Source organism: Schistocerca serialis, chromosome 11 (genome assembly GCF_023864345.2).
Source record: "Schistocerca serialis cubense isolate TAMUIC-IGC-003099 chromosome 11, iqSchSeri2.2, whole genome shotgun sequence".
Classification (NCBI taxonomy): domain Eukaryota; kingdom Metazoa; phylum Arthropoda; class Insecta; order Orthoptera; family Acrididae; genus Schistocerca; species Schistocerca serialis.
This window is the reverse complement of record NC_064648.1, coordinates 84,561,280-84,633,368: the sequence shown is the minus strand read 5'-3', so window position 1 is coordinate 84,633,368 and position 72,089 is coordinate 84,561,280. Positions and strand designations below refer to the sequence as shown.

At 42.9% G+C, this 72,089-nt stretch overlaps 1 protein-coding gene across 1 annotated transcript; it reads right to left on the bottom strand.

The window, feature by feature from the left end:
• Nucleotides 1-28,503: 28,503 nt before the first annotated feature.
• LOC126426477 (ankyrin-1-like) lies at nucleotides 28,504-58,851 on the bottom strand. Its single transcript, XM_050088388.1, has 2 exons — nucleotides 58,286-58,851; nucleotides 28,504-29,083 (listed from the first exon to the last, which is right to left on the bottom strand). Exons 1-2 carry the CDS (start codon nucleotides 58,849-58,851, stop codon nucleotides 28,504-28,506), a joined length of 1,146 nt encoding a protein of 381 aa, XP_049944345.1.
• Between the last annotated feature and the right edge of the window lie 13,238 nt (nucleotides 58,852-72,089).

The window sequence follows — 72,089 nt, the reverse complement described above, 5'->3', positions numbered from 1 at the left end:
GATATGCTCGTAATGCTGAAGAAAGCAGGTCTAAAATACAAAGACATGCGGGTGACACACAGCTTCTCTAAGAACAGACTCGCTGTGTTTTGGAATTTTCACCAGGAACGAGAAGCAACTATTACAAAAGGAATGCAAAAGGCTCTTCTATCTCTCTTCTTATATTCAATGAATGCATAAATGAGGCTGTACAACAAGTTTACAATCTTGTGGGCCTGCCACGACGGTCAGGATCACTATTAATGGGCAGAAGATGGAGATGCTTTGTTAAACAAAGGACATTGCGGCGAAAGGTAATCTAAAGGAGGTCCTGAGCACGATGGAAAAGACGTCCCCTAGCCAGTATGCCATGAAAATAGATAACCGAAGGACTAAAGTGATGTTTAGCAGTACTGAAGAAGGGTATGAACTTTGAACTACAAGAATTGGAAAGGATAGGAACGGAAAGTGATAGAGGAATATACCTATTTCTGAAGCAGGATCACAAGGGATGGTAGAAGTCGGAAAGAAATTGTGAACACAGGCATAAATGGCGTCGAATTTGAGTAAGAATGTACTCGTCAGCAAGTGCGTCGGTCTGAAAATCACAATAGCATTTGTTTGGAGTGAAACTTGGACAGTGGGAAAACAAGAGAGAAGACGGTTAGAAACCAGGAAATTTGTTGCTACTGATGGGATGAAGAAGACCAGCTGAAGAAAAGGTGCTGGGTAGGCTGGGCAAACCAGATATCTGTGGAGGAACATCGAAGGGAGAAGAGCCAAACACGTAGCACAGATTTTTAAGTAACAACAACATCATTCGAACAATAGCAGAACCAGCTATTGACGAAACAGATACCGTTGACCATTACAGCAGATTATGTACGATGTGGTATCCGCTACGTAGGTGGAAACGCTGAGGGAGGCAAGCAGAAGAACGGCGTACTGCTGCAAAGCGACCTCAGTGTTGAACGCTAAAGATTGAGGGAGACATATATTCGAAGTTGATTTTGCTTAATAATTTACACTGTAAATGCTGTCAGATTATGTGGTGCAGTGACTAATGGGTGTACTTAAGAATAGAGCTTCAACTCTTAAGCATTTAAGACAGTACAAGCATGTTCACAATGTCCTGAAATGAGGTGCTGGATCACACGTACTATATAAAGAGAGTTTTGTTAAGGACCCAATGTACAGGATGGCTATGTTTAAAATTTCGGTACTATAATCTGTGTACATGGAAAACTACTTACCGTATGTGTACCCGAGTATACTGCATGTGTACCCAACTTTGTACGAATAATGTTCAGATGGGCCGCTGCAGGATTTGTGTGGTGCCGGCTGGGGTGGCGAAGCGGTTAAAGGCGCTACAGTCTGGAACCGCGCGACCGCTACGGTAGCAGGTTCGAATCCTGCCTCGGGCATGGATGTGTGTGAAGTCCTTAGGTTAGTTAGGTTTAAGTAGTTCTAAGTTCTAGGGGACTGATGACCTTAGAAGTTAAGTCCCATAGTGCTCTGAGCCATTTGAACCTTTTTTTTTATTTGTGTGGTTAATAGTGTTAGTGCTATTATTCGCCGCTGGGCCCAGGTACTAGTGCGCTGACGTACCATTGAAACACAACCGCTGGTTGGCATTAAAGGGTGCTTCAACGAATTGCAGATTACGGAGTGACAGCCAATTTAAAAAAGTCTAATTTTGGTAAGGAGCAAGTCATATTTCTTGGACATGCTGTGTCAGAACAAGGTATATTACCTGATTCGAAAAAACTTGATGCCATACTCAATTATCCAGCTCCAAGGAATAAAAAACAACTAAAAGGCTTTTTAGGACTAGCTTAGTTTTTTTAGACAGTCGACATGGGTCTGGATGAGGCGAACACTGCTCTAGCCGTAAGGCTGTTCTATCAAAACAACAACACTACTGCTGCTGCTCTTAGCGAGTATCGAAACTTTAAAGAAATGTGGAGAGGTCCTCATTATACTCCGGTGTTGGAGAACATGATTCGAAATTTCAAATTAACTGGCGATTTAGGAACCGGCTTCTGGAACCGGTCGACGGGCAATTGCGCCACAAATTGTAGGAGAAGTTACAATTGGTGTGGCTGGGAATTCTGGTTTCGATGTGAGATCTTCCAACGGTGGACGAGCTACGTCACGACAGCTGAACATTTCACGGACCTTACTTCGAGCAGTGCTGTGAGAAACTGTGAAGTATCAGTACAAACTACGCCAATCAGACCGTGGGTTTACGTGACGGACAGGTTTTATCAACGGCACACTAACAGATGTCGGAGGTTGAATTTGAACATAGTGAGAGAGGTACCCAACATCCGACACGATATGTTTCTGGCAGTAGTACAGCAATATATAGTGCGAGTCCAACCTGTCACTGATGCAGATGGTCGTTACACTGAGCAATGTTCGTAATCTAGAACGTGAACTTAGTCCACAATTAACAAATAAAATCATCTCAGGCGGAGACTAAAACATGTTTCTTTCAATGCTTTTACCCTTATTTCTCTTCCACATGCCTTTACAATGTTTCCATATAGTTTCATAGTCCAACAATCACTCGTTTCTCATGAGGGTCCTGTTTACAAATGTTTCAACAAAGTTTCATTGTGCTACAATCAAACGTTTCTTTTGAGGACCCGCTGTACAAACGTCTCCGCAAAGTGTCCTTGTGCTACGATACACATTTGAAACTTCCCCTTTGAACAATTTTATATATGACTGTGCTTAAACTGACACACAATATTTTGTTAGCGCAACGCAATCTGACTTTCAAAATTCCCTATAAAAGAATGGCCCTGACTAACATTAAACTATACCTTTCACAAATCACTTACCTCATAAAAATCTTCGCTGCTCAAGCTACTGCAATACAGCGAGCGCCACTACTGCCAGCTAAATAAAAGATTCAAACTATGGAAGGCACTAACTACTGATAGGGATAGTTAGCAAATGAAAGATATTAATAGAGAACAAACAATGTATTTACCTTGATATCATCATATATAAATATAGCAGTTCATGAAAAATTACAAAACTCCGCCATCTCTCTCCCCACATCCACCACTGCTGGCGGCTCACCTCCAACTGCGCAACGCTACGCGCTGTTCACATCCAGCTGCCGCTGCCCAACACTACAATGGCGAGTATTACAACAATGCAAAGCAGCCACAGACTGCACACAGCACAGCCAGTGATTTTCATACAGAGGTGGCGTTACCAATAAAAAAACCTAAACAGCCTACTTACATAAAGAAAACATAAACAGCCTACTTACATAGCCCCCATGCTCCCCACAAAAAATTTTACAAAATATTTTTGGGCAGTGGCCAATAATGATTTGAAAAAATTTTTCATAATTACAATAACTAAGATATCAAATGCACACACTTATTTATACAATGCTGGTCAAAAGCTAAAATTTTTTTCACAGTCCATAAAGACAGTCCAGATTGTTCATCACTGTAAAATTTCAGTATTTTTCTCAAAGTCTGAGCAGTAAAAGAAAATGCACACGGAAGTAGTGGATTTCCATGGAGTCTTGAAGAAGCAGTGTTGTCCTTCCAACGGAAAGACAGTGCTGACTCTTGACATGCTGACAGGTAATGGGCCACAATGGAGCAAACCCACAGCAGAGTCATTCGAAGTTTTGAAGAATATTGGTAGGTAGGTCATCACAGAGCAGACCCACTGGAGTCCTGGTAGAGATTGTGGTATTGGTGGGCCACCAGAGGTGCAGACCCACTGCAGTCCTTGTAGAGATGATGGTATTGATGGTTGATGTAGACCCACTGTAGTCCTTGTAGAGATAATGGTACTGGTGAGTCATCAAAGATGCAGACCTACTGTAGTCCTTGTAGAGATAGCCAGCAGCCATCTGTTGTGACTGTGCAGGTGCACAATCACCATTGAAGCGTCTTGCGGATAATATAGCAAGTCCATAACCACCACTTGTGCACTCACAAAGTTTTTGGAATTGTCCTTAGAACCAGCAATGCTGTTATCCAGTCCCTTGCTGAATTATTAACACACGTGCAAACACTATCAGTCCCTACTTCTCACATATTGTCCATATACTATGACCAACAGAAACGTGTGCCGTGAAATGTAACTAACAAGTTAATAATATCATGAACTGGTGACAATTACAATTTTATAACATAAGAATACAATTACAAAGGCACAAAATACATCATTAAAGAACATAACAGACAGATAACATTTGTGGTAATATGGGCTTTACAAAAGAATCGAAATAAACATATACATCAGTGTTACAGGAATTATGAAATAAGTAAATACATAAAATAATGAGAATAGTTTCGAAACATTAATTTCACACACGAGCATTAAAACAAAACAGAATAAATAATGTCTAAACATCTTTACAAAGTAAATAACATATTATCAGAAAATTCTACAACATAAATCTTATTAGCTAAACACACAAAGACAGGAAAAAGACAAACACACAAGAGTGCACAAACACATACCAGAATAACACAGGAGGAAAGGACAGGGTTTGTTTTCAGTGTAACATTTGGTACTGCAGTCCAACCCAAAACTTCATTCCATAGATCTATCGTCTTATTTCAACATTTGTTTCCACCAAAAAAAATCCTATCCCAGCATGCTTTCTGTATTTATATGTTCACATATTTCTTACCTCATTATTTATTTCCAAGAAAATCCTACCTAAACCTGTTGTCCCTAAACCCTACTTTTTTGGTTCATATCCTCTTTCAAAATACTTTTTTTTGGCCAAACCATTTTCTTGTAGCTTCTCAATGCATTTCTTCCAATTCATCACATCTCGTTCTCTCATATAGCCTACCCCATCTTAAGCTAACTTAAAACTACTGAGCTCAGATGCTAAACTAAGGGACGAGGCAATGCAGCATCACATAACAAATTATCACAAACAGCAATGACAAAAAAATGCCAATTTGCAAAGCAAGCAGCAGCAAATCTAAATTAACAGATAAAATGCAAAATTACAACTTATATGAGCCAATATGCAGCAACAATAAAAATAAATCAATAGTAAAACTAGCTTAATAGAGTAATACAAAGTGAAATTTAGTAGCACTATGCCTGGCAAATAGCAGCAGAAATAACTTATATCTAAACATGACATAGCTCAAGCAAAAAAAAACATTACACTAAAGATAACAATGCAGATAAGGGAAATGTATAATCACATCTTAATGTCTAAGTAATTAAAGTGGTGCACCACAACAACTTATTGTAAAAAAAATATTACCATGTACTTGAAAAGAAAATTATGTGTTACTGTTACTAGTTCCTTGTTATTGTTCTTTCCTTTCCAAGTGCACCTTTTTTGAAGAATGTGGATCACAAAATTATTATTTAATAGATCTGTTGACAGAAAGTGTTCACATTAGCAAATGCATCTAAGTTTATTTTATAAAACTAATGCTGTAACACAGCTGGAAAACAGATGTCAAATGAAGTAAGCAATTACGCAAACCAAAGCATAAAAACATCATTAATAGCTATGTGGCATTTCGTAAGTCAGTAGCTCTCAACTCTCGTAGAAAGACACTTGTTATTATCAGGTTTGCAGATGTAAGAATATTTCCCATCAATTCATAAGCATTTCAGTAAATATCATAAATTACGGGCTCCACAGTATGCTTTCGACAAGGAAATGTCAATAGCGAGTATAATGGCCCCCCCTTTTTTTTATCTTTTTTTTTTTTTACCTGTGCCCCTGAAAGGCTAATGGCTTTTTTTCGGGCGGCTGTCGCCCAGGTGGGTGCCTGCGACGCATTATGTGCAGGTGGTCACTTAACTTTCAAAAAATGGTTCAAATGGCTCTGAGCACTATGGGACTCAACTGCTGAGGTCATTAGTCCCCTAGAACTTAGAACTAGTTAAACCTAACTAACCTAAGGACATCACAAACATCCATGCCCAAGGCAGGATTCGAACCTGCGACCGTAGCGGTCTTGCGGTTCCAGACTGCAGCGCCTTTAACCGCACGGCCACTTCGGCCGGCACTTAACTTTCTTACGGAAATATTTACGACAGCAGTTTCCGCTACAGTGACAGTCATATATACAAAATTTCACAGGTCGAGAATTTACGTTGCAAATGTGTAGAAACAAAATCCTATGAATATAACAGTGTCCAAAAAAATTTTCAGTGGCATTGTGATACATTCACACATGATTCACACATGTACACACATTTCATAATTCTAAAGTACGATTCTTGGTTTCCAACATCCTTTTCCATAAGTCAGAGTCCCTAATCACTATTCATTACTCCTTACCTTATTACACATATTTATATTCGTCGACACGTCAACCTTGCGACGACACTTCAATATTTCATCGTAATAAATACATAGAATAACCAAATTCCTCATATAGCACCAGCTTATTAATCCTAAACATACCTCAGCAGCATAATACACATCGTCGTCGTAAAAAATATCATAACACCTCAGTCAAATCTCAAAAACGTCGTAGCTTTCTGCAATAATTTCAAAACCTAAAAAAATTCTCTGCTCATGTCAAAAGTGTCATCTGCCTCAAACGTACTTTAAAAATCATGATCCCATACCAAATACACCATTCAAAGCTCTCATAGTATCACAATGGTTCCGAAAAAATATGAGCATTTCACAAAGTACAGACAAAATACAATTTCATAAGTGTGAAGTTATCCAACTGTGTAATTGCGTAAACATGTGTCACTGACATAGTAAAAAGAATGTTTGTTTCTCTGTCAAATAATGAGATAGCTGTGTAATTCTGTGTTAGAGAAATATGGTACCGATGTGTAAAGTTGTATAAGCAAATACCATATTAGCTAGGGCTCCTTGTGCTTGCCAAACACATGGTACACAAAGCAAGCGTGTACCCCCCTGAGGATTAATGTAATTATACCCTCAGGTGTTACAGATTACAGCAATGCAATGAAATGTATCACGGAAAACTTTCTTTGTAATTCAAATATCTTAAAAAATAAATTTTTAAAGTACAAAATTAATCACTCAAATGCGTGTCCTGTAGCGCTAAATGTGCGTCTTGTTGCAACAATTTCTGTGGAAGTGTCGTAGTTATCGTCCTCCGAAAGCTAAGTTCTGCAGAAGTCGATGTACTTACCTCATAATACACAAAAGTGAAATGCTTTGCGTATAAATGTCTTAGTTATTACGCTTATTGCCGTGATGAAGAAAGTACTGTACTGTAACGTAATGTTGTGCCACGAAAAAGGCTGTCTCATTGTTGCTATACCACAAAAGTTACTACTAAAACGTTTTACTTTCCAGAAGAATTCAGAAAACTGTGCAGATATAAAACAGATACACTGCAAAAGCAACATTGTAAATTGTCACTCATTAGTAGCGTCGTGATAAAATCGTGTAGCTGTCACATAAACTAACCACTGTGCCATCTGGTATCTCACTGAAAGTACTTTAAATCCAGAATATATTTTCAAATAAACCAAAATGTTGCATTAAAATCTCATTAGCAGTACTGGTAAATGTTCTAAGTATGTGAGCCTTATAGTCGTCACGTAATCGTGCAACAAACAAGCAAGAATGTACACACACAATAACACTGTGACGTCTGTTCACTATAACAATGCATTCGTCATTTCTGTTTAAATAAGTTCTCTTGGTTCTTGACTGGATATTTCACTTCAAACATTGTTACATGTTAACAGTTTCTAAGTCTGACAAAGTGACAATGTGAAGTGAAAAGTTTGATGGCAAAGACAAAGTTAAAAAGCAGATTATCTTTCAATAAACGGTTTTACATGTGAAATGTGGTGTAAACCTTTACTCTTCCTAGTACGCAGAGTTTCAACTTCAACGCAATTATCATGTGGTATACGTCGGATTCTGTAAGGTCCATTGTAAACTAGAAAGAATTTGTGACTCAAGTGTTTCTTCTTATGTGACAATGAATGAGCTTTAATGAGAACTTTCTGACCAATATACAATTTCTTTGCATTTGCTTTACCGTGTAGTTTTCTCCTTTTGTCTGCTGCAGATTTTATAATTTTAAGAGCCAAATCAATTATGTCTTTGTGTCGAAGTTTACGTGTATTTGGGAAAGGTACAAGCTCTCTGATTCTGTTCGGTGGTTCTTCATTCTTTAGTACAAGAGTAGGTGGTAAAGCAGTGGAATCATGAGGCATTTCATTCAGCACATTTTGAAATAAGTGTAAATATCTGTCCCAATGCTGATGCTTTCTGTGACAATAAAGTCTGCAAAGCTTATTGATTTCTTTCATAATCCGTTCAGACGGGTTACAATGTGGTGAGTACAATGAAATAAAAACAGGTTTGATTTTGTGGTTGCGAAGCATGCGTGACCAAACAGCAGATCTGAATTGCGGTCCGTTATCTGAAATGACTTTACTAACGTGTCCGACTTCACGTAAGAAATTTTTAACAAAGGCGTTGGATACAGACCGTCCAGTGGCTTTACGTAACGGTGTGAAAGAAACAAATTTTGAAGTAAGTTCAACAGCGACTAGAACGTACGAAAATCCATTAGATGTTCTGACAAGCGGTCCCAAGAGATCAACAGCAGCAAATTCTTTTAATTTAGAAGGAATGATAGGAAACAGCGGAGCACTATGGGAGATAGTAGATGGTTTCGCCTTTTGACAAAGTTTACAAATAGACAAGACTCTTCGAATTCTCTTTTCCATATTGTTAAAATAACAAGTCGCTCGAAGAATATGATAACATTTTCGTGGGCCAAAATGTGCGTAGCTGAAATGAATGTACCAAATGAGCTTATTAACAAAATCGTCGGGAATGCAAAGTACCCATAGCTTGTCATCAACAGTGCAGCGTTTGAAGAGTATATTGTTTCTAACCAGGTAATAATGCCGAATCTGAGTGTGTGTCTTTTCATGCCATTTACTTTTGATGTCTCTCCAAATCGGATCTTTATCTTGTTCATGAGCAATGTCTTTTAAAGATGTGGAGATGAAGTTTTCAAAGGCGACTTTCTGAATGTAAAGAATACTGAAATTTTTCTCGAGGTTGCCTTCTTTGGTACTTTTCTCAAGCCCAGCCGGTGCGCGTGACAGTGCGTCCGCAACAATGTTCTCCTTGCCGGGAATGTAGACTATTGTGAAGCGGAATTCTTGCAGAAACAATGCCCAACGTTTTAACCTGTCATGATTTAATTTTGAAGACATAAGAAATTGTAATGCACGATGATCACTGTATACTTTTATGTGCTTACCAGAAAGAAAGAAACGGAATTTGTTAAATGCCCAAACGATAGCTAAAGCTTCTAATTCAGTAACGGAATAATTTTTTTCAGATTTTGTTAGCACTCGGCTAGCAAAAGCAATGGTTTTCTGAACGGTAGTGTCATTTTCTATGGCTTCTTGAAATAAATGGGCACCAAGACCGACTTTAGAAGAATCCGTGCTAAGGCAGAAATCTTGTGACATATCTGGATGAGCTAAGATTGGCGCGTGAAGTAACGCTTCTTTCAAAGAATTGAATTCCAACTGTGCTTGTTCGTCCCAGTTCCAAATAGTATTTTTTCCAGTGAGAGAACAAAGCTTTGGTGTAACAAGAATTTGCATATTCAGAAAACGACGGTAAAAATTTACGAGACCTAGAAAACTGCGGACTTGTCTTTTTGTGGATGGAACTGGAATGGCTCTGATTGCTTCTAACTTTTCAGGATCCGGCTGAATGCCTTCTGAAGAAATAATATGTCCCAAAAACTTCACCTTTGTCCTACCGAATTCAGACTTTTCCAAGTTAACTGTAATTCCAGATTCTGCAAAAATACGTAACAAACTGTTGAGGATGCGATTATGTAGTTCCCATGAAGCTTCTGCTATTAGAATATCGTCCACATATAAGGTGATGTGACGTTTTAAGAACTCAGGTAATATCGAATTTAGCCCGCGAATGAATGCTGCTGAAGAAATGTTCAAACCAAAAGGAAGTTTCCGAAACTGATAACAAACGCCGAAACAAAGGAAAGCTGTGTATTTTCTACATTCTGGATGAAGTTCGATCTGATAAAAGCTGGATCTGAGATCAATGGAAGACAACACTTTTACACCATTAAAATTTTGAAGAAGTTCTTCCATCGTCTGCGGCCTGTCTGTTTCAGGAATAATGATAGTATTGATTTGTCTCGAATCTAAGACAAGCCTGATCGATCCATTTTTCTTCTCAACAACATGTAATGGATTGTTGTATGAGCTTACTGCAGGCTCAATAATGCCCTCGTCGAGCATAGATTGTATTTCTGTTCTAACACGGTCCCTATAATGTGCTGGAATTACATATGGTCTAACACAAAATTTAGTATGCTCACGAACACGAAATTGGTATTGAAATCCCTTGATTGTTCCTGTTTTATGAGTAAAAACTGTGGAATGTTCTTGTAAAATCTCAAAAAGGTCCTGCCTATCAGTGTCATTACAATTCTCAATTGTTTGAATTTTATTCTGAATTAACTTGTTAGTGTCAAATCCGCCGTCGACATCATCCCTGTCAGTACTTGCAGAGTGATTGTTAGTGTCTAGTTCCGTAGAAAATTCCGAACTGTTGTCTAACAGAAGGTAAAGCCGATTGATTTCTTCGTCATGGTTTGAGAGCCAATCTTCAAATTTCAAAGCTATTGACTTACCTTCCTTCTCTAAACCTATTTCAGCATCGTGAAAGTTTAAGATTGCTTTGTATTCATTCAAAAAGTCTACTCCCAATATAATTTCCATCGACAATAATGGAACAATGAGAAAGCTCATAGAGAAGCTGTGGCTTTGACAATAGAATTCTAAGTTGGTTTGTTGGCGTACATCTACACTTTTTCCAAAGATTGCACCTTGTAATTTAATCTTACGTAACGGAAGTGTGGGACAATCGTTCGATTTGTTGCATTTGCTAAAGGCTGTTTCACTAATTACTGAAATGGGACTGCCAGAGTCAAGTACTGCCGTAAATTTTACATCATTTACTGTAATGTGAATCACAGGATATGCAATATTGTTATGTTTTATGTCGTGTTCCTGGAGTAAGATGTCCCTAATGTCTTCCATTTTTACGTAATTACTAGCTACGGCAGCTGCGTCGTTAGTGTCATAAGAACGTTTTGTGGCTGCCAGCGGTATGAGTCATTGCCTATTGTCTCTTTGTTGGCGAGCGTCGTTATTGGGATTTGGAGACCTAACTTCTACAAATTCACCGTGATGAGAGGGCCCTGCCCTGTTTAAATCCCGCCAGTTCTGATGCAATTCAGGTCTGTCGTTACGATCACATCGTCTGTCGTCATGTCGGTAGTTCCTGTAGTTCCTTTCTTGTCGGTTAAGTGGTGGAGAATTTCTCCCTGAATCGTAACTGCGCGTTGGACCGTTGCGTCTAAAGTTATTCTGTCTCCCTTGATAATAATTATTTTGGTTCCCAAATTGTCTGTTTCTCTGATTGTCTCTGTGATAGTCACTACCGCGGAGAGGTGATCTTTCCCTGTAATTATTACTACTCTGCCAACGGTTGTAATATGGGTGGTGTCTGTTTCGGTCACGATTTGTGTTGTGAGAATAGCCTTGTCGCGTCCAGTTATTATTTCTTTCATCGCGGAATTGCGACTGATGTGATCTGTAATTGTTGTGCTCCTGTGTTCCGCGATTGTCAGTGTCACTTTCCAGTTCTTGTAACAGTCCCTGAAAAGCTTCAATGTCGTCTTTGCAACGTCCTGCCAAAATAATATGTCGTAAATGTTCAGGTAATTTGATTAAGCAAATGCGGATGAGTTCTGAGGGGCTGTATGGGTTTGACAGGTACTGATTCTTGTGCAACATGTCTTCAAAATATTTCACAAGACTGGAGAATTCAGATTGTTCGAAATGTTTCATCATTATGATGCCATGTTTTACGCGGTCTTGTGTGGCTTGAGACCAATACGCTGAGAGGAAGGCATGGTAAAATTCTCCTTCACTGTGGCAATCGTGAATGACCGATCGCATTCTTACAGCTGGTTCATTCTCTAAGTAGCCACACATAAATTCTAATCTGTGCTCCAATGACCAGTTGGGAGGAAAACAATGAGAGAATTGATGGAGCCATGCTTGTGGATGAATGTCGTTGCCAGAATTCTTAAATGTTTTGAATTTACGTGTAGTAATGAACAGCTTATAGTCAAAATCATCATGTCGTCGAGTCGCATATCGGTCATTGTTAGGTCGTGTCGGCCGTTCCATCTCAAAATTCGGTGCACATTGCCAATTTCTTTCATAACTTCCGAAATGCCCTGTGTTATTATTTTGTGGCTGTTCCGTATTTCTGTGTCCCTCTTCCCGTATTGGGGCGCGAGTATCCTCTGAAATACGTAATTCTTGTATTAACTGTGTCAGCTAATCTTGTACCCCCCCGGATTTCTCTTTGGTGTTGCGTATTAATCTGATTCTGATTTTGTTTGAATTTCCTAATTTGTTCGCACTCTTCAGTGTCAGTGAAGGCTACAGGTCTTGCGTCATTCAGATCATCATCTACCTTTGTAGATAAGTTAGTGAACTGATCTGAAAGTTCAGCTACTTTATCCGATAGTGAAATTATTTCCTCTGTATGTTTTTCTGAACCAAGTTTCAGAGTATCTACTGTGTCCTTTAAGTTTTCCTGAGTTTTTGCAAGTTGCGTAACCGAATCGGTAGATGCAACTGAGTCAATTTTAGCTTGCAAGGTGTCGTGATTTTCATGAACAATGGTTTGCAGTTCTTTTATGGCTGCTTCGTGATTCTGTAATACATTTTCATGCCGCGAAAAAATAGGTTGAAAATGCTCACAAATTTGTGTTTTTACGTCATTACAGACTTTTTGACATTTCGATTCAATGTTATGTAACTCAGTAGTTAAACCTTCACGTGTTTGTTCAAGCGTGGTGTGAAGATTTTGTTCCATTGCGTCTAACTGTTGCTGTGTTTGTCTCTGGTGTTGTTCCATTGTGTCTAACTTTTTAAGATTTTGTCCCATTTGTCTCTGATTTTGTTCCATTTGTTGCAGTAATTGCAATAATAATGTATTAGTGTCTGGAATCTGTTTCTCTACGCTTTTCGGCAGTGCATTTGCACCGGCAACATTCACATTTTGACAAGCAGAAAATGTGTCTTGACTTATTTGAGAAAACGGTGATGACCCAAAACCTGAATCTACAGTATTTGCAAAACTGTGTCCTGTCATTTCGGATTCCTGAGGCGAGCTGTTGCCGACCGATCGATCGATAATGCTGCCCTCTTCACTAATTGTTTCACTGTCTACACCATTGTTTGCCGCCCGCTCCATTTCCCTATGCGCAATTACCAAATTACTACTTTGAACATTAGTTAATTCATTACTCTGCGGCGCTAACACACTGCTTTCATTTTCACTGTCATTTCTCAGTTTACTTTGGAGCCTAGTATTACGTTTTTCACACGCCATTATTGTCACAGTATTTCACACGACAACACAGAAAAACACAATTTGAAGATCAAAAATAAGAGAACACATTAACATAGCACTGAAAATAATATCTAGTTAATTGCAGCTGCGAAATACTTGGTGCAAATCTACATGCATGCCACAACTGTTTTACTGTACAACAATGAATGTCTGCAACTACAAAGGAGATTTTCTCTACAATTACGCGCTAGCAATAAACAAAATCTACACTAATTACACAAACTACAACAAAAAATCAGAAGATTCCAGTGAGGTATCCTTGGCTAAGGGTCGACATATGAAACTTCCCCTTTGAACAATTTTATATATGACTGTGCTTAAACTGACACACAATATTTTGTTAGCGCAACGCAATCTGACTTTCAAAATTCCCTACAAAAGAATGGCCCTGACTAACATTAAACTATACCTTTCACAAATCACTTACCTCATAAAAATCTTCGCTGCTCAAGCTACTGCAATACAGCGAGCGCCACTACTGCCAGCTAAATAAAAGATTCAAACTATGGAAGGCACTAACTACTGATAGGGATAGTTAGCAAATGAAAGATATTAATAGAGAACAAACAATGTATTTACCTTGATATCATCATATATAAATATAGCAGTTCATGAAAAATTACAAAACTCCGCCATCTCTCTCCCCACATCCACCACTGCTGGCGGCTCACCTCCAACTGCGCAACGCTACGCGCTGTTCACATCCAGCTGCCGCTGCCCAACGCTACAATGGCGAGTATTACAACAATGCAAAGCAGCCACAGACTGCACACAGCACAGCCAGTGATTTTCATACAGAGGTGGCGTTACCAATATAAAAACCTAAACAGCCTACTTACATAGAGAAAACATAAACAGCCTACTTACACATTGCCTATGAGGACCCTCTTTATGAATGTTTCCACAATATTTTTTTGTCCTACAATCGCTCCTTTCTCATGAGGGTCCTCTTTGGAAATGTTCCCATATAAAGTTTCAGTGTGCTACAATCACTCATTTCTCATGAGGGCCCTCTTAACAAATGTTTCCACGAAGTTTCACTGTGCTGCAATCACTCATTTCATATGAGGGCCCTCTTAAAAATATATTTCAAAAAGTTTCGTTGTGCTACAGGCACACTTTTCGTATGAGGAACCTCTGTACAAACGATTCCACAAAGTGTCATTGTGCTACGACCACACATTGTCTATGAGGACCATCTTAATGAATGTTTGCACAATGTTTTTTTTTTTTGTCCTGCAATCGCGAATTTCTCATGAGGGCCCTCTTTGGAAGTGTTTCCCTACAGTTTCATTCTGCTACAATCATTCATTTCTCATGGGGACCCTCTTTACAAATGTTTCCACCAAGTTTCATTGTGCTATAATCACTCTCAGTAGCGGCCTCTTCACAAATGTTTCCACAAAGTTTCATTGTGATATGATCACTCATTTCTTGTGAGGATTCTCTTAACAAATGTTTCTACAACGTTTTCACTGTGCTACGATCACTCTTTTCTTATGAGGGCATCCTTTACAAATGTTTCCACGAAGTTCATTGTCCTATGGTTACTCGTTAATCATCAGGGTCCTCTTTACAAATGTTTCCACAAAGTCTCATTGTCCTATGACCACTCGTTTCTCATAAACGCCCTCTTTACAAGTGTTTCTACGACGTTTCATTGTTCTATAATCACTCATTTGCCATGGGGGCCTCTCAAGTAGCGAAATAGCGAAAATTTAATTATAATCACCCTGTATCAAGACGTATTATCCTTACTCTACTTCTTCAGACGTGTAAAAATATAGCAATTAAATTTTTATGCCCTTCTTCAAACCATAATTTATGATTTGGCAAAATGCTAAACTTCGTTGAACGCTTACAGCCTGTCAAGCGACTAAGTATGTAATTATAGGAGGCCGGCAGCAATATTCATTCTTCAAAATTCGCCTCAGCCATTGATAAGCTCAGCCCTACGTCCTGTAGATGGCAGATTTAGCTAACGAGCAGACGGGTGACGGACATGTCGTTATCTAGCTTTCACTGAGGCAGGATGCCACTGCCGTTGCTCCGAAAATAATAGGAAAGTGCTGAGACAAGTAGTTATGTGAACAGCAGCCTGACACAAGACAGTGTAAAGAATGAATGTCTCATTTCGTCGATTTCATTGAGATATTTTTTAAGCCTAATCGATAATTTTCTAATTAACCGTAGTACCTCCTGTGCTGTCATATGTTAGTTCGCTGTGGAGTAAGAAAATGGAATGTTTTGAACCAGAACATCGAGTTACCGAATACTGTAAGGACGGAGGTATTAAGTAAACATTGACATTTGTTTTATCCATTATGGTTAGAGAACACTGCGGCTGCTTTCGCAAATTAAGCTCTAGGAAATATTGGAACCAGCCACAAGTTTTTGTGAAATTATTTATTTGTATCATTACTAACCCCACGCCTGAACCTGTCGCCAGATGGTAGAGTGCTTTCTGGGCAAGTTTTATATTTATGTCCTAAAGTATAACAAAGTTTTTCGTATTACGCAATTTGCAAAGATTTTAAATTTGTGTCGGAAATTACAACAATGTTTTAGTGATTACTTGGTTTAAACAAAGTTCTTCATTTGGGTCCTAAAATATAACAAAGCTTTAGTGATTATGTATGTCACAGAAAATTTTACTGTGTATGTACGCTCTGTGCTTTGTGCTTACTCCACGAAGAGCTCTCCTTTACATACTATAGCAGACAGGATTGATTATCTTTTTCACTCCAAGTAAGTCCACGAGCTAAACTAAGTACAAGATAGCGGATACAGTTGTTTGCTTCAGCTGTTGATTTAATGTGCACAGAACGTAATATACACTACTGGCCATTAAAATTGCTACACCAACAAGTAATGTATTCTTTGGACAAATATATTATACTAGAACTGACATGTCATTATATTTTCACCCAATTTGGGTGAATAGATCCTGAGAAAACAGTACCCAGAACAACCACCTCTCCCTCTAATAACGACCTTGATACGCCTGGGCATTAACAGAGCTTGGATGGCGTGTACAGGTACAGCTGCCCATGCAGCTTCAACACGATACCACAGTTCATCAAGAGTAGTGACTGGCGTATTGTGACGAGCCAGTTGCTCGGCCACCATTGACCAGACGTTTTCATTTGGTGAGAGGTCTGGAGAATGTGCTGGCCAGGGCAGCAGTCGAACATTTTCTGTATTCAGAAAGGTCCGTACAACACCTGCAACATGCGGTCGTGCATTATTTTGCTGAAATGTAGGGTTTCGCAGGTATCGAATGAGGGGTAGAGCCACGGATAGTAACACATCTGAAATGTAACGTCCACTGGTCAAAGTACAGTCAATGCGAACAAGAGGTGACCGAGGTGTGTAACCAATGGCGCCCCATACCATTACGCCAGGTGATACGCCAGTATGGCGATGACGATCACACGCTTCCAATGTGCCTTCACCCCGATGCCACCAAACACGGATGCTACCATCATGATCCTGTAAACAGAACCTGCATTCATCCGAAAAAAAGGCGGTTTGCCATTCGTGCACCCAGGTCCGTCGTCGAGTACACCATCGCAGGCGCTCCTGTCTGTGATGCAGCATCAAGGGTAACCGCAGACACGGTCTCCGAGCTGATAGTCCATGCTGCTGCAAACAACGTCGAACTGTTCGTCTAGATGGTTGTTGTGTTGCAAACGTCCCCATTTGTTGACTCAGGGATCGAGACGTGGCTGCACGATCCGCTACAGCCATGCAGATGATGCCTGTCATCTCGACTGCTAGTGATACGAGGCCGTTGGGATCCAGCACGGCGTTCCGTATTGCCCTCCTGAATCCACTGATTCCATATTCTGCTAACAGTCATTGGATCTCGACCAACTCGAGCAGCAATGTTGCAATACGATAAACCGCAATCACGATAGGCTACAATCCGACCTTTATCAAAGTCAGAAACGTGATGGTACGCATTTCTCCTCCTTACACGAAGCATCACAACAACGTTTCACCAGGCAACGCTAGTCAACTGCTGTTTGCGTATGAGAAATCGGTTGGAAACTTTCCTCATGTCAGCAAAAAAAATGGTTCAAATGGCTCTGAGCACTATGGGACTTAACTGCTGAGGTCATCAGTCCACTAGAACTTAGAACTACCTAAACCTAACTAACCTAAAGACACCACACACATCCATGCCCGAGGCAGGATTCGAACCTGCGACCGTTTCGGTCGCGCGACTCCAGACTGTAGCTTCTAGAACCGCTCGGCCACTCCGTCCTGGCTCATTTCAGCACGTTGTAGGTGTCGCCACCGGCGCCAACCTTGTGTGAATGCTCTGAAAAGCTAATCACTTGCATATCACCACTACTTCTTCCTGTCGGTTAAATTTCGCGTCTGTAGCATGTCATCTTCGTGGTGTAGCAATTTTAATGGTCAGTAGTGTATGTAGGCTTACCGACATACTTTTGGAGCTATTGCAGAGGTACTTCTATGAAGTACAGATTATTGGAAAGCTATATATTTAATTATTTAGGTTTGAAAGAAGCTGGTAATGGCCACCGAAGAATATGCTCTCTGTCAGTTTCCTATTATTTCTTTCATTTTAGGTGTTCTATAGAATTTAGGTGTTACATTTGTTTTCTAAACTGTACTTCATCGCTTAGCATGCATTCAGCTTTACTGTGAATATTGCTGTATACTTCTAATTCTTCTAACACATTCATTTCTACTCTTTTTTTCTCAGAATGTAATATTTCCACGTTTTCTTTGAGGCTTGTCTTTGTGTTTCCATATTGAACCAAGTGAGCAGCGAATATTGATTTATTTATCTTGTTGCGCCTACGACCATTCGTGTGTTTTTGACGTTATCGTTAAAACCCCTAAAAGATTGGCTTATGTAAAATTTGGGCCACACTGAACACTTTAGGTTATGGATGCCAGATCTGGAATGTACTTCATTCTCTAAATTTAAGTTATGAACAGTTGTATCTTTCATTTTATTATTTGTGTTAAAACTAGTTTCCACATTTTTAGCATGTACTAAGTTTGCAGCCTGATATGACACCTTAGCAGTGATTGGGATGCAGACATATTTCATGGAGTTTCTAGGAGCTATTTGTGTGGATGTGCTGTTTTATGTGGACATAAATCTATCTTTGTTACTGAATTGGTTTTTAATTTTATTGTTAAGTTTATTCGCAGAGAGAATGAATTGACAGAGTATTCACCATTCACCATTATCATCATCCTTCAAACCCAAATAAATAAATGTATAGCTTTAAAAGATCTGTATTATGTAAATGTATGTTAACAGTAGCACGTATTAAATGATTTGCCACATCAAATCATCAGAAAACGTAATCAAATGTATCCAACACGTTGTATTTAGTTAATCTGATGGATTAGCATGGAACGAAAAAGAGGATCAGACCTCTCTCTTATAATATACAAAGTAGAGCTTTTCTTGCGGTAAGTACAATGTATAGAGTGTACACATAATTAAAAAAGTTTTGTAAACCACGTTACCACTAAAACTTTGTTATATTGTAGGAGACAAATGTAAAACTTGCCAAGAAATCAATGCTACCGTCTCACAATGAGCTCAGACCCGAAACTAATATCAGGACAAACACTTGTGGCTGCTTGCAGTATTTTTTACTGTATAATTAACATTTATACCAAATACTGAGCCCATTGCTTAGTTCAAAACTGGTGGCAGTATTTGTGACTTTATGGAAAAATAAGAGAGAACAGTTTTTTTAAAGAGCTACTGAACCTAGATGTGATGTGTACAACAAACTTACAGCAGTTTTCGGGCATGAATAATTCAATAGATTTTCTTGGGAATGAATTGCAATGTTAGTCATCCTAGACTAGTCGGCGTATCTGTTCAACATACAGATGTAAGCAAACATAAGTAAAGGAAACTTAAGCCAGATTACTGTGCCACATTTTTCCATGCCACAGGTTACCATAACACACATCTCACTTGCCAATCTGACTCGACGTTCTTCTTTATATCCAGTGTACTAATGTGAAAGCTGTTTCCATCATTCGTTTTATGTTTTCGTTTCATACCTCATGCTCTATTCTAACTTCAACATCATCATCTTCGACACGTTATTTCCACTGACTCGGCCCTTTCTTCGTGAGTTTCGCCACTTCTGCCCATATGCCACAATGCTTTGCACGAAAAATATTGTACAGCTGCTGTAATAACTACAGATGATTTCCACTTCCAAACTTTAATAATATATCTACAATGATGAATAAAATGACAATACGGTGGTTATGCGAGTTACTGTCAGACTACCAATTACCTACGTGGTGGGCTTTTACATGGCACAGGACGGTTACATTTTTTGGTAGCATTCTTAGAAAGTGTAATGCATTTGTTTAGTAATTCACATAGAATAGATTACTACAATGTGTTCTAGGGCAACTCTACAACGTTTGAAACATCACATAGGCCTGACAGCAGACAAGAAACGGGCTCTAAGGCAGTTTGACCTTAAGCGGTCGGTATTCTCTCTAGGAAAGTTTAACTGGGATGATAAGGATCTTAATGGAACTATTTTTATTTTTTTTATTTTTTTTTTAAGTCAGCTTGTCCACAAAACCATGTTGAGGAAAAATATAAAACCGACATCAAAGTAAAACATGTGACTTCTGCTGGCTGCTTCCTTTATCACTGTACAGACCCCTGGGAAAAAGTAAGGGAGATATAGTGCATAAGGAGGTTGTACAGACGAATAATTTGTGCGCCTCAGTCGTGACAGGAATGAGTTCATATTGGTATGGAGTACGCTCACAATTTACTGTACATTGCTCAAGTGGATTTCGAAACATTTCTACTTTAATGTCAATAGTCTGCAAACCACTGAAGTGCATGACAGAGGATGCTTCCATCACATGCTCTCGCGTATGGAGTGGCTGCTCGGTTGCCTCCATATGTGCTGTAATTAGTCTGATTTTGTCTTCTCCGTCCCTTATACAATGAGTTGTAATATACTATGTTTCTCAAGTAATACTCTGTTTTGAAGCTTCTCAGTGTGCTTTAATGAGACAATTGCAAGCTCCCAGCTCCTGTTTTCCACCTTTACTGTAATTCTGTCTCAAGGGTAAAAAAAAAAAAAAATCTGTGACCATTTGTGCTGCTCTTTTTGCATACATTTTATATCTCTTGTTAATATCAGCTATTATAACTGCAGTAATGGCTCTGAGCACTAGGGGACTTAACATCTATGGTCATCAGTCCCCTAGAACCTAGAACTACTTAAACCTAACTAACCTAAGGACATCACACACATCCATGCCCGAGGCAGGATTCGAACCTGCGACCGTAGCAGTCGCGCGGCTCCGGACTGAGCGCCTAGAACCGCTAGACCATCGCGGCCGGCAACTGCAGGAATGTTCAAGTACAGATTCTAAAAATGATTTGCAGACAAACGCCGTTTTAGATTAGCTGCATTTTCTCAGTATCCTGCCGATCGACCAAGGTTGTCTTACCCATGAATGAGCCTATGTGATCGTTATGTTCATAGCCTTACGAACTACTGTGCCCAGGTACTTGTACAAGTCGAAAGATTTCAGCTGTGTATATTTGAACCATCAGCTGCTTTTATTTTACACCCAATCATATACCGGTTTCAGTCTTGGCAATCTTCACGGATGAAGGGTTAAAATGTCTTAAGCCATCATACTGCATTAGTCTTAATTAAAATGTGTGGTGCATGCCATTAATGTAAATATATGACACACGACTTTAAGAGCAAACATAAGATTACTAAATGTATTCAGCTGTGACTCGTTAATATTGAAATCATAGTATAGCATATTTTTGCGTTTCATGTGGTACCCCCACACGATCATTCACTAATGGGCGTTGTTGTAATACTCGAATGCTTTTTTGAAAATGTGAGGTACTGTGTCTGTCTATCTTAATGCATTGCTTTCAGGATGTCCTGCGAGAAACGCAGGAGGTAGATTCCGCATGAAGAAAGGTTTCGAAATTCCTACTGGTTGGCAAGGATGAGGTGATTCATTTGGAGACACTGATTCGATGAATGCATTCATGCATGCAGAATTTATATTTGCTATTCCAGCAGCATATCCAATTACATATTAAAAATACAAAATGTACGCCGCCTGCACCAGAAAACTTTGAAAATTCTTTTAAATGAAAACTTCTCAACAAAGTTTGAATATGTACGTGATGACTCCTAGAGTGAAGGACTCTATTGGTACATGTGTATCAAGTACTGAAGTACGAAAGATGTTGTCTACAGTTGATATTGCTTGCATTGATACCGGTTACCTTAACTTTTACAAAAACTGAGAAGAATCATTGCACTTTAACATTATATGAAACACAGAGAAACTAACTTTCATGAACAACTTAACACAAACTTAATTAGAATCCTTTACTTGATTTATGTGCCAAAGTACTCCGTCGTCAGGCCACGACTGGCCTAATTGGACCATCCATCTTCAGTGGAGGATGCGGACAGGAGGGGCGTGGGGTCAGCACACTGCTCTCCCTGTCGTTATGATGGTGTTCTTGACCGAAGCCGCTAGTAATCGGTCGAGTAGCTCCTCAAATGCTCCTCACGAGGCTGAGTGCACCCCGAAAAATGGCTACAGCGCATGGCGGCCTGGATGGTCACCCATCATAGTGCCGACCGCGCCCGACAGTGCTTATCTTCGGCGTCTCACGGGAACCGGTGTATCCTCGGCGGCAAGGCCGTGGCCACTTATGCGCTAAAGTAGGGAATTTTATTTCCAATTCCTTTATTACTTCAGTTACCCCAACTGCACAGTCCTCCCTGATGCAGAGGGTGATTACAATTAAACTTTCAAACTGCTTTAGAAACAACACCACTGGTCAGAATGATGTCAAATTGCAACGGGATATTATAGTAGAAGGGGGAAAACGTATGGCTGGAAAAACAGTATGAAAATTGGTCAATAGATGGCACTGCAACGGGATATTATAGGAGAAGGGGGAAAACGTATGGCGGAAAAAACAGTATGAAAATTGATCAATAGATGGCACTGTATGTTTCAGAACATAGAAATGAAAACACCTGTCATGCACACGACCCACTGTAGTTGGTATAAACACGCCGGGTAGAAGGCGTTTCCCCTTTTCGCATTAGCAATGTTCGCCATGACTATCTGAATGCATGATCGCGCTCAAGAAGCTGTATTACAAAAATGATGGCGTGCACACGTCGCTCTGCAGAAGTTCTGAACATTGAAAGGTTTGAAAACAGCCGTTGGTCCGATGACTGTCATGGGTCTGGAGAAAATCATGCGGAAATTCGGGAAGACGGGTTTTATTGGTGTACAGCCTGGCAGAAGGAGGAAACCAATTAATTACACGTCAGTGGAATCAGTGGCCACAGCAATGCCACAGCAGAGGTAGTGTGCAAACATGTATTGCATGGAGAATAGTCCGCACATTGGACATATCCGTGAGCAAGGTGCGTACAATCCTACGAAACATCCTTCTTTGCTATCCATTCAAAATTACCCATGTGCACGAGTTGCTTCCTGTTGACCTGCCAGCAAGAGAGACCTATGCTTCAGAACGCCGGCCGCGGTGGTCTAGCGGTTCTGGCGCTGCAGTCCGGAACCGCGGGACTGCTACGGTCGCAGGTTCGAATCCTGCCTCGGGCATGGGTGTGTGTGATGTCCTTAGGTTAGTTAGGTCTAAGTAGTTCTAAGTTCTAGGGGACTTATGACCTAAGATGTTGAGTCCCATAGTGCTCAGAGCCATTTGAACCATATGCTTCAGAATTTCATGCACGCATGGAACTGGAGAATAACCGGAAGATTTTGTAGACAGACAAAGCCCACTTCCATCTGACAGGATACGTCAATACACAGAATTGTCGAATATGGGCAACGGAAAATCGACAAGCAAATCAACCAGTACCACTTCATCCTGAAAAGGTCACTGTTTGGTGCGGGTTTACGGCATCGTTTATCATAGGGCCATATTTTTTCGAAGAGACAGGTGCTTCCGGTCTTGTTACCTGTACCGTCACTGGTAAGCGCTATGAGTGTCTTTTGTGCGACCACGTCATTCCAGCTCTCCAACAGTGTGGGTGTGTGGATCACTTTTTTGCAAGATGGCGCACATCCGCATATTGCAAATCCAGTTGAGCAGCTGCTGAAGCGCCATTTCGGGAATGCTAGAATTATCAGTCGCCATTTCCATAGTTCTGGCTGTGGGGCTATCTAAAAGATGTTTTGTTCAGTGCTACGATTGCAAACTTAGCAGCATTGAAGGCAAGCATTGCACAACACATTCTGAACGTGACCCCGGAAACAATTCGATTAGTTGTGGAACATGCTGTTCCTCGATTTGAACTTGTTGAAGAAAATGGTGGACTGCATATTGAACATGTTTTGCGCCAGTCACACTGAAATTAATAACCAGATTCGATTTTGATTAATGCTTTTATGCGGTTTTTGGCCTCAGGACAATTACAAACAGATTTTTCCCATCCGGTGTGATATGACTCTGGCATGGTGGATGGTCTTACGTAACTAACAGTATTACACCCATGCACACTGAGTGGCACGTTAGGAATTGTTGTATGATTCATTTGTAGTTTGTAGTCGACTACTATTGAAATATGGTGCTTACGGCGCCATCTATTGCTACATTTTGTAACTATTTATTTTTCTTCTACCGTACGTTTTCCCCGTTCTCCGATAATATTCCGTTGACGTTTGATGTCATTATGACCAGTGGTGTTATTTCTACAGCAGTTTGAAAGTTTAACTTTATTTATAATGATAGTGTATATCAAATTTTGTGTTCAGTGTTATGAATTATGTGTTTGTTTTGACAATCTCTCTTCTGCAACATCTATGGCTTTTGGTCATTGTAATCTGATGACATGATAATATTACGAGCATAATCCATATTAGATGTAGCTTACTCTATATGTTGTAATGTGTCCCTTAACTGTAGCATTACAGCGGTGTGAAAAATGCGTGCCTAGAGGTTCTTTAAAGTGATAAAACGATTTCAGATGATAGACCTATAACACAGTTTGAATATTGCTACCTGCGCTTCACTGTAATGAAACACAGTAGTATTAAACCGTCTGTAATCTACACACACCAGTTAACTTAGTCTGGAATTAGAACTAATTTGGTGAGAATTTTGCTAATGATGTCACGTTATAAGTAGAGACACAAATTCCTGGACTACATGCATGGCAGACACAGAAGTAAATTTAATCTTGGAATTGAACTGGAGACGCTTTGTAACTATACATCCTCTATGGTAGTAATCTAGGTAGGGTGATATTTGCAGTAGTTTCTCATTTCATCATACATGCTCCTACCAAGTATTTTTCAGTATTCGTACATTGTGTAAAAAATATATTTATTAGTAATGGAGTATTTTTAAATTAATGTTGAGTTTTGAAGAAAGGAAATTTGACTCCTGTTGCTTAGTATGTTTCGTGGATGTGGTTCCCCACAGCTCTTAAATATATGACAAATGTCATGTTACAGCCCTGACCTGCAAACAAAATTCTTTATAAACACAGCCAGTTTCGGTCGACTGACCATCATCAACTTCATAGAAGTATTCACAGCATCATGTTAGGCCAAATACAAAATTATTAATGTCAGATGATAAAACCATGAACTAGGCAGTTATCACATTACAGTTAATAAAATGATCTGGGCTATTAGGACGTGGTCGAATGGATTTCACTATAAAACCTGACGTTTAGTCCGGAGATGGGGACGAAACGTCAGTACATTTTCAAGCTGGATCGTATCTTTGTTGAATGTCCGGTTCACACCCTGGCTCGCTACTGACTGCTGCAAGATTCCGCTTCCACGTACTGGCGTAGCGTCACGTTTTGAATACGCGAGCACAATTCGCCATTGTTGAATGCCGTCGTCCGCTGTTGCAACCATCCCGTGGTGGAAGAAGACTGGTACACTTCTTCTTCAGCATCAGAATCTGAATGTCATTCAATGTCACGCCCCACTCCATCCTACTGAAGTTCCTGGTGTGTTTTGCAATCTCCATGGCCTCTCCATATGGCCTTTCATGATGTCCGCGTGTGGCTGCCAGTATGTGAGTCCTATCAAAATGAATGTGGTGGTCTGCTCGCTGCAAAGCACGTCTCGCATCAGTTAATATACCAATGTCCCCTCTCCTGCAATGACCCCAGTGCTCTTCTACATGTTCTTTTACAGTTCTTTTTGTGCTACCCACGTATATCTCCCCATAACTACATGGAGTCTTATAAATTCCAACTTTTTCCAGAGGTTGACGACCATCGTTGACCAATTTTACGTGATTTTGAATCTTCTGTGTAGATGTGTAGATTACTGCCATGATCTGCTTTTTCAGGACATTTCCTATGCTGTCAGCCACGTCCTTAATAAATGGTAGGAAAACTTGCGATTTTACTGGCGGTAGAGCATCGCAATAATTTGTACGCAGTGGTCTTAACACTCTTTTCGCAGCCGTCCGGTGTGGCCGAGTGGTTCAAGGCGCTTCAGTCTGGAACCGCGCGACCGCTCCGGTCACAGGTTCGAATCCTGCCTCGGGCATGGATGTGTGTGATGTCCTTAGGTTAGTTAGGTTTAAGTGGTTCTAAGTTCCAGGGGACTGATGACCTCAGATGTTAAGTCCCATAATACTCAGAGCCATTTCAACCATTTTTGAACTCTTTTCACCTCAGCGAACGAACAACCATCCTTGAGCAATGTGTTGATCAGATGCTTTAAGTCTGCATGAAGCAGCTCTGCTTCACAGATTTTTATTGCTCTATCCGCCAACGTTTTTCTGATACCTCGCTTTTGCTGAGGGCGGTGGTTCGAATCCCAGTGTAGGTAACGGTTTGGTATGTAGGTTTTCAGTAAACCATGTGGTCCAGGTTACCATCTCCTTTCTTTAAAACTAGTGCATCAAGAAAATTTATCTTCTGCTAGCCTCCTCCTTCGGACGACGGCAGTCGGCAGCGGGTAATTGCACTCGCGTATTCAAAACGTATGATGTCACGCCGCTGCGCGGGAGCGGAATTTTGCTGTAGTCAGTAGCCAGCCAGGGTGTGAACCGGGCATTCAACAAAAGCAATCACCCCCTTTGAAAACGTCGGGTTTTAAAGTGAAATCCATGCGATCACGGCATAATAGCCCGGAATATATTAGTTGTGACATTTGTGGCTGTGAAAGGTTACATTTTACAGTTGTCAAGTCATAATACAAATACAAATTACATGATGGAGTGAATGTTTTTATGAACTTAATGCTGGTCAGTCGACAAAAACTGGTAGTGGAAAGAATGAATCTTATCAGCAGCTCAATACCTAAACAAGACACCTCTCTTGTTACTTACACTAATTTATAGACGTGTTCTACTGCTGTTATTTCTGTGATGTAACTTGAGTAGTTGTGTACACTAGATATACTACTGGCCATTAAAATTACTACACCACGAACATGACGTGCTACAGGCGCGAAATTTAACCGACAGGAAGAAGATGCTGTGATATGCAAATGATTAGCTTTTCAGAGCATTCACACGAAGTTGGCGCCGGTGGCGACACCTACAACGTGCTGACATGAGGCCGGCCCGAGTGGCCGAGCGGTTCTAGACGCTACAGTCTGGAGCCGCGCGACCGCAACGCTCGCAGGTTCGAATCATGCCTCGGGCATGGATGTGTGTGGTGTCCTTAGGTTAGTTAGGTTTAGGTAGTTCTAAGTTCTAGGGGACTGATGACCTCAGCAGTTAAGACCCCATAGTGCTCAGAGCCATTTCAACCATTTTTTTGCTGGCATGAGGAAAGTTTCCAACCGATTTCTCATACACAAACAGTGGTTGACCGGCGATGCCTGGTGAAACGTTGTTGTGATGCCTTGTGTAAGGAGGAGAAATGCGTACCATCACGTTTCCGACTTTGATAAATGGAGGTTTGCAAGACAACAACCATCTGCGCGAACAGTTCGACGACGTTTGCAGCAGCACGAACTATCAGCTCGGAGACCATGGCTGCGGTTACCCTTGGCGCTGCATGACAGACAGGAGCGCCTGCGATGGTCTACTCAGCGACGAACGTGGGTGTACGAATGGCAAAACGACATTTTTTCGGATGAATCCAGGTTCTGTGTACAGCATCACTATGGTCGCGTCCATGTTTGGGGACATCGCGGTGAACGCACATTGGAAGCCTGTATTCGTCATCGCCGTACTGGCGTATGACCTGGCTTGATGGTATGGGGTGCCATTGGTTACACGTCTCGGTTACTTCTTGTTCGCATTGACAGCACTTTGAACAGTGGATGTGTTACGACACGTGGCTCTATCCCTCATTCGATCCCTGCGAAACCGTGCATTTCAGCAGGATAATGCACGACCGCATGTTGCAGGTCCTGTACGTGCCTTTCTGGATATTGAAAATGCTAGACTGCTGCCCTGGACAGCACATTCTCCAGATCTCTCACCAATTGGAAACGTCTGGTCAATGGTGGCCGAGTAACTGGCATGTCACAATACACCGGTCACTAGTCTTGATGAACTGTGTTATCGTGTTGAAGTTCCATGAGCAGCTTACCTGTACAAGCCATCCGAGCTCTGTTTGACTCAATGTCCAGGCATATCAAGGTCGTTATTACGGGGAGAGGTGGTTGTTCTGGGTATTGATTTCTTAGGATCTATGCACCCGAATTGCGTGAAAATGTAATCACATGTCAGTTCTAGTATAATATATTTGCCCAATGAATATCCGTTTATTGTCTGGATTTCTTCTTGGTGTAGCAATTTTAATGGCCAGTAGTGTATACACATACCTAGATTTGTTGGTTTGGAGGGTTCAAGGGACCACTCATTAATTTATGGATATGTTCTATTGGTTTTATTTTTCTGAGTAGTTATGTACACTAGATAGATACAGATAGGAACAATAACTGCTGGATGAAGTTTTCATTACGTTTTATTTAAAAAGAAATAAGACGAAATCATTTAGAGACATTCTTTTCGTTTTAGTCTACAGATGTTTCTTGGACAGCTAGCTTCATCTTAGCAAGTCTATCAGTTGCTGGCGGTTGTTCTGCCTGGCGATGTCCAGCGGTGTGTTCCCACTGTTATTTCTAGCGCCTCTGTCAGCCCCAGCCTCCAGCAACACAATCGCCGTCTCAGTGTGGCCACTGTATGCTGCGAGGTGCAGGGGTGTCCACCCATTTTGATTCCTGGCATTGTGGTAGGGAGAGGAGGTCAGCAGCAGCCGCACCACGTCTGTGTGACCGTGCTCTGCCGCATAGTGCAGTGGCGTCCTCTCATACTGGTTCCTGGCGTTAGGGTCGGCAGCAGAAGACAACAGCAGCCGCACGACCGCCGCGTGGCCGCTCTCTGCAGCCGAGTGCAGGGGCGTGCTCTGTCTGGAGTTCCTGCTGTCCACCTCTGCCCCATTCTCGAGGAGACGCCTCGCCGCCTCCACCTGTCCCCTGCGTGCTGCCCGGTGCAGGCACGTCTCCCCCTCTCCACCCCTCGACCCCACATCCGCTCCCACTGCGAGTAGCGCCACCAACTCCTCCACTGCTCCCTCCTCAGCCGCCTGGATCAGCCTCCTGCTCTTCTCCTCTGCAGAAAGATTCCTGCACAAATCACAGAAATTCTCATACTTTATTACAAGTATATTGGAAGCACAACTATGGCAATCTCTAGGTATACTGAGGTGCAGAGGTGATTTCTTTCGACCTTTCGGTGATATTGGTGTCTAGTCATTGCCCTCTGCCGACAGAGACGCTTCATGCAGCTAATACTAGGCTTCATTTACAGCAGGCCTTTCTGACACTTGCAAATGGGACAAACAAAACTAATCACAACACCAAATCTTTACAGAAAATCACCTGTCACAGCAGCAAAAAATTTCAGTCCCATCGAAGACAGAAACCAAGCGTTTACCAGAAAACCATTTAGTCCACAACTTTTAGATATAGGTATGATACTAACTCAACTGCTTGCAGTGCACAGGGTAGCCAGTTGGTCTTAGGCGCCTCACTACGGTTCATACAGCTCTCTGCATCGGAGGTTCGAATCGTCCCTTGGGCATGGACGTGTGTGATAAGCTTAGCATAATCTGCTTACAATAAGTACTGTGTACATCTAGGGGTCTAGCGTGGTCTAGGGGTAGCGTCTTTGATTCATAATTAATACGTCTTTGGTCCCGGGTTCGATCCCTGCCACTGCCTAAATTTTGATAAATAATCAGCATTGGCGGTCGAAGACTTCCGGCATACCGGCATAAGAAGTCAGCCTCATTCTGCCAACGGCCTTGTCAAAGAGGGCGGAGGAGAGGACAGAGGTTCAGGGCACTCTCTTGTCCTAGGGGTGGGAAATTGCCCCTAAAGGCGGAAGAATCAGCAATGATCGACGACATGAGGATGCAGAAGGCAATGGAAACCGCTGCATTGAAGACACGTAACGTGTATCCACAGGACATGTGGCCTGTAATTGAAGAAGTGTCATCATGATCTCTCCATTGGCAAAAGATTCCGGAATAGTCCCCCATTCGGATCTCTGGGAGGGGACTGCCAAAGGGGAGGTTACCATGAGAAAAAGATTAAATAATCTACGAAAGGATAACGTTATACGAGTCGGGGCGTGGAATGTGAGAAGCTTGAACGTGGTAGGGAAACTAGAAAATCTGAAAAGGGAAATGCAAAGGCGCAATCTAAATATAGTAGGGGTCAGTGAAGTGGAGTGGAAGGAAGACAAGGATTTCTGGTCAGATGAGTATCGGGTGTTATCAACAGCAGCAGAAAATGGTATAACAGGTGTAGGATTCGTTATAAATAGGAAGGTAGGGCAGAGGGTGTGTTACTGTGAACAGTTCAGTGACCAGGTTGTTCTAATCAGAATCGACAGCAGACCAACACCGACAACGATAGTTCAGCTATACATGCCGACGTCGCAAGCTGAAGATGAACAGATAGAGAAAGTGTATGAGGATATTGAGAGGGTAATGCAGTATGTAAAGGGCGAAGAAAATCTAATAGTCATGGGCGACTGGAATGCAGTTGTAGGGGAAGGAGTAGAAAAAAAGGTTACAGGAGAATATGGGCTTGGGACAAGAAATGAAAGAGGAGAAAGACTAATTGAGTTCTGTAACAAGTTTCAGCTAGTAATAGCGAATACCCTGTTCAAGAATCACAAGAGGAGGAGGTATACTTGGAAAAGGCCGGGAGATACGGGAAGATTTCAATTAGATTACATCATGGTCAGACAGAGATTCCGAAATCAGATGCTGGATTGTAAGGTGTACCTAGGAGCAGATATAGACTCAGATCACAATATAGTAGTGATGAAGAGTAGGCTGAAGTTCAAGACATTAGTCAGGAAGAATCAATACGCAAAGAAGTGGTATACGGAAGTACTAAGGAATGACGAGATACGTTTGAAGTTCTCTGACGCTATAGATACAGCAATAAGGAATAGCGCAGTAGGCACTACAGTTGAAGAGAAATGGACATCTCTAAAAAGGGCCATCACAGAAGTTTGGAAGGAAAACATAGGTACAAAGAAGGTATCTGCGAAGCAACCATGGGTAACAGAAGAAATACTTCAGTTGATTGATGAAAGGAGGAAGTACAAACATGTTCCGGGAAAATCAGGAATACAGAAATACAAGTCGCTGAGGAATGAAATAAATAGTAAGTGCAGGGAAGCTAAGACGGAATGGCTGCAGGAAAAATGTGAAGACATCGAAAAAGATATGATTGTCGGAAGGACAGACTCAGCATACAGGATAGTCAAAACAACCTTTGGTGACATTAAAAGCAATGGTGGTAACATTAAGAGTGCAACGGCAATTCCACTGTTAAATGCAAAAGGCGAGAGCAGATGGGAGGAAAGAATACATTGAAAGCATCTATGAGGGTGAAGATTTATCTGATGTGATAGAAGAAGAAACAGGAATCGATATAGAAGAGATAGGGGATCCAGTATTAGAATCGGAATTTAAAAGAGCTTTGGAGGACTTACGGCCAAATAAGGCAGAAGGGATAGGTAACATTCCATCAGAATTTCTAAAATCATTGGGAGAAGTGGCAACAAAACGACTATTCACGTTGGTGTGTAGAATATACGAGTCTGGCGATATACCATCCGACTTTCGGAAAAGCATCATCCACACAATTCCGAAGACGGCAAGAGCTGACAAGTTCGAGAATTATCGCACAATCAGCTTAACAGCTCATGCATCGAAGCTGCTTACAAGAATAATACACAGAAGAATGGAAAAGAAAATTGAGTATGCGCTAGGTGACGATCAGTTTGGCTTTAGGAAAAGTAAAGGGACGAGAGAGGCAATTCTGACGTTACGGCTAATAATGGAAGCAAGGCTAAAGAAAAATCAAGACACTTTCATAGGATTTGTCGACCTGGAAAAAGCGTTCGACAATGTAAAATGGTTAAAGCTGTTCGAGATCCTGTAAAAAGGGGTAAGCTATAGGGAGAGACGGGTCATATACAATATGTACAACAACCAAGAGGGAATAATAAGAGTGGACGATCAAGAACGAAGTGCTCGTATTAAGAAGGGTGTAAGACAAGGCTGTAGCCTTTCGCCCCTACTCTTCAATCTGTACATCGAGGAAGCAATGATGGAAATAAAAGAAAGGTTCAGGAGTGGAATTAAAATACAAGGTGAAAGGATATCAGTGATACGATTCGCTGATGACATTGCTATCCTGAGTGAAAGTGAAGAAGAATTAATTGATCTGCTGAATGTGAACAGTCTAATGAGTACACAGTATGGTTTGAGAGTAAATCGGAGAAAGACGAAGGTATTGAGAAGTAGTAGAAATGAGAACAGGATTGATGGTCACGAAGTCAATGAAGTAAGGAATTCTGCTACCTAGGCAGTAAAATAACCAATGACGGACGGAGCAAGGAGGACATCAAAAGCAGACTCGCTATGGCAAAAAAGGCATTTCTGGCCAAGAGAAGTCTACTCATATCAAATACCGGCCATAATTTGAGGAAGGAATTTGTGAGGATGTACGTCAGGAGTACAGCATTGTATGGTTGTGAAACATGGACTCTGGGAAAACGGGAACAGAAGAGAATCGAAGCATTTGAGATGTGGTGCTATAGACGAATGTTGAAAATTAGGTGGACTGATAAGGTAAGGAATGAGGAGGTTCTACGCAGAATCGGAGAGGAAAGGAATATGTGGAAAACACTGAAGGAGAAGGGACAGGATGATAGGTCATCTGCTAAGACATGAGGGAATGACTTCCATGGTACTAGAGGGAGCTGTAGAGGGCAATAAGTGTAGAGGAAGACAGAGATTTGATTACGTCAAGCAAATAATTGAGGACATAGGTTGCAAGTGCTACTCTGAGATGAAGATGAAGAGGTTAGCACAGGAAAGGAATTCGTGGCGAGCCGCATCAAACCAGTCAGTAGACTAATGACAAAAAAAAAAAAAAAACAAGTCTAGGGACCGATGACTTCAGCAGTTTGGTCCCATGAGAATTTACCACCACCACCACCACCAACTCCCTCCCACTACACAAAATCACACTTGTCTTCATGTGCATATGGCCATACTTGCAAGGATAAATTTGCTTGCATGAGAAAAACGTGGCTGGCCGGAGTGTCCAAGTGGCTCCTGGCGCTACAGTCTGGAACCGCGCGACCGCTACGGTCGCAGGTTCGAATCCTGCCTCGGGCATGGATGTGTGTGATGTCCTTAGGTTAGTTAGGTTTCAGTAGTTCTATGGTTTAGGGGACTGATATCCTCAGAAGTTAAGTCCCATAGTGCTCAGAGCCATTTGAACCATTTTTTTGAGAAAAAAGTGTACACACACACACACACACACACACACACACACACACACACACACACACACACACACACACACTTAAATTATTGTGGCTGTGTAGCATGTGAAGTGCATGCGAAGGGTCTAACTATATTCAGAAAGGACAGATTTAATATAGTTACTCAGTGCAGACTTTATTGCTGACAGAAGTACTTTACGTTGTATTCACACTGACATAGCCAATTCCGAAAAGTTCAAAGAAAACTTGCGTCTCATCTCAAATAGGTACCCCACTCATAGAATTATATTTGGTTTTAACTTCAATCCATGCTTGACGTTTTGGCGAAAATAGATGCTTAAAGTCGGTGGTATACGTATAGCGTCGCGTGAAATCGTACTGAATGCTATTGAACAATTTGTTGACCAGCCGACTAAAGGTGTTAACGGTTGCGACCTCTTAGCAATACATAATCCTGACTAAGTACAGAGTGTCATGACCCATACACGGATTAGTGACCACAAGGTCATTGTACTGTGGCTGAGTACCATCATATCAACATTCACCATAAGTAAAGCAAAATACGTCCGTTTATGAAAGCAGGTAAAAATTCGTTTGGCGCCTTCGTAAATGGCAGTCTCCCCTCCTACCTAAGTGTAGATCAGATATGACTTGAAATTGTATCAACAGCAATTGTGAGATATACACTAAAGAAATCAATAACAGAGTGTACTGATTCCTTATGGTACACAAAAGAGGTCACCCCAAATGTAATAGAACGCAAAATCCCCAAGAAACTGTATCTCAATCTCTTGCAGGAAAGCTAAAGAGCTTCTCGTCATACATTAAGCTCACTAGCGGAAAGACGCAAGCAGTATCTTCATTACACGATAACATTGGCATACTGACTAACTACGGTTTCCCGTAATTTCTACCTCAAAGAAGAGGAAGTAAATATTGCGGAACACGATTCAAGGACAACTGCTAACAGGAGTAACTAGAAGTACATATACTGAGTGGAGTGAAGTTGCTTAAATCTCGGAATAAAGGCAAGGTCTCCAGTCGAGACTGTATACCAGGCAAGTTCCTTTCAGAGTATGCTGATACAATAGCGCCATTTTTAGCAATCATATACAAGCGCTCGCTCGTCGACAGTTGCACACCAATACCCAAGAAAGCAAATACGAGTAATCCGGTGAATTGCAGGACCCATATCATTAAGACTGATTCGCAGCAGGGTTTTGGAACATGTACAGTGTTCGAACATTATGAATTACGTCGAAAATAACGATTTATTTACCAATAGCCCACAAGGATTCAGAAAATATCGTTCTAGTGAAAGTCGGCTAGTTATTTATTCTCACGAAGCAATAAATGCTATCGACGGATGATGCCAGATTGATTCTAGATTTTTTAGAAGGTTTTTGACACCATTCCCCACAAGCAACTTCTAATCGACATGCTTGCTCATGGAATATCGTCTGACTTGTCCTACTGGATCTGTGATTTCGTGTCAGAAAGGTCACAGTTCGCAGTAAATGATGGAAAGTCATCGAGTAAAATAAAAGCAGTATCTGGCGTTTACCATGGAAGTGTTGTAGGCCTTCTTCTGGTCCTGATTTACAGAAGCTGTTTTGGAGACAATCTGAGAAGCCCTCTTAGATGGTTGACAGATGATGCCGCCCTATACAGTCTTGTAAAATCATCATATCATAAAAAAAAATTGCAAAATTATTTAGACAAGGTATCTGTAGGGTGCGGAAAGTGCCAGTTGCCTCTAAACAATGAAAAATGTGAAACCATTCATATGAGAAATAAAAGGAATCCGTCAATTTTCGGTTACACGATAAATTACACAAACGGAAAGGCTGTCAATTCAACTGAATACTTACGCATTACGATTATGTAGATACTGTTACGGGGAAGACAAACCAAAGACTGAAATTTATTGGCAGTCACTCAGAAGATGCAACATGTCTATTAAAAAGAGACTGCTACACTATGCTTGTCCTACTTTTCTGGAGTATTGCTGCGTGGCACGGGATCTATCACGTATTTACCGAGGACATCGAAAAAGTTCAAAAAAGGGAGGCTCCTTTTGTATTATAGGGGACATACGCAAATTGATATGGCAATCATAAAAAAAGGCGACTTCCGTTGCGGCAGGACCTTCTCACGGAAATTCAGTCACCGGCTTTCTCCTCAGTTGTGAATTTCAGAGTAATAGTCTAGTTGTCGATGAACATTAATATCCACAGATTGTGAGGGTAAAATTATTTTTCGTACACTTATCAAATTCGAAATACTGCTCCAAGCCAATCACGCTTTCCTGAATACGCTTGTAAACGTCAGTCGCAGATGTATGTATTGAGAAGTGTCATTTTCATGTGACAGCCTAATTGCAATGTGTGTAGTAGACAACACCTACGTATTGATACCACAAACTATTTCGTTCCTTTGCTCAGGACTAAAATGCAGCAAATTGCGTAGCAACTAAAGACAGTTAAGGAAACTTCGTTAAAGCATTCTGGAAAGTCAAATATTACATCTGATAAAGCCAAATACGAGTACTCTCTTTCTTTGCCTAGAAGTATTACGTACACATGGAGGTGCTAACATCACTGTTTTCTCTGAAAATTGTGCATTTCATGTCCTCCAACCGGACATTTCTGTACTGACAACCGTGCAAAACGCTCCTTGCTCTATGTTATCGAATTAGGAGGCAGAAAATATCAATTCTGGGCGACTATACACTGGTCAACAACATGGATGCCGCTTTGGCCCCAACGCTGCTGCAGTAGGCGTTGGCCTATTGAAGACTTGTTTTGTCTGCGTTGTCTGCAACGGTTCACACGGACCTGTAGTCTGACACGAAGTACTAGCAACGGTGATGCTTAGTTTAAAAAACGCTGAGAACACGGAGAGTGGCCAATGTCATTTCTGCGTTCTCAAGAGATCCTACAAAAGCCAGTCAAACCCTCAGTTGTGGAAATGGGTACTTAAGCGTAGAGTAACCAAGCCGCTGTACAGTTCCTGTACAGATTTTCGCCTTTACTGCTAGTGCTGTAATGTTAGCCAGATGAAAACTGAATAGGGCGAGTGACTGTCAAGGACATTTAGCCTACCAGGTGCTCTCATTACTACTGTGCGTTTTTTGGAATTTGCACTTTAAATACAAGCCTGTTGCCTCATCATCTGTTCCAGTGTAACAGCCCCCTCCCCCCCCCCCCCCCTGCTGAAATCCAGCAGATGTTCTGGGTGGCCTAGTTACTATCTACACTGTCTGATCAAAAGTATCCAGACACCCCCAAAAACATACGTTTTGCATATTAGCTGCATCGTGTTGCCGCCTACTGGCAGGTACTCCATATCAGCGACCTCGGTAGTCATCAGACATCGTGAGAGAGCCGAATGGGGCGCTCCGCTGCACTCACGGACTTCGAACGTGGTCAGGTGATTGGGTGTCACTTGCGTCATACGTCTGTAAACAAGGTTTCCACGCTCCTAAACATCCTTAGATCCAGTGGAAACTTGAAAAATCACGCACAGCACAAAAGCTTACAGGCAGACCTCGTCTGTTGACTGACAGCTGACAGTTGAAGAGGATCGTAATGTGTAATAGGTAGACATCTATCCAGACCGTCACGCAGGAACTCCAAACTGCATCAGGATCCACTGCAAGTACTATTGTGACAGTCAGGCGGGAGGTGAGAAAACTTGGATTTCACGATTGAGCGGCTGCTCATAAGCCAGGCATTACGCCAGTAAATGCCAAGCGACACCTCGCCTGGTGTAAGCAGCGTAAACGTTGGACGATTGAACAGTGGAAAAACATTGTGTGGAGTGACGAATGACAGTACACAATGTGGCGATCCGATGGCAGGGTGTGGGTATGGCGAATGCCCGGTCAACGTCATCTGCCAGCGTGTATAATGCCAACCATAAAATTTGGAGGCTGTGGTGTTATGATGTGGTCGTGTTTTTCATGGAGGGGGCTTGCACCCCTTGTTCGGGCATGGCGACTGCATCTTTCAGCATGATCGAGCGCCTGTTCATAATGCACGGCTTGTAGCGGAGTGGTTACACAACAATAACATCCGTGTAATGGGCTGGCCAGCACAGAGTCCTGACCTGGATCCTATAGAACACCTTCGGGATGTTTTGGAACGCCGACTTCGCGCCAGGCCTCAACGACCGACATTGATACTTGTCAGTGCAGCACTCCGTGATGAGTGGGCTTCCATTCCCCAAGGAACCTTCCAGCACCTGATTGAACGTATGCCTGCGAGAGTCGAAGCTGTCATCAAGGCTAAGGGTGGGCCAACATCATTCTGAATTCCAGCATTACTCATGTATGACGCCACGAACGTTTAGGTCATTTTCAGCCAGGTGTACGGATACTTTTGATCACATTGAGTATATTCTGTTAGTAGCACCACTCGTGCACTTTTCGGTCTCGGTGTTTCGGCTGTTACGAGGACGTGCTGAAAAATAATGCCTCCGAATTTTTAGTTCTGTTCTCAATATCGGTTTAGGTATTACATGTTATCCGTATTACTCACTCGACTTTCGTGCTTCGCTGATGCAAGCTGCAACCCTCTGACGTTAGAGGGCTCCAAATTGCAACGGCGTTGTTTGATGACACCTTGCCAGTACGTGAGAAACAGGGTATTCTAATCGAGCTTCTAACAGTAGAAAACGTTCCTCCAACTGAAATCCATAGTAGAATGAAAACTGTGTACGGTGATGTATAAAATATTCTCGGTATTCTTGCCGCGTCAGTTCTAGATAAAATCTCAAGCTTTCGATGATTACCTCCATCGTCATCGTCAGGAGCTGACTGTCTCCACTGCTGCTATGGTAGCCTCTATATAGCCTGAAGACGGCTTCTGATTGGTCGGCGATTACATGCTGCTGTCTCAGACGGTGTCACTGTGTGCGCCGGTGGCGCCACCGCTTCCGTTTGAACGTAAACCTTGGAAGGAACGTCTCTGCTGCTTCTCTGCATCAAGCGCTCGTTTCCACGCACAGCTCAGATGGTATCCACTATCGCGGTTAAAGTTCTTTTGGTTCATTCTTATTTCAACAGCCTCCTTAATAATAGAATCCCAGTACGTGGAGGCATGGGACAGAATTTTAGTTTCATCGAACAATATTTTGTGTTTGTTCGTGAGGCTGTGCTCCGCAATTGCCGATTTCTCCAGCTCTCTATTTTTAATATGGCGTTGGTGTTCTGCACAGTGGTCGGAAACGGTACGAATAGTCTGACCTATATAATTGCTTCCACACTCACAGGGTATATTATAAACTCCAGGGACCCTGAGGCCGAGATTGTCCTTAACAGGGCGCATCATCTCCTTAATTTTCTTAGGAGGACGAAAAATCGGTCTAATACCACGTCTACCCAGGAATCTTCCTATTTTGCTGGAAATTGCGCCACAAAAAGGAAGAACCGCAATCGGTGTTTCATCCTGTGAGGTTGCAGCATTATCACGTGTCCTTCTTTTGGAGAACGCTGCCTTTATATCGCGTGCACCATAGCCGTTCTTTCGGAACACGTTCTTCAGGTGATTAATCTCGGACCTTAAGTGGTCCTTGTCAGAAACAGTTTTGGCTCTATATACCAACGTGTTCAAAACGGCTCTCTTCTGAGCAGGGTGATGGAAACTTTGCGCGTTCAGGTATAAATCGGTATGCGTCGGCTTACGGTCTACAGAGTGGTCAAGACGCCCGTCCGTCTGTCGTTGTACTAAAACGCCTAAGAAAGGCAGCCTACCTTCCTTCTCCATCTCGACAGTGAACTGGATGTTCGAATGGATGCTGTTCATGTGTTCCATGAATTCTTTGAGAGCTTCTTCGCCGTGTGGCCAGATCATAAATAATAACACATGAACAGTATCCATTCGAACATCCAGTTCACTGTCGAGATGGAGAAGGAACGGAGATTGCCTTTCTTAGACGTTTTAGTACAACGACAGACGGACGGGCGTCTTGGCCACTCTGTAGACCGTAAGCCGACGCATACCGATCTATACCTGAACGCGCAAAGTTTCCATCACCCTTCTCAGAAGAGAGCCGTTTTGAACACGTTAGTATATAGAGCCAAAACTGTTTCTGACAAGGACCACTTAAGGTCCGAGATTAATCACCTGAAGAACGTGTTCCGAAAGAACGGCTATGGTGCACGGGATATAAAGGCAGCGTTCTCCAAAAGAAGGAAACGTGATGCCGGCCGAAGTGGCCGTGCGGTTAAAGGCGCTGCAGTCTGGAACCGCAGGACCGCTACGGTCGCAGGTTCGAATCCTGCCTCGGGCATGGATGTTTGTGATGTCCTTAGGTTAGTTAGGTTTAACTAGTTCTAAGTTCTAGGGGACTAATGACCTCAGCAGTTGAGTCCCATAGTGCTCAGAGCCATTTGAACCATTTTTGCAGGAAACGTGATAATGCTGCAACCTCACAGGATGAAACACCGATTGCGGTTCTTCCTTTTTGTGGCGCAATTTCCAGCAAAATAGGAAGAGTCCTGGGTAGACGTGGTATAAGACCGATTTTTCGTCCTCCTAAGAAAATTAAGGAGATGATGCGCCCTGTTAAGGACAATCTCGGCCTCAGGATCCCTGGAGTTTATAATATACCCTGTGAGTGTGGAAGCAATTATATAGGTCAGACTATTCGTACCGTTTCCGACCACTGTGCAGAACACCAACGCCATATTAAAAATAGAGAGCTGGAGAAATCGGCAATTGCGGAGCACAGCCTCACGAACAAACACAAAATATTGTTCGATGAAACTAAAATTCTGTCCCATGCCTCCACGTACTGGGATTCTATTATTAAGGAGGCTGTTGAAATAAGAATGAGCCAAAAGAACTTTAACCGCGATAGTGGATACCATCTGAGCTGTGCGTGGAAACGAGCGCTTGATGCAGAGAAGCAGCAGAGATGTTCCTTCCAAGGTTTACGTTCCAGCGGAAGCGGTGGCGCCACCGGCGCACACAGTGACACCGTCTGAGACAGCAGCACGTAATCGCCGACCAATCAGAAGCCGTCTTCCGGCTATATAGAGGCTACCATAGCAGAAGTGGAGACAGTCAGCTCCTGACTATGACGATGGAGGTAATCGTCGAAAGCTGGAGATTTTATCTATAACTGACGCGGCAAGAATACAGAGAATATTTTATACATAAGTGCCGCCGCGAAAAACTTCGTTCCCATGTGTATGGTGATGATTGTACCGACATCTGTACTGTGTGGCGTTGGGTTGTTCATGTTCGTAGTGAAGGAAATTGTGAAGCTATCCTCAATGTGAGAGAGCTCGGAGTTGACGACCCTCATCGAATCGTTTTGATGAACTCGTCAGAAAAAATTGTCGAATATCACAGACGTAGGCCTCAGGCCAGCGTGGCATATCACGAGAGCCTGTACAGGCGATGATTGCAGAACTGCGTTGCAGAAACTGTGTGTACGGTATAGGTGCCTCGAATGCTCACTCCTGACATGAAATGGAGGACACTGGACGTCTGTCAACAGTTTCGTTTGCGTTATGAGCGACAGGGTGACGGGTTGGTTGAAATGGCTCTGAGCACTATGGGACTTAATATCTGAGGTCATCAGTCCCCTAGAACTTAGAACTACTTAAACCTAACTACCCTAAGGACATTACACAATCCATGCCCGAGGCAGGATTCGAACCTGCGACCGAAGCGGTCGTGCGGTTCCAGACTGAAGCGCCTAGAACCGCTCGGCCACATCGACCGGCGGTGACGGGGTTCTTGAGAACAATGAGGCAGGTGATGAAAGCTGTGTTCACCATTTTGAACCAGATAAGAAGAGATCACCACCGGAGTTTCGCCTTGAAGGATCACCGACACCAAAACACTTGAAGACCCTGTCATCAGCAGGCAAAGACGTGCTCACAGTGTTTTTGGATGTACAAGGTGTGGTGCATTTGGAACTCATGCCTAAAGACACTACGGTAATCTCCGCAAGGTACTGAAAGACCCACAGAACAGTCAAAGTACGAATTGTATTAGTCCGTCTACACATGGAGCACCCTTTTCGTGAGCATATCCAAACCTGGCCACACAAGAGCTCTGTGTCACGTACAACAATCCGATGCGTTGGGTTTACTTTCAATCAACAGCTTCCAAATAGTCCATACAGTTTCCAAAACTTACAGAACACTTTCGAGGACTTCATGTTGGTAGTTATGCAAGCGGAGGTGAAGTTGTGGCCACGTCAGTATATTGAAATATTCTACAGTGCGCTCATGGCCAAACTGGTCTGCCGTTAGTCTAAATATGTCCGTCGTTAGGGTGACTACGTTCAGAAATAACTATGTAAACATGAAATAAAGATGTGGAATGTTGATACAGTTTGCTGTATTTAAGATGCGTGAAGAGGTTTCACTAAAAATTCGGAGGCATTACCTTTCGGCACTCCGTCGTAAAAGGAGGGGATCTCTGTACTCTAAATATGTTGTTGAAGCACCGAAACACGTCATCTGCAGTGCGTGAAGGCTTTGATTTGTATGTGTGTGGGTGTTGGAACGAACAGTGGCGTCAAAATGTAGGGAAGCGAATGGGCTGTATTTCTTTATGTCAGAGAAATACTGGGCTCATTGATGTCACATCCGTCATTGAGAACGAAAGAGAAAAATTACATCAGCCCAATGCATTTTAACATGGAGCGCAAACATTCGAACGTGTGGTGTTAGTTCCTATGCTACCAAGCTGCTTGGTATGAAGCGATGTGTGCAAGTTGATGCGATAGCGTCGAAACTTTGACTTTCACTCTCTTGGAAACTATTCAGTGCTCGCACTTACGACATAATAGCGTCCATTTACTTTATTCTTCTTACACCCAGGAAAGTTTTGACTGTGCCAGAGAGGGACGTACTGCGGCTCGTACGATGTTGTTTCAGGAAGCTGCTTCAAAAAATGGCTCTGAGCACTATGGGACTTAACATCTATGGTCATCAGTCCCCTAGAACTTAGAACTACTTAAACCTAACTAACCTAAGGACATCACACAACACCCAGTCATCACAAGGCAGAGAAAATCCCTGACCCCGCCATGAATCGAACCCGGGAACCCGGCCGTGGGAAGCGAGAACGCTACCGCACGACCACGAGCTGCGGACTCAGGAAGCTGCTGATGTCACTTCACACCTCCATATGGAACATGGAGTTCTTGCAGTATTTCCGCAACGGAAACATGGATCAAGCAGTCCCTGTGGATCGTGAAAGTCGCCCTTGACAAACTAATATAGTAGCGGAATTAATCACCATGTCCTGCATCTGACAGCATTCCTATGATGTAATTAGGCTTATAAAAGTGAGATTAAATAATTTTGATTCCCTTAAAACTGACCTGTTTCATTTCCTGTTATCTGTCATATTTTTTACTCTCTCTTTTCACCCTTTTCCTCAAACTATATCACTGCTGAGCTTTTAGACGACTTGCTGGATGCTACTTGAGGATTTCATACCCTCGGCAGTGGGTCGACGCCAGTACTGGGTGGCTGACGCTCCCCACTGCACCTTAGCTCACCAGAGTGTTCAAAACAACTCGAAAAGCTGTGGTGTTTGTTAGCTGCGTACGGCCGATCTGAAAACTGCACTGCTTGTGGAAGACATGATTTAGGTTTAAAATGGATGTCTTATGACTTATTTCATGAAGCTCATCTCATGTAATTTTTTTTGCCTTATCAGTGCTTAACTTTCTTAAGATATTCCATTGTGAAGTAAAAAGTGTGTAGTCGAGTCTCCGCGACCATTGGTGCTTCTGGTTGTACTCAATTTACGTGACCCTCAACCTTTTAGTTAAGTGAGAGTAGGTGAACAATTGGCTCAGGAGACAAGGTGGTGTGAGTAGTATCTTGAAAGCGTTATTAAGTCTTCCCAGTAGCCTCCCAGATGAAACGAACTTACAAATAGCGTTGTCCACTGAGTCAGATCCGGCCACATGTGCTGTGATATTTAATACCGCAGCCTGTCCTTTTTCTTTAATATTCATATCTCGATAATTGAGTTACGGGTGTTGTGAAATCCTAGAGAGATCGTTAGTGTGGAACAGCTGAGAAACAACCTACGTGCAACATGCGCCAGGTGTGGAATAGTTCACAGAAATTCGGTTCCATGCTCATTTAGGCCAATGTGATCTTATTGCCTTGGTTCCTCTATGTCTTAAGCTGTCTGACAGTTGAAAAGCACGTTCATCAGGTGCTTTTCGATATGATTGATAAGCCATCACCAGCAGTCATATTAAAATACTTTATTTACTTCTTCATATTTACATGAATTATTTGTTGATATTTACAAGAAAAGTCTCTGTTACACATTGCCAAGAACTGTTCAGAAATTCCGTCACTGGTCACTGCTTTAGTTTTGGAGATGATTTCATCATTTCACATATTTATTCTTTGGTCAAAGGGACTGCTTAGTTGTTGTCACCTTATGCAGTAATTTCCCCTTTAACGATAGCCCCCTGGTCTTCTATTTGCCTCTGGACTCCCACACAGGTTGGCAGAACGTCTATAAATGTGTAGTGTAATTTCTTCCTTTGGCTCCCATAGCTTTCCGTCCTCGCCTATTAACTGTTCTACTGCATGTGCTTTGCCCTTTTACTCTCCCACGTAGTGTGTGAACTTGATGTTTCATCTGCGCTGTAATTCGTCCCCACAGTCCCTGGCCTTGCTTGTGAACATTAGTTGTGTTATATTGATTATTGTGTTTTTGGTCTGTGTAATCATCAAAAATTTATGTGCTATTTTCAGTGTTGATGTGTTCAGTGTTGATGTGTTCAGTGGAGGCATGGGGATCAACACTCTCTTGCTTTTATTGCCCCTTCTGCCACAACGTGCTTGCTGTGTTACGCACGTTGTCGTCATTTGGGCAATACTTCTCTTGCTTTTCGCTCGTGAACGAAGTGTATATTCAGGTGCAGTATGCTCCTAGCATGGTATCTTTTTCGTAGTGTGGCGTCGATACAAATTTTGATGTCTATGCACAGGTGACGCAGTACTGCCTTTCAGAGTTTGTATTTTAACCTATGACTGCCGTAGTTTATATTTAGAGCAATTGTTTTTAGTTTTATGTAGCTTCTTTTATTTGTCTGCACAACTGTGTATTATCTACCAAAGAGTTAAGTCTATCTTCTTCGCCCTGTACATCATTGTTTCTATTAAAACTGTACCCATAAACACTTTCTGAACACAGATGCCGTTTCCCAACCTGATTTTCATAATCTCTTGACCACAAAGTTTTTAGGTTCCTTGTTAGACTTTTATCCTATTTCGTTTTGTTTTTCTGTGTTTCCTCATACGATTGTTCCGTTATCGTCTTTTCTGGTTTTAGAAACAAATTTTGGTTGCTTTCAGCAAGTCTTCTACACTCTTTATATTGGTCTTTTTGTACTGCAAAGCTCTTCAGTTGCTATGTCTTGTTTCCGCTACTCCATCGACATTATACTAATTCCGATTTTAGAGTGTTATATATTGTATGTATTGTATTGTATGTTAACAAGGGGCGTAGAAACGACGGAGAGGCTCCGTCCCCGCCCCATCCGCAGTGGTCCACAACCCCACGACGACTACCGCAGTCCACTTCACCCCTCCGCCGCCCCACACTGAGCCCAGGGTTATTGTGTGGTTCGGCCCCCGGTGGACCCCCCAGGGAACGTCTCACACCAGACGAGTGTAACCCCTATGTTTGCGTGGCAGAGTAATGGTGGTGTACATGTACGTGAAGAACTTGTTTTGGCCGCAATCACCGACATAGTGTAACTGAGGCAGGATGAGGGGAACCAGCCCGCATTAGCCGAGGCAGATGGAAAACCGCCTAAAAACGATCCACAGACTGGCCGGTTCACCGGACCTCGACACAAGTCCGCCGGGCGGATTCGTGCTGGGAACCAGGCGCTCCTTCCCGCGCGGAAAGCCGTGCGTTAGACCGCACGGCCAACCGGGCGGACCATGACACATATAATTTTAAGTCTTTTCTTCTGAACACCATGTAATCTGTATTTCACATTACTGATAGTGTTTCGAAGTCGCATGGTACTGTGTCGTCTTACGTTGAGAGGTCTCCCATTTCTTGTAATCTGATCTTCGGTACGCTCATTTTGAGGAAGAGATTACTTCCTCAATATTTTCTCTCCTTGGTTAGCGTGCACCTCTTCTTGTGCCAAATGATACACGTTACTTGCGTGCGGCAAATTTCGAAGATACAAGTCAGACTCCTGTTGCTGATATAATTTCAGTATAAGTGTTCTGTGTCTTCATGCTTTTGAGACACAATAGGGGAACTTCTGCTGTTTACCTATGGTGTACATTGGACCTGTAGGCCGTGCATTCTACGTGTGACTATCCTGGGTAATCAACGCTCGAAATCCTTGAATCACTCTGTATGCAAGGGAACTACGCTTTCTTACGGCCACTCAAACATTTCTTGCGTCATTACCATCATTAGAATACTTGCATTGGTCTCATGTTTCCTCTTGAATGGTTATGGACTGCCATGTCATGCAACAGCTTGGTATGTTCTGCTCAGATTAATTACAAGAGGCAGGTAGAATGTTCTCAGATGCTAGGTCTGGGCTTGTGTATTATTAAGGTACAGATACATACTGCATTTTATTTGACTTCAACATGAACTGCATTGGCAATGAAGTCACATCGCGACCTTATCAACCCATTATCAGATAGCAGTAGCGTTTCTAGATAGACCCAAATGTCATAGTTCACTATCATCATTCATTTACGAAAGAAGAAGTGAACTTCACGATAGATTCAAGCAGAAACTGTGAATATTGACTAAAATTACTAACGACTCTTCCAAAACTCTCTCAGCTGGAGGCCTTTGTTTACAACCGGCGAGCTGTCACTAGCGCACACGTCTCCACTCAACCACGCCAGCAACAGGACTGCTCGAATTTTGCGACCAGCCGCCTTAGCCCTTGCGCCTTCTGATAACACATACAGATCTGACTCGCTTTCTTTGAGGTTGATGTTCGCACAAATAATTTCCAAACACTACCAGCAGCGATCCTTACGTACGGCTCATGTAGCAGAGTAGGACACCATCGTTCACAGACTCTGTCCATCCAGCGTTGCCAATCCCATACATTCTGATTCCGGTGTTTAGAAAGCTAGGGTTGAATTACACGTGATAATGGAAGTCTGGACTTGCTCCTGTCATCTGGTGAGGCAGCCTAATGGTTAAGAAGACTGCTCGTCATAAGCAAGAAATACACTTTACATTCCCAGTATGGAACAACTTAAAAATTTAGTCAATGCTCACCAGATATGGAAGCGCTGGAAAAAGTCATTTAAAGAAAAATATGCAAAAAATTCACATGATCTGTGAACACACACCCAAAATATGCCATTCTTTATTCTGCTGCTACAAATTATTTCGTTTGTCTTCTCCTGCTTGCCATTACCTAATCTTTTCTGTTTCAGGACAACCACAGGTTTTATTTATTCATATAAAATCAAAATTTTGACGATTTTCAATCCTTTGGGAACCTATTTCATACCCATTACCTAAAGGATTGATATGGAAGATAGAAAACCTTCAGTGAAACACAATAGATTTTCTTTCTTTGGAAAAGCATTTTCTTTTATAGCACCTTTACCGTATAACTGCAGTGAGTGGAAAACTTCCATTATGAACTGAATTTGCGCCAAATAAACTGGTGTAGAAATGAGTATTCAAATACAGAGGTATGTACACAAGCGGAATGCGGCACTATATATGACAAGTGTCTGACATAGTTGTCAGATCGCTTACTGCTGCTACAATGGCAGGTTATCAAGATTTAAATGAGGTTGAACATGCTGTTGTAGTCGGCTCACGAGCGATGGGACACAGCATCTCCAAGGTAGCGATGAAGTGGGGACTTTCCCGTACGACCACTTTACGAGTGTACCGTGAATATCAGGAATTCGGTAAAACATCAGAACTCCGACATCGCTACGGCCAGAAAAAGATCCCGCAAGAACGAGACCGACGACGACTGAAGAGAATCGTTCACCGTGGCAGAAGTGCAAACTACTTCAGATTTCAGTGCTGGGCCATCAACCAGTGTCAGCAAGCGAACCATTCATCGAAGCATCAGCGATATGGGCTTTCGGCCCGAAGGCCCACTCCTGTACCCTTGATGACTGCATGACACAAAGTTTTGTGCCTCGCTTGGGCCTGGTAACACCGACATTACACTGTTTAAGACTGGAAACATGTTGCCTGATCGGACGAGTATCGGTATAGAGACAAACCTCATGAATCCATGTACCCTGCACGTCAGCAGTGGACTGATCAAGCTGGTGGAGGCTCTGTTGTAATGGTGTGGGGCGTGAGCAGTTGGAGTGATATGTGACCCGTGATACAACTAGATATTACTCTGGCAGCTGACACATGCGTAAGCATCCTGTCTGATCACCTGCATCCATGCCTGTCCACTGTGCATTCCGACGGACTTGGGCAATTCCAGCAGGACAATGCGACACCCCACACGTCCAGAATTGCTACAGAGTTTCTCCAGGAACACTCTTCCAAGTTTAAACATTTCCGCTGCCCACAAAACTCTCCAGACATGGACATTATTGAGCATATCTGGGATGGCTTGCCACGTCCTGTTCAGAAGAGGTCTCAACCCTGCAGGACTGATGGTGTCGGTTCTCTCCAGCAGGATTTCAGACATTTGTCGAGTCCATGCCACGTCATGTAGCGCCACTTTTGCGTGCTTGTGGGGGCTCTTCACGATATTAGGCAGGTGTGCCAATTTCTTTGACTTTTCAGTGTAATTCACCCTGTGAACCAGGAGGAGGAGGTGATGGAGGAGGAGGCAGTATAAGTGTTTATTCGAACATCAATGTTTATAAATGGAATAACTTTTCATGACAACTAGAACCTCTGCTTTATCAAAATGTGCATTGAGATGACATTCGATTTGATCCACAATACTTGATTAATGCTTCTGTAAGTGCTACTGTGAATGTGCAGTGGTAGAACTCACCCCATGGAAGAGACTGCGTCGGCGTCTGGTGGAGGAGTGTGGCAGGCAGCCGTGGTCGGCGTAGGTGTGGCAGGTCTGAAACAACCACGGCCAATGGCAGTAGTAAGTCTGACAATGTTAGAGAGGTAACAGTGAGCTATTGATTTCACACACACAAACACACAGCTTCTCCCAAGTCTCCTGTAACGATAGTTTACTATACCAAAAAACGATTTATACATAATAAAGCAGAACTCAATCTACAAAAGAGCCAACAATTATGCTAGAGTGATAACGATAGAACAGCAGATTAAATAGCATAATACCGTCATCATGCGACGGTGTTTGTAGCTCGTGAGTTAGGGACTGAGCTGTAGAAACACCATTGCGAAGTAGGGGCAGCAGCTGTTGGAGAGAGTGGGGAAGGAAATACAGAGAAAGAAAGCACACAGAATTTGTAAAAGTTCGAGAGATGGCACCACCGGCGCGTATCGAGGTCATGTTAAGTTAGTAGCATCTTTGGAAACATCGACCACGAAGCTTCAGCCATATTGGTCTATGTGTTTGGCATTATTGTGAATCTTCCTTAAGTCGAGTAATTGTCAAAAAATGGACAAAAAAAGAAATTCGAGTGGTGATTAAACATTACTTTATGAAAGGCAAAACGCCTCAGGAGACTAAAGAGAAGCTTGATGAACATTGCGCTGACTCTGCACCTTCGATTAGAACAGTTTGTAAGTGGTTTCAAAATTTTCGAAGTGGCCATAGGATCACAAGTGATGCTGACTGTTCTGGACGCCCTGTGGAGGTTATGACTCCAGAAATCTATGATAAAATCCATGATATGGTGATGGATGACAGAACAGTTAAGGTGAGTGAGATTGCTAATGGTGTGGGCATCTCGAATGAACGGGTACATAATATTTTACATAAACATTTGGACATGAGAAAGCTATCCGCAAGATGGGTTCCGCTATTGCTCACGCTTCACCAAAAACGGAATCGTGTGAAGTGTTGCAAGGATGATTTGTAGCTGTTCAGGAAGAATCTGCAGGACTTAAGCGTCGCTTCGTCACTGTGGATGAAACATGGATACATTGCTGCACTCCTGAGACCAAACAACAATCTGAACAATGGGTTACCAAGGGATCATCTGCACCAAAAAAGGCGAAAACTATTCGTTCGGCCGGAAAGGTTATGGAGACTGTCTTTTAGGATTCGAACGGGATAATGCTTATAGACTATCTGAATAAGGGTAAAACTATTACAGGTGCATATTATTAATCGTTATTGGACCGTTTGACAACCGAGCTGCAAGAAAAACGCCGGCAATTGAACCACAAAAAAAACTTTTTCCATCACGACAATGCACTAGCACACATCTCAGAAGTTGTGGTCACGAAATTATTGGAAATAGGATTCCAAGTCTTTCACATTCCCCCTGTTTTCCAGACTTGGCTCGCACTACTACTTGTTCCCCAATTTGAAGAAATAGCTGGCTGGACAAAGATTTTATTCAAACGAGGAGGTGACTGCAGCAACTAATAGCTATCTTACAGACTTGGACAATTCCTATTATTCGGAAGGGATCAACAAATTGGAACAGCGTTGGACGAAGTGTATAAGCCTAAAAGGAGACTATGTCGAAAAATAAAAAGGTTTACCCCAAACACGCAAATAGTTTTTATTTTTTCACGGACTTTTCTATATATCTCACAGAAATTGAAACTTTACCCAGTAAATAAATTTGCTTCACACTGGCAATGGGCCTTTCACTGAACAGGCGAATGTTGAGTATTACCCGACTGATGGTGTGAGAGAAACCAGTAAAGCTAGCAGAGACAATATGCAAGTACATTTATACTCGACTTTTGATGTTGTGACTCCAGTGAAATTACAAATTACGTTTAATTGTTGTACGCATTCTAATTGTTATGTATCAGACTGTGATCACGAAATTTCCTGAAGAGTGAAGTAGTCCACATGGATGAAAATAATGACAATGAGTTTACATAACGCAGTGGGCATTTCCGTAAAGGCTGACTCTACGCAGAAAGCTGTGCAAGTCAGCTTCATCATTTTCCAGAGAGAATAAATTGGCCAATTTGTGGATGCTAAGTGGTAACCACTGAAGAGTGCTCGCGTTGGTGCGTGATTATCTTATACATATTATACTTGCGATAGTTTTTGAGTATGTATAATTTAGTCTGTTTGTTACTGCTTCACGCTGAAACAGCTGGACGGATTTGGAAGAAACTTGGTATGGAGATAATTAACACATAGACGACCTTGTATACATATGTACCTATCAGAGAGGTTGGTGTAAGGGTGAAATACAGTGTGTCCCACGACGCGAGAGTGTCCATACTGTATTCATCCATTATATCAGACCAAGAGCAATTAGTGACCTGTATCAAACTTTTTAATTAATATCAAACACTTAATAAACTTTCTCTCGCTGTTGATCCCTAAAAAAAATTATAAAAGGAAGGAAGTTTATCATTCGCAACATTTTCGCTTCTCATGCAACAAAACTGTCGTGTCAAGCATGGCTTTTTAATTTATTATTTCAGTACTACCGACTTAATTCGCTACACATTTTGTTGACAGCGATCACATATTCAACTGAATTGATCAGCAAAATTATAGCATTGTACGACACACAGTTCAGGACTTGTGACACCATAAACACTGATATTTGTGAAAAACGGCCACATCATGCAGGACGCTCTATTTTATTACCTCTTTACTGTGAACTTTGTTCACAACACATTTCACAGACGGCAGCCACATAAACCACAGGTTGTAATAGCAAAACTGTATCATTTTACGAGATATCGTTCAGGAGGCATGGCGTCAAATACTATGACGCGTAAGAAGCTGCCATGTAATACATGAAGTTTTAATTTATTAGTTCTTTTCTGTTGACTCTATTCACTACACATCTTGTAGACAGTAGCCACAAGTATCACTGAGTGTATCTGCCAATTTATGTCAGTGTACGGTACTTACTTCAGGAGGTAAGACATCATAAACATTGAGCTGCCTGAAAATGAAACTGCACATCTAAACTGGCTAGACACGAGGGTCAAATTTGAAAATCTTTGGTAAGGTCTTATGGGATCACACTGCAGAGGTCATCGGTCCCTTAGCCTACACACGACTTAATCTTAAACTAACTTACACTATGGACAATGTACTGTTTCTCCTGGGTGTTCTTGGGTTTAAAAGAAATGTAAACTAAACATCACGATAAATTTTATAAAAAACCGACAAGTTACGCCAAGGAAGAAGAGATAGAACTACAATGGACGTGTTATTCCATGGACTCTTGCGCTTCTATGCATGAACTATCCTTCCTTTGTCAGTCGCTTGTCTTATCCGCTTGGATTCGGACCTAAGAGAGCTTGTGTAAAGCTCATCTTGCTGTACCAGCTAATATGTAAGTTGTACTTAAAACCAGAAAAAATATAATGGTTATTTTTTAAAAGAATTTGTGTATGCAGTCAATCAACTTGTAATCAGACACCTGGATTGTCCTATGTAGATACGGGCCTTAACAAAGAATTTTCGTTGTTAGGCGCCATCTTAGAAACTCTTTAACATTTTTCTTTTAGCTCATCTACGAGACGTGCCGTCGGTAAGGATAATTAACTTTCTTTCAGATCCTACGAGCCCGGCGGCCGCTGATAATAATTTAGCAATTTTACTTACAGGTGTTCTTTATATAAGGAGATAACATCCCAGGCAGAAAAGGTCTGGTCACAGGATACCAGTTCCATTATAGGATTTCATTTGTAGATGCTACTCTTGTTATCTTGTATTGGGGAATCGAGACGAAATCACAATATTAAGTTACGTACTACAGTAGTTTACATCGAACAGACTTGTGAAATATTCTCTGCTGCAATAGGCTTACAACTTCTCACGAGTCCGGAATAATATCTGTGGTGCAGGGTAAAGAAGTGAAAGACAAGCAATTGTTGACGTTTACGTAGCTTCCCTAAGAACTGAGCTAGTTTATTAATTACTGATCTGTGTTGGACTAACTTAAAGGTTAGGTCATTTTCAGAAAAGTGTTTTCAACCGCTACTATTGAGTGATTAAGAATACGATTACATTGGCAGACTGTCGTATATTTTTTATATATCACTGTTTTTATATTTTTACATTACAACAACACACACAGCCATGCCCGAGGGAGGACTCGCACCTACGACGGGGAGTTGCATGGACCGTTACAAGGCGCCAAGACCGCATGGCTACGAGGGTGATTCAATAATTAAAGACACAAATTAGTCTGGGGAAAGAACTGTTAGTAGGGAAAGTTTGGTACTTCTATGGCTTTCAGTTCACATCACTGGGATGAGCCCTGATCAGATGATGTATCAACATTGTTTTGTTCATAACCACAAAAATACATTTCAAGGTGGAGAGTCCGCTTGAAAATCCACATCAGCTGAACGTTCTGTTATTTGTTTATTACTTACTGAAGGCAAGAAATCCCTGGAAATATACTGTAGAATGTCTAAAGTTTATGCTGAAGGTCATATGAATCGTGCAAATTTTTACAAGTGGGTAGTGCAGTCCAAAAACGGTCGTGATTCAGTGACCGACGAACACCGTTTGGCCGACCAGTTGCCGTTTCAACTCCCTCACTTCAAAGTCGAATTGATGACATTATTCGTGCCGACCGCCGCGTGACTGTGGAAATGATAGTTGATAAGGCTCATGTTAGTACTGGTACAGTTCATAACATTATCTCTAATAAGCTGAAGTACTGCAAAGTATGTGCAAGATGGATCCCAAGGGTGGTTGACGCGTCTACACAAGGAAACGAGGTTGAGAGTGTGAACAGAGCGGAAGGAACGTTATGAAAGAGAAAGTGAGCACTTCCTCAACAAAATTTTAACTTGTGATGAAACTTGGGTTCACTGTTATGAGCCAGAATCAAGAAGACCAAAGCACAGAGTGGAAGTACACCAACTCACCTGCCAAGAAATAATTCAAAACCCAAGCATCTGCAGGAAAAGTCATGTTGACTGGTGTTTTAGGGTGGTCAAGGTCTAGTTTTTTTGTGATTATCTCGAAGAGTAACTTACAATGAACATCCAACAGGCCTACTACTGGGATTGCTTTTAAACAAGGTTAAGGGACATCGAGGATCTTAGAGGAGAGGTGTGATTCTCCAGCAAAAAATTTCACGTCCTCGTATTGCTCAACTAAACCGCGAAACCATCGAGATAATGGGCTTGAAAGTACTGCCTCATACCCCTTACAGTCCTAATTTAGCACCTAGTGATTTACATTTGTTTAGTGCACTGAAGGAGGCATTACGTGGGATGAGGTTCTGGTACAACAAGGACGTGGAAATGTTTGTGAGAAATTGATTCAAACATCAAGATAAAGAGTTCTTTGCAGCCACAATAAAAAAGCTTGTTGTCTGTTGGAACAAGTTCATAAATGTTCAAGGGGGTTATGTTGAAAAGAAGAAAAAGTATTGTTATGTAAATATAAACCTACACTCCTGGAAATGGAAAAAAGAACACAATGACACCGGTGTGTCAGACCCACCATACTTGCTCCGGACACTGCGAGAGGGCTGTACAAGCAATGATCACACGCACGGCACAGCGGACACACCAGGAACCGCGGTGTTGGCCGTCGAATGGCGCTAGCTGCGCAGCATTTGTGCACCGCCGCCGTCAGTGTCAGCCAGTTTGCCGTGGCATACGGAGCTCCATCGCAGTCTTTAACACTGGTAGCATGCCGCGACAGCGTGGACGTGAACCGTATGTGCAGTTGACGGACTTTGAGCGAGGGCGTATAGTGGGCATGCGGGAGGCCGGGTGGACGTACCGCCGAATTGCTCAACACGTGGGGCGTGAGGTCTCCACAGTACATCGATGTTGTCGCCAGTGGTCGGCGGAAGGTGCACGTGCCCGTCGACCTGGGACCGGACCGCAGCGACGCACGGATGCACGCCAAGACCGTAGGATCCTACGCAGTGCCGTAGGGGACCGCACCGCCACTTCCCAGCAAATTAGGGACACTGTCGCTCCTGGGGTATCGGCGAGGACCATTCGCAACCGTCTCCATGAAGCTGGGCTACGCTCCCGCACACCGTTACGCCGTCTTCCGCTCACGCCCCAACATCGTGCAGCCCGCCTCCAGTGGTGTCGTGACAGGCGTGAATGGAGGGACGAATGGAGACGTGTCGTCTTCAGCGATGAGAGTCGCTTCTGCCTTGGTGCCAATGATGGTCGTATGCGTGTTTGGCGCCGTGCAGGTGAGCGCCACAATCAGGACTGCATACGACCAAGGCACACAGGGCCAACACCCGGCATCATGGTGTGGGGAGCGATCTCCTACACTGGCCGTACACCACTGGTGATCGTCGAGGGGACACTGAATAGTGCACGGTACATCCAAACCGTCATCGAACCCATCGTTCTACCATTCCTAGACCGGCAAGGGAACTTGCTGTTACAACAGGACAATGCACGTCCGCATGTATCCCGTGCCACCCAACGTGCTCTAGAAGGTGTAAGTCAACTACCCTGGCCAGCAAGATCTCCGGATCTGTCCCCCATTGAGCATGTTTGGAACTGGATGAAGCGTCGTCTCACGCGGTCTGCACGTCCAGCACGAACGCTGGTCCAACTGAGGCGCCAGGTGGAAATGGCATGGCAAGCCGTTCCACAGGACTACATCCAGCATCCCTACGATCGTCTCCATGGGAGAATAGCAGCCTGCATTGCTGCGAAAGGTGGATATACACTGTACTAGTGCCGACATTGTGCATGCTCTGTTGCCTGTGTCTATGTGCCTGTGGTTCTGTCAGTGTGATCATGTGATGTATCTGACCCCAGGAATGTGTCAATAAAGTTTCCCCTTCCTGGGACAATGAATTCACGGTGTTCTTATTTCAATTTCCAGGAGTGTATTTTCTCCAGATCAGTTAGTCTCTTCAAACACTGAATGACATCCATGAACAGATGCGTCAACCTGGTTCCCAGAACTTTGGAAGTTAGGCGTTGACTATGGATATTGTATCACAGACACAGTCCCTTGGACTGTTCAGAGATGTCACTGAACCCCCCCCCCCCCCACCCCCTCCCTCCCCCAAAGATGTAAACAACCATACATGAACATCGCCTATTTAGACGGAGGGGGTGCGGCAGTCGATCAGTTCCAGTCATTCCATCGGGAAGGAGGTACACGGCTCGTGTTCAACCATGCCTAGACGGTCAATACCGTGGTTCAATTGCGTGCACATTCTTACTTTGCGGCAGGAAGGGCTCTCAACAAGGAAGTGTCCAAGCGTCATGGAGTGAACCAAACCGATGTTTTTCAGACATGGAGGAGATACAGAGAGACCGGAACTGTCAGTGACATGTCTCGGTCAGTCCACCCAAGGGCTACAACTACAGTGGATTTCGGAACGTTATTTACTGAGGCATGATGCGGTACATTTGTGGCTTTCGCTACACACCGAGACAGTTACAATCTTTACCATGCTAAGCACGTCGCAGACAGTTTTTTAATTACTTATTCTCTCTTCTGGCACATTTTAAAATTCACTATTAGGGCGTCCAAAAACCGTTTCTGAGAAGTAAACAAATGAGTTGCCAGCGATATGAGATCTGTCAGCTCTTCCCTCCATTTCAAAATTTTGTGTGTTCTTTCCTGATGTCGCGCTGGGTCACTAGTGGCTCGCACTGCAAGAATCTCTAGCGATACGTTTTGTGATGGAGCATATGCACAGACAGTGACTGCCGGTATTAACATGTTTTAGTAAATTACTGTTGTACCATGGATAACACCATGTGTGTGTGTGTGTGTGTGTGTGTGTGTGTGTGTGTGTGTGTGTGTGTGTGTGTGTGTTTGGTACTATATCAGTTGTGGTACTATATCGGTACCTCAGTTGTGAATAACATTTCCAAACTTTACTTGTGAATAACACAGATAGATTTAAAGGTAATGTGTTTGCAGTAGGATATCTTGAAAAGACAGCATGTCGCTGTTTGTAAGTACCACACTGCCAGCAGTAGCAGAGACAGCAAACAGCAATGAAGAGTACTGCACATCAAGAAGCCTAAAGTGGCCTGCACAGCACACAGAGTAAGGAATGCACACTCTCTTGCCCAGGCTGCAAACATTATACGCCACTGAGTCTTCCAATAAAATTTTTCGGCGCTGTTGACTGCATTGTCAATATACAATATTGTTCGAGGTTTCGGCCACAATTGCAAGTGGCCTTCCTCAGGGCTGCCCTGACAGTGACGACACGTCGCTCTTAAGGGAACAAATCCGACCGATGTAAAGGTAATACCCGGAGTACCACAGGGAAGTGTGATAGGACCGTTTACAATATACACTATGTGATCAAAAGTATCCAGACACCTGGCTGAAAATGACTTACAAATTCGTGGCGCCCTCCGTCGGTAATGCTGGAATTCAGTATGGTGTTGGCCTAACCTTAGCCTTGATCACAGCTTCCACACTAGCAGGCATAAGTTCAATCAGGTGCTGGAAGGTTTCTTGGGGAATGGCACCCCATTGTTCATGGAGTGATGCACTGAGGAGGGGTGTCGATGTCGGTCAGTGAGGCCTGGCATGAAGTCGGAGTTCCAAAACATCCCAAAGGGGTTCTATAGGATTCAGGTCAGGACTCTGTGCAGGCCAGCCCATTACAGGGATGTTATTGTCGTGTAACCAGTCCACTAGAGGCCTTGCATTATGAACAGGTGCTCGATCATGTTGAAAGATGCAACTGCCATCCCACAATTGCTCTTCAACAGTGGGAAGCACGAAGGCTCTTAAAACATCAATGTAGGGTATGCTGTGATTGTGCCACGCAAAACAACTAGCTGTGCAAGTCCCCTCCATGAAAAACACGACCACACCACAACACCACCACGTCGGAATTTTACTTTTGGCACTACACATGCTGGAAGATGACGTTGACCAGGCAGTCGCCCTACACACACCCTGCAATCGGATCGCCACACTGTGTACCGTGATTCTTCACTCCACACAACGTTTTTCCACGGTTCAATCGTCGAATGTTTATGCTCCTTACACCAAGGGAGGCGCCGTTCGGAATTTAGAGGCGTGATGTGTGGCTTATGAGCAGCCGCTCAACCATGAAATCCAAGTTTTCTCACCTCCCACCTAAATGTCACAGTACTTGCAGTGGATCCTGATGCAGTTTGGAATTCCTGTGTGATGGTCTGGATAGTTGTCTGCCTATTAGGCATTATGACCCTCTTCAACTGTCGGCGTTCTCTGTCAGTCAACAGACGTGGTCAGCCTGTACGCTTTTGTGCTCTACGTGTCCTGTCACGTTTCCACTTCAATATCACATTGGAAACAGTGGGCCGAGGGATGTTTCGGAGTGTGGAAATGTCACGTACAGACGTATGACACAAGTGACACACCATCGCCTGATTGCATTCGAAGTTTTGAGTTCTGTGGAGCCGCGTGGGATCAGCCGAGCGGTCTAGGGCGCTGCAGTCAAGGACTGTGCGGCTAGTCCTGGCGGAGGTTAGAGTCGTCCCTCGGGCATGGGTGTGTGTGTGTGTGTGTGTTTGTCCTTGGGATAATTTAGGTTAAGTAGTGTGTAAGCTTAGGGACTGATGACCTTGTCAGCTAAGTCCCATAAGATTTCACACACAGTTCTGCGGAGCGCCCCATTCTGCTCTCTCACAGTATCTGAGGTCGTTGATATGTAGTAGCTGGCAGTGGGTGGCAGCACGAAGCACATAATATGAAAAACGTATGTTTTTTGGGATGTCCAGATACTTTTGATTACATAGTGTCATTAAATTTAGATACTGAATAAAGCTGTTATGTTGATACTATTGACAGCTATCAGCAAGGCCATTGATATTGATTATTTTGGAGCAGAAACACATGTAAGGGAACACTGTAGACATTATATGCTTGGCATCACACACACACACACACACACGTACACACACACACAGTATTAAGAGACACTGGCAGCTTGCATGTCTAGTGCTTACCTGGTACTGTGTGGTGGCTGTGCAAGCAGACGACTCACTTCGAGCACGTCTTTGGGCTGATGCAGCACTGCGTCTGCCCAGCCCTGCGTCGCCATCACCAGGTAGTCGTGGGCCCTTATGAAGGCGACTGCGGTCGCAGCCAGATCGGGGCATGAGTGCCTCACCGCCAGCACTGCGGTGGCCGCTGCCGTCTCCACATCTAGCTGCGCTGCCACGTGCCGCTCACAGTCAGCTTTCAGGTCCGGCAATCCGTATTTGTCAGCGGCGGCCAGCATTTGGGCGGCCATGCCTGGCAGCTGGGGGGCCTGCCGGGTATAGAGGTAGGCCAGCAGCTGGCGCAGAACGGGGCCCTCCACGTCAGGGATGGCCACCTGGCCGCTGCTGGCCTCCAGCGTGTCGTGGCCAAACATGGCGGCGAAGACGGGGCTCCTCGCTGTGAGGACGGCCCTGTGAGCCACCAGCCGCGTGCTGCCCGCCACCAAAGTGACTATGGCGCCATCGCCTGCGTCCAGCAGGGCACCCAGGTCCACGGCCACTGTCTCCTTAATGTCCTTAACTGCTTCCATTGTGGATGATTCTGAAACACAGTATCACTGGCCAGCCCTTTCCGTTACACACCACCCTCTCTACATCTACATGAGCCACACGCATATCTGTACGAAGCAGAAGTTGGTAAATACTCTCTCTTACACATCAACTGCAACAATATATCACGTCTCTGGCAAAATGATGAGTAACTGTAAATCTGCAGGGTCACTCACTAACGATTGCCACCTACAATAATTGCGACAGTATGACAGGAGCTGAAAAGTTTGAGGGTCAAAAGCTGCATGGGATGACAGGGGTCTTTTTCTGCTAGATGGGATCGTGTCAGTGATTTGATGGTCAACAATGTTTTTTGAAGCAGGATGCTATAGTTTGGTACTTATTTTCTGATACCAGATATCGAGATCAATGATTTGTAACAGTAAGGTCTTTGAATGTCAACAAAGCTGAAAAAGGTGGCATTTACAGAAAGTGTTCGAAGTGATGACCAGTGGTATCAATACAGATCTTCTTAATTGAGTGGTATTCCTTATCACATTGGCACTTACTGAAGCACGTGCTCTGACAATTCTCTCTCGGATATTGTGAAAATAGTAAATATTCGCCGACTATGGTGTATCCATCTAACGTGCCACTGACATGTAAACATTTCGACGGTTTCGCAATACAATACTAATAGAAACGGTAAGACTAGTATCGCCGAATCAAGCGAATGTGAATGATGTATTCCTCTGAAGAACAAGTCGATATGCTTCTCATTTACGGACAATGCCATCGAAATTCAGTGACAGCTAGAGACTTATAAGCTGAAAGATATCCTGAAGGTATTCACTCTACACGTTATACATTTAAATATGTGTATGATAAATTGAGAACTGCATCTTTAATGCATCGGAAACACATCCGACAGAGGAAAGTTACTAACGAGGAAACGGAAATAGGCACTCTTGCCACTGTGGTTCGAGATCCTTGTGTTACCTCGTGTCAAATCGCGAGAGTATCTGCCATGAGACAGAGTAGTGTTGCTCGTGTTCTGCAGTTCCATAAATATTATCCTTACCATATCAGTCTCCACCAAGATTTATCTGGTACAGGTCGTATGCGTTGCACTGAATTCTGGCGATGGGCTCAACTTCAGATTCAGAGGGATGATACATTTATTAATTTCATTTTATTTACTGACGAGGCTACATTCATGAACTACGGAAATGTTAATTTGCATAATATGCATTACTGGGCAACTGAAAATCCATGTTGGCTGTGACAAGTTGTACACCAAAAACCATGCTCATTGAATGTATGGTGTGGGCTTCTGGATGGCAGAATTATAGGCCCCTATTTGATCGAAGATAATCATAATGGTAGGAAGTACACCACATTCCTGCAAGAAACATTAGGTCTGTCGTTGGAAGAAATAGCTTTAGGAATAACGAACAGAAGGTGAAAGCAACACGATGGGTGTCCAGCACAATTTTCGCTGATGGCTAGAAATGCGATGCAGAGACATCTCCCCAATCGTTGGATTGGACGCAATCGTTCGCCAGACTTGACGCCTCTGGATTTTTTCTTGTGAGGATTCCTAAAAAACACTGTGTATAAAGAAATATTCCAACTACACCTGAAGATATGCAAGAGAGAATTGTCAGAGCATGTGCTTCGATAAGTGCTGAAGTGATAAGGAATACCACTCACTCTGTCATAAGAAGATTGCAGCACTTCATTGATACCAATGGTCATCACTGCGAACAGCTTCTGTAAATGGACGTTCATGCTACCTTTGTGACCTTCGTTGACCTTCAAAGACCTTACTGTTAAACATCATTAGATTCGTTTCGATAGCTGCTATCAGAAAATAAGTACCAAACTGTAGCATCGCTCTTAAAAACAAAAACAAAAAAACGAAGTTGAGCTTCATATGTCTGAAGCGACCCCACCAAGCAACAAAAAACCGACGTCATATTATGACCCCTGTTGTCCCATGCAACTTTTGTCACACAAAGTTATCCGTTCCTAACATACCTTTGGAGTTGTTCTTGGTGGCAATAGTTACTGACACATCCTGTACCGGTTAAAGAAATTCCTCTTTGTTTCAATGTATTTCGTCTGAACAAGCCCTGGAACGGCTCCAGATCTCATTTCCTTAATCCCTTTCTACAGTTACAGACAAGAAAACTTTCGAAGTCGAGATCTAGCACAATACTGACAAGGCGAGGAAGAACTGCACTAGGACTTTATTAAACTAGTTATCCTCCTGATTTCTCCAGTTATTTAAAAAAATAACGATGTCCCAACACTGAAATCTATATTACTCTGGTCTTAAGCGCTAGTCCTGCATGTAACCATGCAACAGTTAGTTGACGCTGGGGATCAACGATGTGCTAGTAAAGGCTAGGGTGCATTTGTGGTAAACTTTATGTTGGCGTAGCATACATAACCAGACCGCAGCATATTCTCAATACTCCTGTCACAAGATGACACCAGAACCATACAAAGGGCGGTATACATGATACAGTCATAGAGAAGGTGTCCCGCCCTTTACTAACATATGTGATATTGCTCTTTAATTGTTGTCGAACCACCACAAAGTGACAGCTGGTAGTCGTAATGAGATAATTCCTATTGCTACAAGTCCTGAGTTACAACGTCAAACTCGGACTGAAGAAAATTTCAGTTGGAGCTGATACTCAGTATCTTTAATCACTGCATTAGAAGCGTGGGGGTATCCTTTAAATGGGAATTTGAATCACATTTCATTTGTTGCAATTACAGGTATGAAACCATACGACTCGTTGGTGCATTAATTTTAAAACTGGAATTTGAACTTGCCCTGAAAAACCTGAGGAAAAACAGAGACTTGGTAATAGACAATATTACTGACAAATTCATAAAAGCAGGAGGAACGGAAATCCGGTTATCTACTAATGTGCAACTTACACTGTCCAGTCAGAGTAACGTGACCACCTACCGAAAGCGTCAATAACTAGCTTTGGCACTGCAGACCACTGCGAGACATGCAGGAAGGGAGTCAGCAAGGTTCTGGAAGGTGTCAACGTCCTGGAAGGTATTAACGTCCTAGAAGGTATTAACGTCCTGGAAGGTATCAGCGTCCTGGAAGGTATCAACGTCCTGGAAGGTATCAACGTCCTGGAAGGTAATAACATCCTGGAAGGTATCAACGTCAAGATCGAGATGGCCCCACGGCTTCTCGATTGAGTTTAAATCCAGGGAGTTTCGTGACCAGGGGAGTAAGAAACTCATCCTGTTACGAGCAAACTGTGTGATGCGTTGCATTGATCTGCCAATAAAAGCTATTGTTCCGAGAACAAGATACAGCATGTAGGGGTGGACAAGGTCCCAAAGGGTAGACACATACTTGTGTTGATCTATTGTTCCTTCCAGAACGACAAGATCGTTCAGTTCACGGATTGCCTTGAAAACATTCCTCGTGACCACAACGCCCACTACTCTGGCCCGGACCCTCCTGACAAGTGTTACAGGGTGTTTGATTGCAGACGTTTCAACCTGTTCGAGGATATAAAGTAATTCACCTCAAAATGCCACCTGTCGCTACTCAGTGGGCGTTCAGTTGCAGTATTGGCGTCCAGATTCCAGCCTTCGTCGCCGATGAACAGCAGTGAACCAGGTACCTGCTGCGGAGGCCCGTACCCAGCAGCGTTCGCTGAACGGTCTATGAGGAGACACTGTTGGTAGCCCCTTGGTTCTCATGAGAAGTCAGTTGCTCAACAGTCACATGTGTATTCGTCCATACACATCTCTGCTACCATCACGTATCCCTATCATCTAGATCCCTTGGTGCACTATAGTTGCCTTGGCGTCTCTTTAGGATAGAGCCATTCCGCCACGCACAATACACTTTAACCTAGACGGCCGTTTCGGATATACTTCCACCCTTGGCCTGAAAGCGAGTGATCATGCCCTTTTGGACGACAGCTACATCACTTTTTCCTCATTATATCAGCAACGACTGTTGTTTTCCTCGCCTTCTACACACTCCCTATAAACCCTCCACAACTAACGCTGCTGCCAGCCTTCTGTGTGTGTTCACTGTATACTGTACACTGTACACTATGTTATCAGAAGTATCCAGACACTCATACAAACATACGTTGTCATATTAGGTGCATTGTGCGGCCACATTCTGCCAAGGCACCTTGAGAGAGCAGAATAGGGCGCTCCGCAGAGCTCATGGATTTCAAACGTTGTCAGGCAATTGGGTGTCACTTGTGTCATACGTCTCATAAACACCACCGACAGTTGAAGAGGGTCGTAATGTGTAATAGGCAGACATCTATCCAGACCATCACACGAGAATTCTAAACTGCATCACGGTCCATTGCAAGTACTATGACAGTTAGGCAGGAGGTAAGAACTTATATCATCGTCGAGCGGCTGTTCATAATCCACATATCGCGCCAGTATATGCCAAATGACACCTCGCTTGGTTAAGGAGCGTGAACATTGGACGATTGAACAGTGGAAAAACGTTGTGTGGACCGACGAACCACGGTACACAATATGGCGATCCGATGGCATGGTGTGGGTATGACGAACGCCCAGTGAATGCCATCTGCCAGCGTGTGTAATGTCAGCAGTAAAATTCGGCAGTGGTGATGTTATGGTGTGGTTGTGCTTTCCATCGAGGGGGCTTGTACCCCTTGTTGTTTTGCGTGGCACTATCACAGTACAGGCCTACAATAATGTTTCAAACACCTTCTTGCTTCCCACTGTTTAAGAGCAATTCAGGGACGGGTGATTGCATCTTTCAACACAATCGAGCACCTATTCATAACGCACGGCTTTTGACAGAGTGGTTACACTATAACAACATCCCTGTAATGGACATGCCTGCACAGCGTCCTGACCTGGATCCTATAGAACACCTTTGGGATGTTTTGGAACGCCGACTTTGTGCCAGGCCTCACCGACCGACATCGACACCCCTCCTCCGTGAAGCACTCCGTGAAGAATGGGCAGCCACTCCCCAAGGAACCTTCGAGAACCTGATTGAACGTATGCCTGCAAGAGTGGCACCTGTCATCAAGGTTAAAGGTGGGCTAACACCATACTGAATTCCAGCACTACCGATGGAGGGCACCACGAACTTGTAGGTAATTTTCAGCCAGCAGTCCGGATAAATTTGATCACATAGTGTTGGTGGTGGTCACATTACACGGTCCAACGGACAATTGACCATGAATTTAGACAGAAAATTTACAGTGCCCACCGATAAAAAAGACTTTTTCAAAATGCAAATTTAAGAAATGCGTAGCCTAGTTGTGAGTGTATCATAAAGTAATAATCACCATGATCTTCAAACAATTAATGCCAGGTTCTTAGAATGTTGGTTCTAAAATTAGTTACAGAGCAAAGAATGGAAAGGAATATAGCTTTTGTAGGTGTACCACATATATAGGATGTGTTTAGTATGTCTAATGACAAACTGAAGTTTGAGGTAGTCAAGAAACTCGGAATATACTACAGAGGCTGGTAACGTATTTGGAAGCTCTGTAAAACCGAGAGAAATGTTACTGTTAGGTGCTCTACACAGGTTAAGAGATATACTCGGGAAAGAGTCTGGCAAGAACGGGCAGTACCAGAAATTGTTTTTTATCTATACAAACGAGGTTTACTTAAAAAGTGAGAGAATAGAGTTATGTGAGATAATATAAGTGAAACGAATGGATACACTGATCACACAGCGCGTTTTACCTGATCCTTCATTCATGTTTTTTAAAACTGGGCAAGTTATGGGGAAAGAGTAAAATATACACAAAATTGAGACTACATGAAAAGTTATGGTTAGTGACATAAGACAAAAACCAATGTTGGAGTACATGTATGTGACCAGCTGGTGCATGACGTTGACTCACTGACTCTGGAAACAAGATGGTTGGAGGTGGGAGAAGCAAAGAAGAAATATGCAGCAGAACTGCCCAAGAAAAAGTTGCAGTACTGACAAGGGGAGTTCCCCTCTCAGTTAGATCGACGTTTTGAAACCGTCTGTATGGTGATATAGGTTAAGATCCCAGGTATCACACTCTCCAGTTATTTATCCTGGTGGGCCGCCATTTGTAAATAATTGGTGAAAAAATATTAGAATCTTGCATGACTCAATAGCTTTAAAAATGCACTATCCCATTGAATGGTTGTGTGATGTAATGGATATTTCTTTAGAAGTCTGACTACCCTCTGTTATAAAAAAGAAATTGAGTAAAAGAATCAATTATGAACGAGTGTTAAGTTACACTCATACATACCAAAAGAAACTGACAATTACGAACAAAATGAAAAAAAAAGACAAGATATGGGAGGTTTTTACGTGCAGAAGTTTGAGAGTTGTAATCTCGTCAGGTACCTTAATTTTTGTGTTTTTAAGTTTTTATCTAAATGATGCTGATCATTATTTTCATTCAGTTAACCGGTTTAAATGTAACTTCTTTATTTCTGTTCCTTTGTTATATCGTCTTAATCATAATATTAGCTACTTCATTTGGTCTCATTTTCCATCCTATCATGTTTAATTTAGATTTAATTTATTTCCTTTTATCATCGTATTTTTTCTTCCATGTTATTGCACACATTAGTTTCATTGCTCATTTTGCTTGAATTTCGTTTTACTCATACTCTTTTCTTCCGTTTAAATCTTCATATGCGTTATTTTGTCCGTGGTGCAGTAGGAATTTAGGTTTCTTTTAAATGTTTGTATGATGATTACCACAAAACAATACACATCTTATAACGAAAAATAGACTTTTGACAGCTTTGCACAATGAATGCATATAGATTATTTCATCTTTTTTGTTATACAAGCGATATATTCGCATTTTCTAATACTTACATCTTATAATAAATAAATATTATTATATTCACATTCACACAAATTGCGAGCGGAAAAAGAATGATGCAAAGAAAAAATGAGAACAAATGAAAAAAATTCATACAATGATTAAAATGTAGTGAAGAAAAAGAAATTAAATAATTGCATTCACATAAATTAGTTGAATAAAAATAATGTTCAAAGATTTAAAAAGAGACAAAATTTAAAGCACCTAACGAGATTTGAACTTCAAATTTTCTACACATGAGGGCTTTACTTTATCAGTTATACCACACAAGCAGTCTAGAAGAAACGCTACTTTATTACTGCTATTAACTGTCACATTAAATTCGAAGTCTTTTTTCGTCGATTGCTTATAAACGAGGGCCTATCGAGCTGAATAGCTGCAGGGTGTGATATCAAGGATCTTTACCCATATGGTGATGTGTAGACGATTTCAGAAAGTCGATCCTCTCCTTGCAATAAAGGTGATTCTTTTCTTTGTATGCTTGTACAATCAATGGTTCCATTTAGATTTGTGGTTAGACCAACACTTTCTGTCCCTTTACGAGATATACTAATAGAGTTCCTTGGAAATATATTGAGTTGTGCTATCATTCAGCTGTCACTTTTTCACTATTCGGTAGTGTAAGTTTTTCTGCCATACAGTCCTGTTTAAACAATGTGTGTAAGACACACTACATAACATAGCACGCAGAACTGGGTCTCTATATATCTGCATGAGGATTTTCAACAAGTTGTGCCACACTTGTTTTTCTGGATGACATTTGCGTGCAAATCAGTGTGCTACTGAAATTAAGAAAAGTCTTTTACTGAAAGAACATACAAAATTGCACCCAAGATCATGAAGCTCTGAATCTGGATAACTTTCTATTTTCTGATACTTGTCCTAAACTTACGTCAGTTTATAAGAGTGACGCTTTTTAGCTTAAGGAGAGAAGTGTTCGAATACAAAAACAGTAATACTGTGGACGCAGGTCAGGAAAGCATAAGGATGGTGGGAAACCAGGACACGGTGCCTATCGACTCCTCGCAGTACCAGTCCGGTGCCAAGATCTACCCTTTTCACGCTTTAGACTGTGTTCCTTTCACAACTACAGAACTACTAGATTCAAATTAAACTGAGACCTTATCTGGAAGACAAACTGTAAACTGACAGAGTAATATAGCGCCTTCTCAAAAAATCAAGAAACTGTAAGAGTAAAGAGGACAAGCAGTTCCTGCAGAGCCCTTACTCACCTTGGAGCCAGGAAGGAGAGACGTCGGGAAGTGATCTGTTTGGCCACACGCAGCACAGTACACGCCCCGGCAGCCACTGGATGGCAGTATAGGAAGACGCGCGGCCTGCCGTACCTATCATATACCTGACGGCGGCCGGTGCGGCCGCGTGACGTCACCATTATCTTCCACACGGTCATCGCGTGACCATACTCAGGTAGCGCTTATCAGCTTAGCGCTTATCTCGAGTGCCAATTATCGGGTGTGAGAATGTCAAGTCACGAGTGCACTTGTGAGCTGGCTGATCCAATCCGTCTACGAGATAAAGTACTGGGTGAACGTTAATAAAACCGACAAACCGCCGGGATAGATTTCTGACTGTAAATGGAGGGAGAAGGGGTCTACGAACATGTGTTCGGAAATCTACCGTTGCCACGGTAGATGGCTCTGACGGCAGTTCCTCTGACCACGCGCCGTGTGTTCCCTGTGTGTGGCAGACTGTGTGATTGGCGCAGCGTACAGTAAGCAGCAGAATGCACGGTATTCTTTTCGAGAACAAGCCGAGATGGCGTTTGTGTACGGGCAAGCAGATGGAAGCGGTCGAGAGGCAGCAGGGCTTGTCGAAACAAGTAGCCCCACAGACACCAATCGCATCGCCTTTCAGGCGGACGCAGGCGGCGGACTGTGCGTTCACCAGACTTGGAGGATCGGTTTCTACAGGACAAGTGGCCCGCCATTGTGGTGTAAGCGAAAGCACGATTATGTGTATCCTGTGTGACAGCCGTTACTATCCATGTCACCTGCAGTACCGTGGGGGCCACTCTGAACAATTTGTTGCGATGTGGATGCGATGCAGCTCCGTACTTTGTTTCGGGACGAATCGTTGTCGCTGCACACATACCATCCATTTGTGGACACGTTTTCATAAGACGTACTTTGCTCCATTTCCGGTCAGAAATCTGGTGGTTTTGTTAACGTTCACCCAGTAGAGACATTGGACTTGAAAGAATGTGAAATGCTAGAATGCATTATCTATCTCATTGATAGCTCGCACTGGATTGGAGCAAATATGTTATCGACCTCAGTTTAAACAACATCGAGCAGTACGTTCCTTCATTATCTGTACAATGGGTGTGGTTGTATTTCAGAAGTCTGTTGCTGAGTTCTGTTTGGATCGAGTGAATACTCTGTGAGACGGACTCAGTAGGGTACATATTCCATAAATAATTTGTAATTCCCGAGTTAAATTTTCACTCTGTAGCGGAGTATGGACTGGTATGAAACTTCCTGGCATATTAAAACTGCGTTCTGGACCGAGGCTCGAATTTGGGAACTTTGCGTTTCGCGGCCTAGCGCTCTACCATCTGAGCTGCCCAAGCACGACTCACGACCCGTCCCCATATCTCTTGCCCGCGAGAGGAAAAGGTCCCGAGTTCGAGTCTTGGTCCGGCACACCAGGAAGTTTCAATTTGTAATTATTTTCAAACTCAGTTAAATCTTTTGGCACTGCTGGCTAATAAAGTGGCAACTCCAGGAAGGATAGCGAAACAGGAAAAGGATGAGCATGTACATAACTATAGTAAGCAGAGGATACGATAAAATTTTAAGCTGGTTTGGACTCATACGGGGTGCAACATTTAGAGCCCAGTACTTGCACATCTGACAGTTGGGTATCGAACAAGTGCACTTGAGTGACAGATAAGGTTATGTCAGCCACCGCTGTTAGGACTATACGCTACATTCCTTCAATCTTAGCAGGTGCCGAGTGGCTGTCACAAAGCTACCACTGATGAAATGTTTTAATGGGTGTGTGATGCGGAGAAACTATTGGCTGTCCAGCAGTCAAACACCATCTGTAACAAGGTCCGTTAGGAGTGGATAGGCAGTGTTAATATTGGGTAGACCTCTATAGTAGGGCACAGCTATTAGCCTCACCACATCATAAATATACCGAATACTGTTCATAAAGCTGGCTAAGCGACTAGGTTGTGTTGTGCGCCCAGCAGCACCCCACGCCGTCACGCAGTGTGCAGGGTCTGTACAGTGATGACAAATGCGCTCTGGCAATATTTAGTCTCCTTAGCTAGCGTGTGCACAGAAAGGTCCATCCTGATACTGTATAGATAACAGAGACCCTTCCGAAAAGACGTCGTCATGCTATTCCTATGTGCTGTGCATTTATTGGCTCAATAACAGTCAGTTTGCCTGTCTCTGCTGTTGCGTCCAGGAAATCAGAATAAATGGTCGCTGTGATGATGCTCCTTGATGCTGGAGACGTCGCCCCATTGTCTGTGTGATTGTTTTTCTCGCTTCAGACAAACAGATATCTTAAGTCAAAGTGCGTCAGATGGATGTACGATGCTTCATGGCCAAGGAAATAGTTATTCTTCTCGTGGAAGCTCACGGCGTGAAGCAGCTGAGACTTTGCGTGGCATTGAGTACGTACATCCTGAATACATCCATTCCATATTCGTGTGACAGGTGTAGGGGCCTTCCCCATAGTCTCTGTGGAGGGAGGGAGAAATGGTGGCCGCAACTATTCTGGAGGCGCCCGCTGCAGGCACAGCTCAGGACTGGCAGAGTCTGGTGTCACACAGACATGGCCTCCACTGCAGGCACTTCAGCGTTCCTGGAGACAGCCATTTCAGGGGGCTATGGTGGAGGGTGGGCACGGGTGTAGGATCCCTAGCTCACTGACCTACGTAATGTGTGCAGCGACTCGCAGTTCCATGGTCCTGACACCAGTGCCTGGTTTGGACTCTGCTTAGTACTGTTCTTATCCACCAAGGCTATTTAACTACCTCTTTTTAACCCTTAGAAAAGATTTCGCTGTCTCCACTCTACAAACACTGTCTGTCTCTCTCTCGTCCCCCCCCCCCCCACCCACCACTGCCTCTTGCCTCTCTCTCCCTCTCTCTCAGTGAATGATGTTGCAACGTTGAACCGATGAACGAAATAATTTGCGAGAACCTATAAAAAAGTTTTGATTGAAAATTACAAGGGCTGTTTTGAAAGAAAGGTCCGACCAGTCGCAAAATAAGAACCACAATGAAAAACAAAATTTTTTTATTCACAACAGTTAGCCACGCCTCGCGGCTACCTCTCTAAATAGTCTCTGCTCCAACTTAGACATTTGTCGCGGCGTTGTACAAACTTTCCAGTACCATCGTCACGGAAACCAGCCGCCTGTGCTTCCCGCCAATTCTCTACACTGTGAGCTGTGGTAAAAATTGCTTTTGGAGAGTGCGCCGCAGCGCGTAGCGTGAAGCAGTCGCCCTCCGATTCTGGCGGTGGCGCCGCTGTGACAATCGCAGCTTTGGTGTCTCCTTCTGGTGGGAAAGGGGAAAGGTTGCCTGTTCACGTGCACTTAAGGGGCGCTATGAGCACGCCAGTCGGTGAGTTGGTCAGCCGGGTCAGTCTGGGGCAGTTAGTGTCTGGTTGTCGTCCGGAGTGATGGCATGTGTTAGGCCGCCAGTCTGCTCGAGTTTGTTCAGGCAATGGTCATTGGCGGTTGGATCGATCGGTTGGTCGGTCGCGCACTGAGACACGAGATGACTTGTCCGCCTTGAGCGTCGGCGCATGTGAGGTCGCCACGTGAGTCCAGTGGGCCGCGCCGTATAGCGAGGGGTAGTAGCTTCGCGGCCGACACGAGAGCAACAGGAGTCAACCCACAACATCGGTCTGGCCGGTGTGAGCTGCGACGCCGTGAGACGGGAGATCGGCGCGCCTTCCTGCGTCCGTTGAAGCGGCTGGCAGCGGACGGTTCGGGAGAGCGTTTTGTGGGTGTGCGCCAGGTCTTCGCCAGACATCGCAGTTTCTTAGAAGTGATTCGTGATATGTTGTTTCATTTACTTGTTAAATTCTACTTGTTTTCTTGGTCAGTCTCTCGTCCACAGCTTGCTCGTCTGTCTCTCGTCCGCATTTGTTAGGCAGTAAGTGTCTGTCTCTCTGTCTGTCTGCCGTACGTTAATAGCTGCCTCTGTCAGATTTGTCGGATTCAGTGTTAACGAATTTATTGCTTGAAGTGTAACGGCCGAACTGCTGATATATATTTCTATCTTACCTATCATCTTGAGAGGCAGTATATGTGTAACGCAGAGTATGTTTGGCCAACCTTGTATATTTTATGTCAGACTGAATTACATTGGCTTTTATTTAAATGGTCATTTTAGCATATAAAGTTGCGCCCCTTCCACCGTAAGAGTTTTTTTTTTAATTTAGTTGCACCTTTGGTGGCAAGTAAATCTTTTAATATTAGAGTTTTGTACCATTTCCATGCCTCCTACGGGGTGCATAGTTTATGTGCTTGTGTGAGCTGTTAAAATTTTTAGTTTGAAGTAATCTGGTGTGTTGCAGATTTGCACCAGTGCAGTCTTTCAGAGGTTGTTGTGAGTGGTCGTGACTACGGCTGTGTCAAAAGGGAGTGGCAAGGTTCTCAGCCTGAAAGCTCATACAGCCAAAAATTCGTTCTTCCTGCCTCTGACTTCATTGAAACTTGATATTTAGAGGCTGCTTTCTGATTATAATATTAAATCTGTTAAAAAAAGGCTTTTAGGAATAAAATTTCTATTGGTTGAAAGAAATTTGATTTGTTTTCATCAGTTACCTACTGGCAACTACTTCCACGCTCACATAGTGTGATGAAATGTGTTAATGTTCTTGATGAATCGCTGGTAAATAAAGTAAATTATTAAGAAAAGGTTTTGAAAGTAAATTCACGGTACACGCTGCTTGTGCCAAAATGTTGTCTTCACAGCCGGCCGTTCATTTGAGCAGAGATAAGCGACGGAGGGAGCCAATTAAGGGATGTATTCCAGGTGATCAAACACTTCCCACCGAAAAGGCTGCAGGAGCGTCTTCGTTGCCCCTGCAGAATGCGGCTGAAAATTGTCTTGAAGAAAGAAACACATGGCATTTATGTTATGCAGGCTGCATAGTTTCAGGCGAAATCTCTCACCAGATCCTCATACTTGGCTGGAGACCCAAATGCTTCTGCGTGATCACTCTGCGGTGAAAAGAGCAACGTGAAGCGATCGACAGGCACACTACAGTTACTGCCGAAAACATCTGCACGGATTTTCACAGTGGTTTCCATTTCGTGCCTAATCCGACCTTACTTTCCGAATACGCCTCGTATCTTCATCTATATCTACTATCCACGAGTCGCAGATCGATGCCTGG

Coding starts and splice junctions, on each gene's coding strand:
- LOC126426477 (XM_050088388.1), bottom strand. CDS start 58,851: ATGGAAGCAGTTAAGGACATTAAGGAGACAGTGGCCGTGGACCTGGGT. Junction 29,084..58,285: donor CAGCCACCACACAGTACCAG/GTAAGCACTAGA, acceptor TGATTTGTGCAG/GAATCTTTCTGCAGAGGAGA.